The 71,733-nt window shown below is 42.9% G+C and overlaps 2 protein-coding genes across 4 annotated transcripts; both read right to left on the reverse strand.

Annotated features, from left to right (window-relative positions):
* Nucleotides 1–3,693: 3,693 nt before the first annotated feature.
* ASRGL1 (asparaginase and isoaspartyl peptidase 1) lies at nt 3,694–25,913 on the reverse strand. 3 transcript variants are annotated; one of them, XM_025446434.3, is made up of 7 exons: nt 25,754–25,913; nt 24,379–24,626; nt 15,937–16,079; nt 15,168–15,325; nt 6,299–6,417; nt 5,440–5,550; nt 3,694–4,997 (listed from the first exon to the last, which is right to left on the reverse strand). In XM_025446434.3, the coding sequence occupies exons 2-7, from the start codon at nt 24,602–24,604 to the stop codon at nt 4,792–4,794; spliced, it is 963 nt and encodes a 320-aa protein (XP_025302219.3). In that variant the 5' UTR covers nt 24,605–24,626; nt 25,754–25,913; the 3' UTR covers nt 3,694–4,791. The 3 variants fall into 3 exon arrangements, with proteins under 3 accessions (XP_025302219.3, XP_025302217.3, XP_025302218.3); XM_025446432.3 differs by lacking the exon at nt 25,754–25,913 and adding an exon at nt 25,364–25,593; XM_025446433.3 differs by lacking the exon at nt 25,754–25,913 and adding an exon at nt 25,351–25,587.
* Nucleotides 25,914–47,997: 22,084 nt separating this feature from the next.
* LOC112659262 (secretoglobin family 1D member 2-like) lies at nt 47,998–51,273 on the reverse strand. Its single transcript, XM_035701773.2, has 3 exons — nt 51,114–51,273; nt 49,257–49,447; nt 47,998–48,123 (listed from the first exon to the last, which is right to left on the reverse strand). Exons 1-3 carry the CDS (start codon nt 51,166–51,168, stop codon nt 48,097–48,099), a joined length of 273 nt encoding a protein of 90 aa, XP_035557666.1. The 5' UTR covers nt 51,169–51,273; the 3' UTR covers nt 47,998–48,096.
* Nucleotides 51,274–71,733: the final 20,460 nt, after the last annotated feature.

A 71,733-nucleotide genomic window follows, 5' to 3' on the forward strand; every position in this document is an offset into this window, starting at 1 on the left:
TTGAGTTTACCTTTGTGTATGGTGTAAGAGAATGGTCTAGTTTCATTCTTCTGCACGTGGCTGTCCAATTTTCCCAAAACTAATAGTATGAGATTTCAAAGCACTTTCAGCAAATGACAGATCTAAGCAGAACATCACCAATGAAACAAGGGCCTTAAATGATACACTAGACCAAACAGATTTCACAGATATATACAGAACTTTCCATCCTAATACAACTGAATACACATTCTTTTCATGTGCACATGGAACTTTCTCCAGAACAGACTACACACTGGGTCACAAATTAGGTCTCAACCAATACCAAAAGATTGGGATCGTCCCCTGCATATTTTCAGGCCACAATGCTTTGAAACTAGAACTCAATCATAAGGAGAAATTTGTAACACATGGAAGTTAAAGAGCATCCTACTAAAAGATGAATGGGTCAACCAGAAAATTAGAGAAGAATTAAAAAGATCATGGAAACTAATGAAAATGAAGATACAACCATTCAAAATCTTTGGGATACAGCAAAAGCAGTCCTAAGAGGGAAATACATTGCAATACAAGCATCCCTCAAAATATTGGAAAAAACTCAAATATACAAGCTAACCTCACACCTAAAGGAATTGGAGAAAGAACAGCAAGTAAAACCTACACCAAGATGAAGAAGAGAGGAAATAAAGATTCTACCAAAACTCAACGAAATAGAGACCAGAAGAACTGTAGAACAGATTAACAAAACCGGAGCTGGTTCTTTGGAAGAATTAATAAGATCGAGAAACCCCTAGCCAGCCTTATTAAAAAGAGAAGACTCAAATGAATAAAACCACGAATGAAAAAGGAGAGATCACAACCAATACCAAGGAAATACAAATGATTTTTTTTTTTTTACAAATGATTTTAAAAACATATTATGAGCAACTATATGCCAACAAATTAAGCAATCTAGAAGAAATGGATGCAGTTCTGGAAAACCACAAATCATCAAAACTGCAACAGGAAGAAATAGAAAACTTGAACAGGCCAATAACCAGCAAGGAAATTGAAGCAGTCATCAAAAACCTCCCAAGACACAAGAGTCCAGGGCCAGATGGCTTCCCTGGGCAATTCTATCAACGTTTAAAGAAGAAATAATACCTACTGTACTAAAGTTGTTTCGAGGGATAGAAAGGGAGGGAATACTTCCAAACTCGTTTTATGAGGCCAGCATTACCTTGATTCCAAAACCAAAGACCCCACCAAAAAAGGAGAATTATAGACCAATATCCCTTATGAACATGGATGCAAAAATTCTCACCAAGATACTAGCCAATAAGATCTAACAGTACATTAAGAGGATTATTTACCATCACCAAGTGGGATTTATCCCCAGGATGCAAGGGTGGGTCAACACTTGTAAAACAATCAACAGGATAGATCACATCAACAGGAGAAAAAACAAGAACCATATGATCCTCTGAATAGATGCAGAGAAAGCATTTGACAAAATACAGCATCCATTCCTGATCAAAACTCTTCAGAGTGTAGGGATAGAGGGAACATTCCTCAGCATCTTAAAAGCCATCTATGAAAAGCCCACAGCAAATATCATTCTCAATGGGGAAGCACTGGGAGCCTCTCCCCTAAGATCAGGAACAAGACAGGGATGCCCACTCTCACCACTGCTGTTCAACATAGTACTGCAAGTCCTAGCCTCAGCAATCAGACAACAAAAAGACATAAAAGGCATTCAAATTGGCAAAGAAGAAGTCAAACTCTCCCTCTTCGCCGATGACATGATACTCTACATAGAAAACCCAAAAGCCTCCACCCCAAGATTGCTAGAACTCATACAGCAATTCGGTAGCGTGGCAGGATACAAAATCAATCCCAGAAGTCAGTGGCATTTCTATACACTAACAAGGAGACTGAACAAAGAGAAATTAAGGAGTCGATCCCATTTACAATTCACCCAAAAGCATAAGATTCCTAGGAATAAACCTAACCAAAGAGGTAAAGGATCTATAACCCTGCAAACTACTGAGCAGATTATTCCGACGCAGTCAAGAGGTTAGTCTCCCTGGCAGGTCCCAGGCAATGCTGGTTGTTGTATAGTTTGCTGCCCTCTTGTGGTAGGGAAGTAGTAGAAAGATTATTCTCTCTTGTTCTATCTTGCTGGTTGGAGAACATGTGGGATGAAACAGGTGTGGGTCTCCGCTTATGGAATTCCCAGGCTTGTGGAGGCGACTTGTTGTTGAACTGGAGTCCAAGGGCAACAATGGACACTTTGGGTTATATGAGGGAGGTGATGCTCTTACCCTTACGTAACTGGGCTGCCCCTCAAAGAGATCAGGTGGCCCCCAAGCCGAACCTCCAGAGCCTCCAGCAGTCCTCGGTGACTAGAGTTGCTTTCCTTCTGAATGGTGGAACTGATAAGCACAAAATGAGATGTTTTGGCTGGCCTTCCTCCTCTCCTCCTCCTGCCCCCTCTTATCCTCTCAGTGATGGCTATCTTCTTCAGTCTCTCCTTTTCCAACCTCTCATGTAATTCTGCTTTGCCTTCTTTTTGAGCTGACTTGTGTCCCCTCAGAATTCACATTCGGAAGCCTCAACCCCCAGTACTTCAGCACACAACTGTATTTGGAGACAGGGCCTTTGCAGAGGTAGTCAAGTGAAAATGAGCCCTCACCCAATCTGACTGGTTACCCCATCAGAAGAGGAAAGTTGGCTACAGATGTGTATAGAGAAAAGACCACATGAGGACACAGCTAGAAGGCGGCCATCTGCAAGCTGACAAGGAGCCTCAGGAGACACTCAGCCTGCTGATACTGTGGTCCTGAGCTTCCAGCGTCGAGTTGTGAGAACACAACTTTCTGTTCTTGTAGCCCTGTCTGTGGCATTTTGTTGTTGGCAGCCCTAAAAAATGAATACAACCCTAACAAAATACTTATTTCTGCAGGGCAGTGGTTGCATTTTGAGCTTTTCTGTCCCCCCCCCCTTTTTTTTTAATTTAGAGAGAGGGAGGGGCACAAGGACAGGGGCAGGAGAAGGCCAGAGAATCTCAAGCAGACTCCTCACTGAGCACAGGGCCCAACTCAGGGCTTGATCTCACAACCCTGAGATTGTGACCAGAGTGGAAATTAAGTCTAAGGCCTAACGGACTGAGCCATCCAGGTGCCCCGGCATTCTGAGATTTTAAAGGACATAAACACACCCACTCCCTCCATGGCCCCACCAGCTTCCAGAGGATTCCTTCAGAGGATCCTTAAGATAAACACAGAGCAGTTTTCCTTTGATCTCATTTAATCTTCGTGGTAATCCATTTTACACGTGAAAACATTCCTAGAAGTTAACTTGCTCAGAGTCACCCAGGTAGTGGGGACAGTCAGAATTCAGACTTAGCTCTGCTTCCTCCTCCTCCGTAGCTCAGAGCAGCTGGCTGCAGGGGAAGGTTGTGGGCCAGGGTCTGGCAAACCTCAAAACACTGATCATTAGCCCTGCTGATCCTTGCAAACGGTGGTTCTACTTTCTCCCTTAACCTGTTCGGAAGAAGCTCCATGCTTCTGAAAATCTCTCTGAAATACTCCAGGAGGCAGGACGTGCAAACACAGTCCCGCACCACCCTCCTCTCAGGAATCTTCTTTCATTAGTACACTTGTCTGAACTGGCAGAAACAACGGAGCTTGTGGACTTTCTGGTCTTTGTCAACAGTGACTCCTAACCACACTGTTATTCTTTCAAAATATGTTTTATTAGTGGCACATGGAATTTAACCTTAAGCAATTCCTTTCTAGAGAGAAGGTAAGACCTGACAGACTAAAAAATTGTCACAGCAGAAACAGCATTTCCAGTGTAAAGAGAGGTTATTAGGAAGTCTCCAGGAAATGACTTTTTTTCGCCATGCAGACCACGTTGTACACATGCCCCGGGTAGTCAGCCGTGGGGGCCCAGGGCTCTGGACAGCGGGAGGATGGACCAGATCCCTACGCATGCACACGAGCCCTGCTACTCGCCGTGAGAACCAGGAGGGCCTGCAGCCGGCAGAGGCCAGTAGGAAGATGCCAGGCCAGCAGGCTCACATGGCAGCCCAAGAGAACCCCCAGACCTGTAGGAAGGCTGCAGAGCCTCCATTAGACCCTTCACCCTCAGACTGGGGGCTCTGGTTACCAGAAGCTACTTTTAAAGTATCTGGAAACAAGTCTACAACACTGAGTCTGAGACCTCAACTTTCTTAGAAAAATCAGTTTCTCTCTCATGGGATCTTTTCCCAGACATTCTTCTGAATTAATACGACCTCTGCAACATTCTGCAGGTCACCTACACTTGTCCCATTAGCTCTGAGGCTTCTGTGCTTTTAGATATGCCACTGGATCCTTTCCTTCCCACCTCACCCTTGGCTGGGTCCCATGAAGAGTCTGCAACCAAGAGAGCCCCTGGAGGTGGTGGTGTGGGTCCCCCTACCTTTTGAAACTGCCACTCTGTTCCCGCTGTGGGTCTCCTGATCCCAGATGGCACTCCTTGCACTGAAGTGGCTGCTGTCGTGTTCAGATCATGTAGTTTCTTCTTTCTAATCTAGGACGCCGGGGATGATTCATAAGAAACACTCAGGACTTGATTATCTGCACTGGTCTTATTTTGACCTTACTAGGGGCATTTCTCTTGACACTTCCAGATCCGCCCCTCAACATACTCATTGATTAAGGCGACAAAACGAGTGACAGACTACAGAATTTTCCACTTCTAGATCTAATTGATTAAGCCAAGTCTCCATACCAGGAAACTGGACTTTCCTTCCAAGCTAGCATCTAGGATACAATTTTCAGGGCCCTAGGGCAGGTCAGTGACACTGGTCTCCTCAAGATCGATTCCGGAGTGCAGCTTGCCATCCTTGGCGGCCGCCCAGGGCATGGAGGCGGAGGTCCACCTCACCGCCCAGTCTCCTGCTTTGCTGACCAAGATGACACCACCTAAACCCTTCAGCTTTGACTTCATATAACCCAATGACATGTCGGCTGCCTCTTCCAGGGTCTTTCCTGAAAACGAGGAAAAGTTGAGAAACAACACACATTATAATGAAAGGAATCTGATGTGAAAATCAGTTGCAGTATGAAAAATCAAAGTGAGTTAACAAAGATTTCAGGCAAATTATTTCTATTTCAATGCTTCAAAGAGGGGTCTCTTTCAAAAGCCCTCTTTGCACTGAGGTGGAGCCTAGCATCAGCCTAAGCTGAGCTGCCTTTCCTCCCACACCCAGGCTCAAAGTCCCTCTACTACCCCGGAGATGCTCAACACAAGCAGTATTCTAAGTGCACTTCTTTCCAGATCCTAACAGAAGGTGGGAAGAAGTCAAAGCAGCGTTAACGACTTGAAAGGAACATCTAAAGCAGATGAGAAAGGGTTTCATATATTTTACCACCTATTTATAATGAGCTTCCATTCACTTGTCTTCAGACAGTATGAACTTGTTCTATGTACCTTGTTCTACCTGGAAGAGAGTGAGTCTGGCCAGATTCACCTTCAGGATGCTCTCCCCGTGCCCCGTTGTTGAAATGGCGCCAATGTCATTGTCAGCATAACCGCCAGATCCTGCTCAAAAAAGGTGACTGGTTCTAACTGAGCAGTAACAGTGAAGAAATTCAAACACGTACCAAGCCTGTTACATAAATGTGCCAAAGTGTGAACAAAGGCCAGTAGCTGTGACCTTGAGATGCAAAGGTGGACTAGAAAGGCCAGGTGATAACCTGAAATCGGGGAGGGCAGACAGGCCTGAGTTCTCACGGAGGAGCAGCTCCTTCACTGCCCCTGCCCCCTCTCCCCCCAGCCCATACAGCCACTCCCAGCCCCACCACTGACCCACGCCAGGGAACTAGTGGACATATTTCAACGTCAACACAAACTTTTCCCTCTGTAGCAGCACTGCAGCAGCACTGTGTCGCTTTTATGCCACTCAAATGTGTAGCTCCCAACCTAAATTCTCAGCTTTTCCTCAGTTTGTTAATTTGAGCCCATTACTGGGAAGAGGCTTTGTGTACGTAACCCTTTGGGACTAAGTCTGCAGATCTTGAAGCTAGAGAGAAGAAAGAGGCCCTCGGGGGTTTGCTGGGAGCCACCTGAGCATCCCCAAATGATCCCCAGAGCCACCAGCCTCGAAAAAGCATTGTGCCTACTATATATAAACAGGTGCACCCTCCCCAAGCCCTTCAGCGGGCTTGCTCTCGGAAGTGCTGGAGCGGCTGGAAGAGGCAGGGAGTGAAGAGAAGGTGATATAGGAGGATGACAGCGGAAGGGGCGGGGCAGCAGCCCCACCTACAATGGAGCCTACCACGGAGCCTACCTATGCATGGGGTGTCCCCAACACGGCCAACCATCTTATTAACGATGCCACCCGTCGAGGTTGCATAGGCCACGTTTCCTTTGCAGTCCAAGGCAACGGCACCCACAGTTCCCAGGTTTCTGCCAAGAATAAAAAGAAAAGTGACAGACTGCGACGAGAGACAGTCACAAGTAACATTGAGCTGAACAGCAGTTAAATTCCCACTTTAGGCTAATGGCAAATGGGACACACTTTAATTCCAATATTCACGCCTCATGTTCACTTTTTAGTCTGCAGGTTAGACAGATTGCTAGACATTCCTTTAGACCTCAGCTTTAAGAGCACATACCACCCCAGCACCATCGTCCTCTAGCCATGTGACTTTACTAAATTTTCTTCTGTGTCTCATTTCCCCTACCTGTAAAATGGGGATAATTGCATGCATCTCAAACACTGTGTGCATAAACATCCCTTGGATCCCTGGGCCCACCCCAGAGGTCCTAAGTTGGTAGGTACAGAGTGGGATCCAGGACACTGCACTTATCACAACCTCCCAGGTGACATGGATGCTGCCTGTCAAACCCCACTTTGCCTATTTCACGGGGCTTGCTGTAAAGATGAAATAAGTTGTTGTTTCCTCTATTATTTTCAAGTAAAAAAAAACTGGAAGAAATTGTACAGTAACAGCTCCCAGAAACTATGTTTGAGGCACATAGTAAGTTCTGTGCACAGCAGTGAAATGAACAAAGTCCCTCCTTATCTTGTGCAGCATGCATGTGGGGGCAGAGGGCAACAGAGTGATAATTTGTTTTATGGAATGATAGTAAAAACTATGACGACTCCAGTAGCATGGAGAAGGCCTTTATGTAGGGCCTCTCTGAAGGATAGGAGGGCAACCCACACTGACTGCTGGGGAGAATGCTCTGAAGCTGGAACATGGTTGCGAAGCTCAAGGAATTTGGAGGTCACTGTGGTTGGAGAGAATAAAGCAAGGGAAAGAGGGTAGGGGGGGTCAGGGGATGGCCAGCAGCCAGACCAAGAAAGTTCTGATGGGTGAGGTGACTATACACCCCGGTTACCGAGGACAGTCCAGATTAATCCTCATGTAATAGTTCCCCCTTTCAGTCTCAAAATCAAGTTCTGATTTGGAGGCTAAATCCTATGGTCCTCCTACATACAGGCCATTGTCAGGGCTTTTATTCTGAATGAGATGGGAAGACACTGGAGAACTTGAGCCAAGATGTGTCACACTATGAGTTAATTTTTAAAAATATCATTCTTACGATGCCCATCCACCAGAATGGCTAAAATGAAGGCAACTCGAATATGGGCCAGCATATGCAGGACTGGAATGCTGAGTTACTACTCTGGAAACGTAAACTGGGGCAACCCCTTTGGAAAACCATCTGGCAAAATCTACCAAAGATGACTTGGCAATCACACTCCTACATCCTTCCAACAGAAATGTGGAGCTGTGCTCACCAAAAATGTATACCAAAACCTTCACAGCAGGACTGTTTGTAGTAACAGAAAACTGAAAATGACATTAATGTCCACCAAATGCAGAGTAAATGGACTGATATAGTCACAGAACAGAATACTAAACTGCCTTGAGAATGAACTACTGTGATACATGAATGAATCTCAGAAATACAATGATGAAAGAAGGCATCAAATAAAGCATACTATATGGTTCCACTTAAATGAAGTTCGAAAACTGGCAGTAGGGATGCCTGGGTGGCTCAGTGGTTGAGCGTCTGCCTGTGGGTCAGGTCATAATCCCAGAGTTCTGGGATCAAGTCCCACATCAGGCTCCCTGCGAGGAGCCTGCTTCTCTGCCTCTGTGTCTCTCATGAATAAAATCTTAAAAAAAAAAAAATAAAGAAAAATGGCAGTAGTAGTCTACAATGTTAGATGTCAGGTGAGTGGTTGCCTTTGGGAGTGAGGAATGGAAGGGAGCATGATGGAGAACATGGAGTGATGTTCTCTTTCCCAACCTGGGGGCTGATTATATGGGTCCATTCTGAAAACTCATCATGGGGTATGTAAGGCTTAGGCACTTCCGTATATGTATGCCACACGTGTACAAAAAGTTTCTCTTAAAATAATTATTCTGGTAAATGTGTGTTGACAAGAGTGGAACTAGAGACTGGTCAAGCAGCTCAAAGACTCGCTGGCTTCTGTGAGAGTGCTCCTGTGACGTGAGGAAGTGGGCTAGGCTCAGGATATTCTGAGGGCAGAGTGGACAGACTTTGTGGGGGAACTGGGTGAGAGAGAGATCACAGGCAGCTCTAAGGCTCTGGCTTTAAGAACTGAATGGGTACAAGAACCATTCACTGAAATGCAGACTATTAGGAATGGTTTTTTTTTTTTTTTTTTTGGTGTTTTTTGGTTTTGTTGGTATGTGTGGAGTGAGGTTAGACGGGGAAATCTGGGGTTCAGTTTTGGACACAAGCTTGAGGTACGTGTTGGGCAATCACATGGAGAGAGCCACTTGCAGCTACAGACTGGCATACAAGTGGCTAGAAAGAGAAATTTGGCATTCTGTTTGGAAGAAAACAGGAACCCCATCTTCCAGCATTCACAAGAATCAACTCCAGAGAGCAAAAGACCTGAATATCAACATAAAACAAAATTCTTCAGGAAAATCTACGTGACTATAGATGTCTCAGGATTGGGAGTACCTTCTACATTTCTGGTCTTATGAACTATACAAGACAGGTGGACTGCATATTTGATTATAAGAAAGTAAAAACTTGTGTTTGGAAAAGATACCATAAGCAATGTAAAAGCAACATTAAAAACAACAGATTTGGAGGTTGTTGTTTTTTTTTTTTCCCAAAAGAGAAGACAGCCTTAAGACTGGGAAGAAGGGATATGACAATGAAAGAGAAAAAATGATCACGGTACCAAAACAGGCACATTCACAGAAACATGGCCCACCAACAAATGGCAAATGCTCAAACTTGCTGATAGGGAACACAACTTAAAGGGAGTGTTACCCTCATGTCAGATGAGGGGAGGCACTCCCAGACTCCGGAGGCAGGCCCACCCCTAACATTTGTAAGGTGTGGAGGCAAGGCTACAAATACAAATATGGCCTATCTACCATCTGTTTACTTTTTAGAAGCTGTAGATACACTCTTTTCTCTTAGAGTGATGAATATATCTTTAAAAATATTGTAAAGCCATGGTTTTTACATGACTTAACTACCAATAATGACTAAACTACCGAAGTACAATAATGACTTATTATAATTACCATTGTGCTCATCTGGGTCCTTTGTGGATCAGCTATTGATGGTGGGATGAGTGGGAAACACACATACATAAACACACACACACACACACACACACGTTATTAAGCGTTTACTCTACAAGATTGATTTTCCTGCTTTCATTTTAGGACGCAGTATGCTCTTACAATCGTATATCCATACAACATGTGTTCTATTGACAAACTGCCACATAAGACAGATCTTTTTGAGTCCATGTAATTCTTAGCAGGTTTTTAATTAATTTTAATTTGTAGAAGCTTCCCTCTACTAAGACAGTTAGTAACTGGAATGTTCAACAAAAATCTTAGGGCAATCCTTAGATTTGGAAAGGAACTCCTGACTTGAACATGACCACACTCAAACGCTACTGGGCATTGCTTGATAAATTTTTGTAACAGAAGACACTATTACATACTTTAATTTGATCATACATGTCATGATCACTCCCTGTAGTCATTTATATCATCTCTTCAGCAGCATCTAGGATCCACACAGAGTATCTTCAGCTCTTTATGTTGCACTGCCGTGTATTATGAAGAAAACTGAAAGTAGCAGTTGTGTTGATTTTGTACAAGTTTCTCTTCAAATGGTGCTGTGCTCTGATATAGAATAGAAAAACAGCTTCTATGGGAGCTGATTTAGGGATTATTTGTACACGAATCTTCTCCTTCAAGTTAGGTAAGAATATTTGTTGCCTTCTTTCAGTTTCCTTTTATTTTACTGGAATTCTTTTTTTTTTTTTTTTTTTTTTTAAGAGAGTGAGTTAGCAAGAGAGCACAAGTGGTGGGGGGAGTGACAGAGGGAGAGAGAATCCCAAGCAGGCTTCATGTCCAGTGCAGAATCCCACATGGGGCTCAATGCTATGGCCCTGAATTATGACCTGAGCCGAAATCAGGAGTCCAACACTTAACAGACTGAGCCACCCAGGTGCCACTGGAATGTTATTCTTGCATATTTCACATGCAGTATGATTTTGTTTCTCTAAACTTAATATATTTGATTTTTTAAAGCTTTTATTAAGCTTATTAATAGAAATTAACAGTTCATACTAAGTGATGGTAGGTAGCATTAATTCAAAATTAATGACTTAAAAAAAATAAAAAAAAAAAACAAAATTAATGATTTACTCTTCAAGGATCTTCTGTGGTTTCACGGAATTCATGTAAATTCAATGTAATTACCCTGACAGCACTGAGTTGGGCATACCCATTATCTGCCTGAGATTTGGTCTAAGACCAGATAGGAGTTGGAGCACGCTGTTCCACTTTGGGCCTATGTAGAGAATCTCGCATCAGACCCTCTACTGTCCCACAATGGTGGTGCTGCGCAACAGTGGGGGCACACCTCCTAGAAATAGATTTAAACTGTAACCCTATACGTCACATGGAATACTTCCAGGCATTTGGCTAAACTTCATGTTTATATATTTTTTATTTACCAACCATGTTAGGTCCATTATCACAGGCTTGCCTTGGACAGTGTTTTATTTATTTTTCAAGTTTTATTCATTTTAGAGAAAGAGCATGAGTGCAAGTAGGGGAGGGGGAAAGCCAGGAGAGGGAGAGAGAATCTCAAGCAGACTCTGCACTGAGCATGGAGCCTGACGTGGTGCTCGATCTCATAGCCCTGAGATCATAACCTGAGCTGAGATTAAGAGTTGGTCACTCAACCGAGCCACCAAGGTGTCCTACTGCCTTTGACTAGTTTTTAAATTGATGCCTAAGATGAAAAGCTTTCCCCACATCTTCTCTAAATCCAAAAAGCAGGTGTAAACATTCACTGAGTTACACTTGTTTTTCTTCTTGGGGTAGTACAGTGATACATACAATAAACGTTAGTTGCTCGACATGTCTTATGATCATGGTACAATCTAGTAGAACAAATATTTTGTTAAAAACATTTTATATATTTGATTTCATCTCCCCCTTATTACTCACTAAATTAATCTTCCTGAATTCTCTATCCTAGATAGTGATCATTAGTTTCATTATTTTTGTCATTACATATTTTATCGAATTTTGAAATAATTTTTATTAAGCCTAGAAATGTCCCACTGTGTTTTATGAACACAGTGCTGATGATAGGAGTGCCATGAAAAGCATTAGGCTAAACACCAGACGTACTGCATTGTTCTTTCAAGAACATTACATCCCTGTTTCCTGTTGTCTTTTTCTTTTTCCGCTGTTATCAACTGCCTGTTCCCCCAATCCTACTGACTGAATGTGTCCTTTTGGTGTGTGATTCTTCTTGATGAATACTTCGATCTTCCCTTGGTAAAGGATGGAAAATTGCTGGGATTTCACTGGAATAGTTCAAACTGAGGATGTGGCAAAAATGGAATTCTTACTAATTTTCACTTTTCTGACAGGTAAATAAATCTTCACTGGACCAAGAATTTGGAATGTTCCACTTGTGAACTTTAGGTGGATCATCCTGCAAAGAAGACTCCTTACTTTACTGTTGTTTTTTAAAATGCACGTGAACTGCGTCCTGGAAGATTATTTTCCTTCTTTTTTCCTCTCAGCTTTTTATTTCCTTTTGTGAGCTTCACTTTTATATTCTTTTTCTATCAAAATCTTGATTTAACATGAATTTTCAATAATCTAGGGATTAAAAAGTAAGATGTAATTGTCTTGAAAGTGTACAAAATTAGGATATATTTTCACCAAAAATGAAGACCAATTATAACTGAATAAATATAAATGAACTACAGATATAACTTCAAAAAGTTAAGTTTTAACTAAACTTATAAATATACTTATAAATATATTAAAATATACCAAATTATCTATTAATATTAAAGTCAAACATGAATTACAATTAGTGAATATAACATTTTAAAATAAAATTACTTAAAAGTTAAAAATTTTAACATATTTTAACAAATAAAACCATTCATAATTCTAACATTCAGTGTCTATTTAGTTGCCAAATAAAGAGCTGGTTCTTCATGCAGGTTCTGCCTAGACCAACACTGTACAATATGGCAAATAACCTGCACCATTGTCCCCTGGAAGTGTGGGCAGCCTCCAGGAGGTGTGCTGCAAGGGTAGCATATGGGTCAGATGTTGAAGATTTAGTGTGATAGAATGGAAAATATGTCAAGTAATTTCTTTTTTTTTTTTTTAAAGATTTTATTTATTTATTCATGAGAATACACAGAGAGAAAGAGAGGTAGAGACACAGGCAGAGGGAGAAGCAGACTCCACGCAGGAAGCCTGATGTGGGACTCGATCCCAGGACTCCAGGATCATGCCCTGGGCTGAAGTCAGGCGTTAAACCACTGAGAGCCACCCAGGAATCCCTCAAATAATTTCTTATATTGATTACATGTTGAAATGATAATATTTTGGACATACTGGGTAAGATATATTAATTTCACTTGTGTGTGTGTGTGTGTGTGTGTGTGTATTCAAACATATTTTAATTTCTTTAATTTTTAATGTTTAAAAAGATTATTTAAAAAAAAAAAGATTATTTCAGAGAGAGAGAGTACAAGTGGTGGTGGTGGGGACAGGAAGAGGGACAGGGAGGCCAATGCCAGACTCAATCCCAGGACCCTGATATTATGACCTAAGCCAATATCGAGAGTCAGGTGATTAACCCACTGAGCCACTCAGGAGCCGCTTACCTATTTCTCTTTAATTTTTTAACGTTGCTACTAGAAAATTTTAAATTACATATGCAGCTCTTGTCTTTCTATTGGGCAGTGCTGGTCTAGACCTATGTATACAAACTTAAGGGTAATGGGCATCAGTCCTTATGTGCAAGTCTTGTAGATACTGTGCTTTCATCCATAGCATAGTACATGCAAGGAGGCAAGAAAATGGATACTTGGCACTACTGGGAAACAATTACTTTGTTACGTGAGAATTTATTTGACAAGTTATTAATTTGTCCTTTTCTCTTACCTAAGTCCTTCTGCTGTTCAATTCTTCCCCTCACTCTGAAGCAGCGTCCACTTCTGGTATCAGCAGTGGCAGAATCCACAAATCTTTAGATTTAGGTGCCTTTCACTTCCAAGACATAGAGCAAGAGATGCAGAGAAGCATTTCCCTGGGGGCTGAATGGTGTTAATCACAAGAGTGGATGATGAGGGTCACGGGTCATGCTATGCCACTGCTGAGTGACAGAGGTGCCCCAGGTGTCTGTAATAAGCCAACAGTTTTGTGTATTTGTGACCTGAGGGTCTTTTAAAGTATAGGACCCATCGCTTCTTGGCCTTTTGGCTAAGATCAAGTGTAAGTGTAAGGACCCAGAGAGGAGCCCCCTCTTACTTATATCTAAGGGCAATTCTGGCTGGTAGAGATATGTGCTGTTGCAGAATTTCTGGAAAGGGATGTGGCAACATCTATTAAAACACTCAAGAAGCATTGATAAAGCAGCCCCATTCCTGTGACTCTGGCCTACAGGTACAACAGCACACCTGGTAAGGTTATCTAAAGCTACCAATATGGGCAGCCCCGGTGGCTCAGCGGTTTAGCGCCGCCTACAGCCCAGGGCGTGATCCTGGAGACCCAGGATCGAGTCCCACATCAGGCTCCCCACATGGAGCCTGCTTCTCCCTCTGCCTATGTCTCTGCCTCTCTCTCTCTCTCCTCTCTATGTATTCTCATGAATAAATAAATAAAATCTTTAAAAAAAATAAAAATAAAAAATAAAGCTACCAATACATGGCCAATTTTGTAAAACAGATTTTTAAAAAAAATTTTTATTTATTTATGATAGTCACACAGAGAGAGAGAGAGAGGCAGAGACACAGGCAGAGGGAGAAGCAGGCTCCATGCACCGGGAGCCCGACGTGGGACTCGATCCCGGGTCTCCAGGATCACGCCCTGGGCCAAAAGCAGGAGCTAAACCGCTGCGCCACCCAGGGATCCCTGTAAAACAGATTCTTAAGCTGGGGATACATCAGAATTACCTGGGAAACTTTTTCCTAATACACCTGCCAGGACTCCTCACCTCAGATCTAGTAGATTCTTTACAGAAGGGACCAGATGTAGATTTTGAAAAAGCTCCCTAGGTGATATTCAAATATACCATTGGTTAAAAATTACAAATCTTAAAGAGTATGCAGAGTTAATAGATTATTTTCTATTATAAACTCCTAGACCATTCTGCAACTTTATTTTTCAAATTCTGCTTTGAATATGGGGCTTTTATTTGGGATTTTGAAATCTGTAACACAGAAAACTGTAATTCAGAATACAGGATTAATTCAAACTTATAAGAACTGTACTGATTTCTCTGCACTAGGACAGCATGTTCAAGTAACTTCAGAGCATACACTAGATCACAGACAACTTGTTTTATCTGCTTAAGAAAACAAACCGATCAAGAGGCATCTGGTATTTAATCCATTAACACAAGGCACTCGACTATTGGAGAAGGAATTCTTAGCTGAATTTGAGTTGTTAGTATAGGAGTAATAAATGAGGTTAAATGTAAGAAACAAAAAAGCAGTTTTCCCATGAGGTATTATGAATTATTTTGTACAAAAACTGAAACTACCAAGTGATTCTGGACTTTTTTGAGAAACGTAGATAATCAGATATTTGTCACACTTCCATGCCTAAATAAGTCCCCAAGCTGTAAGTCAAGATGATACTTACTTTTGACAGTCTGAGTTCGGAGCACCTTTCTCATGCTTCTCTTTTTCTAGGCGTTTTATGTTTCTCTCTGTCACCAGCTGCTCTTTAGGAATCGTGGGAACCCCCATGGCTGCTGCAAATTTTGCTGCGCCTTGGTCAGTCAGAAAGCAATGTGTTGTCTTGAGCCGGAAAGAAACAGAAACATGGTTAGTTTTTGGAAATAGTTAAAATCTTTTTAACTGCTCCAATTGTGAGGACATAATTACTTCTTTCTAGGTGCAAAGCCTCAAAAATGCAAATTCCACTAGCTTGCTTTTCTGAGTGTTGAATAGGGCTTGGCATCCTGAGATCTTGTATTTTCAAAAAACCCCAAGGTGATAGAATATTACTAGAAAGGTATTTACGTGTGATCTTAAGTTTAGAAACATAAATCATTTTTATTTTACACATGCTACTAAACACTTGGTCTGTTCAGTTTGTATGTGTTATGTCAGACATGTTGAGAGAAGACTGAAGAAAATACAGGAAGACAACATGAAAAAACAAAGTAGTCAATAGACCAGGCCTTACCAGTCAAATTCCACTGTTTACAGAATCAGTCTTGGCTTATCTGAGAATTTAAATAGCAGTGCTTCTGTTCTTTTATATGATTTTAGGAGAACAGCCCCCACAGTGTTTCCCTACAGTTAGACCGCTTTTAGTTGCTAAAGTGCAGTGGTTAAGTTAACAATTTCTTTTTTTTTTTTTTAAGTTAACAATTTCTTATGAAAAGGATGCTTTAGTCATATACCTTTTCCATAACAAGCCGTGCAAGTTTAATGGGATTTGCTATGCAACGGACTGCAGACACAGCTCCTGCAGACAAGTCTTTTCCATTCATGATACTAGCATCCATTTCAACATCACCATTTGCATTCAAGACAGATCCACAGCCTAAACCAAAGAGAAGTTGAAAAGCAAGAATTAAGAACTTAGAAATGGCTCCTAAATTTCCTCTAAGCTGCCAACTTTAATTCATCCTCTGTTCCATTGCCAGAGAAACATGTTTGGAAACACAAATCTGGCTTGGCACCCCGTGATCTACAAAAAAAAAAGTATGACACCTTTCCCAATCTGGCCTCCTGATCTCCCTTATGAGCTTTATCCCCATTCCGTGGCTCCACTATCCTGAAATACTAGGTTTCCATGCAAGTACCATGAATTCTCATTGCTCTGTGCCCTTGTGAATGTTGCTCTCTGTAAAGCACAGCATCCTTTCTCTAACTTCTTTTGTCTAGATGATGCCTGTAAGTCTAGCTATGCTCATCCTTTGTGCCTGTTCCCTCATCTGTAAAATGGGATAAGAACAAAGTTCAAGAATATTTAAAGGATTATAAAACTATCCTGTACCTATCAAGGTAAAATTCACAATGTTTGATATCAAATAAGAAATTTCCAGGCACACAAAGATACAAGAAAATATGACCCATAATAAGGAGGGGAAAAACTGTACTTAATAGTAACATATCACAAATGATATAAACGACAGAATTAGTAGACAAGAATGTTAATAAAACAGCTATTATAACTATATTCTACATGCACCAGAACATGGAGGAAAACATAAAAAGGACCCAAACAGAACTTTTAGAGATAAAGAAAAATGTCTGAAGTCGAAAATACACTGGATGGGATTAAAACAAGGTTAGACACTACAGCAGAAAGGATTAATCAACACGAAGATATAGCAATAGAAACTATCCAAAATGAAAAATAAAAAAAGATTAAAAAAACTCCAAATTGGGCACCTGGGTGGCTCAGTCAGTTGAGCATCTGCCTTTGGCTCAGGTCATGATCCCAGGATCCTGGGATTGAGTTCTACATTTGGCTCCCTGCTCAGTGGGGAGCTTCTCCCTCTACCCCTCTTCTCTGCTCATGCTCTCTCTTCCTCTCAAGTAAATAAATAAAATCTTAAAAAAAAAAAATTAACAGAGGATCATTGAGCTCAGGGACAATTTCAAGCAACCTAGTCTAGAATGCAATTGGAATCTCTAAAAGGAGATAGGAGACAGAGGGACAATCAAGGATAAAAGGATAAAAAGGATAGCTCAAGAAGAGTAAGACAGAATCATAAAAACACTCAATTATCCCAAAAGATGACAGAAAAAGAGGAAAAAAAGGAACAATGAATGGATTGGACAAATAGAAGACAAAAGGAAAGATGACAGATTTATACCCAACCATATTAGTAATCACATTAAATGTAAATGGTAAACACTCCAATAAAAAGCAGAGATGGTTAGATTGTATAAAAAGGAAGATATAACTACATGCTGCCTAAAAGAAATCCACTTTAAATAGAAAGATACAAATAGGTTAAAAGTAAAAGAATAGAAAAAGTTATAACATGCTGAAGTGAATTAAATGAAAGCTGGAGCAGCTATATTAGTATCAGGTAAAGTAGACTTCAGAACAAGGAACATTAAATAATAATGACATTACATAATGATAAAGGAGTTGGTTCACACAGAAGACAGCAATCTATGTACCCAACAACAATTTATAAATATACAAAGCAAAACTGATATAAGTCAAAGGAGAAATAGAGAAATCCACAGGTACAATTAAGACTTCAACACACTCAGGAATCAACAAATAGAAAATCAAGGTATAAAAGATTTGAACAATATTATCAACTAACTTGACCTTATTGAGATTTATAGAACTTTCCATACAACAATAGCAGAGTACATATTCTTTTTAAATGCAATGAGGATATTTACCTACAGAGACCATATTCTGGGCCAAAACCCAAACCTTACAAAGTTCAAAAGAATGTAAATCACAGAGTATGTCCTTTGATTATAACCGAATTAAAATAAAAATCAGAGATCTTTGGCAAATCCACAAATATTTGGAAATTACTGCACTTCTAAATAGCCCATGGTTCAATGAGGAAGTCACAAGTGAAATTATAACATGTTTTGAACAGAATGAAAACAAGAAGACAACATGTTAAAAACTTGTAGGATGCAATCAAAGCAGGGCTTAGAGGAAAATTTAAAGCATTACACGCTTGTATTAGAGAAGACTGGTCTCAAATTAATGATCTAAAAAGAAGGCAGCCCAGGTAGTTCAGTGGTTTAGCACCACCTTTAGCCCAGGGTGTGATCCTGGAGACCCGGGAGCGAGCCCCACATCGGGCTCCCTGCATGGAGCCTGCTTCTCCCTCTGCCTGTGTTTCTGCCTCTCTCTCTCTCTCTCTCTCTCTCTCTCTCTCTCTGTCTCCATGAATAAATAAATAAAATCTTAAAAAAAAAAATCTAAAAAGAATAGTAAGTTATTCTCAAAGTTAAAGAAAGGAAATAATAGAGATAAATCAATGAAATTTAAAAGAGAAAAACAGTAAAAGAAAAAACAATAAAAAAAATCCATAAAACCCTTCTAAAACCAAAAGCTACTATTCTTTGAAATAAAAAAATCAAACTTGATAAACTATAATTAGGACTGACCAAGAAAAAAAAGGCAGAAATTCAAACATCAATAATGAAAGACGGGACCTCTCTGCAGACTTTACAGACATTAAAAAATAATAAAGAATATATTTTGCAAATAACTTTTAAGCCAATAAATTCAAGATTTTTTTTTTAAGATTTATTTTAGGGGCACATGAGTGGCTCAGCTGGCTAAGTGGCTGTCTTTGGCTCAGGTCATGATCTCAGGGTCCTAAGATTGAGCCCCATGTCAGGCTCCCTGCTCAGTGGGGAGTCTGCTTCTTCCTCTCCCTCTGCTGTTCCCCCTGCTTGTGTCCTCTCACTTGTGCTCTCTCTCAAATAAATAAATAAATAAAATCTTAAAAAAGTACATTTATTTTAGAGAGAGAGAGTACAGGGGGGAGGAGAGAGGGAGAGAGAAACACAAACAGGCTCTATGCTGAGCACAGAGCCCAAATCGGGGCTTGATCTCATGACCCTGAGATCAGACCTGAGCTAAAAACTCAGGTCTAACTCTAAAAGTTAGAATTGAACATTCAACTATACCACTCAGGTGCCCTTATAAATTCAGCATCTGGGATGGCTGGGTGGCTCAGCCATTAAGTGTCTGCCTTTGGCTCAGGGTGTGATCCTGGAGTCCCCAGATCGAGTCCCACATCGGGCTCGCTGCATGGAGCCTGCTTCTCCTCCCTCTGCCCATGTCTCTGCCTCTATTTCTGTGTCTCTAGTGAATAAATAAATAAATCTTTTTTTAAGAAAAATAAAGTTCCTTGCAAAAAAATAAATTCAGCATCTTTTCTTAAAAAGATTATTTGTTTGTTTGTTTATTTATTTATTTATTTATTTATTTACAGTCAGTAGGTCAGAAGCACAGGTAACAACCTGAATTTATAGTTGGCATCTGAAGTGGAGGGTAGTCTTGCGGAACTGAGCCCTTCACCTGTGGAATCTGATGCTACCTCCAGGTAAATGGTATCAGAAGTGAGCTAAATTGTAGGACATCCAGTTGGTGTAGGAGAAGTGCTTGGTGTGCAAAAACCTACATATGCACTGGAATTGGGTTCAGAATCTTCAAAGAAAAACAACCCAGTGGAGCAAAGTTAAGTCTTTGCAACAAACAGTGCTGAAACAACCGGATCTCCATATGCAGAAAAAAATGAAACTAGACACAGACCATATACCCTTCACAAAAATTAACTCAAAATGGATCACAGACCTAAATGTAAAATGCAAAACTACAAAACTCCTAGAAGATAACATAGGAGAAAATCCAGATGACCTTGGGTTTGGGTTTATAGATATCACAGCAAAAGCATGATCCATGAAAGAAAAAGTTGTTAAGCTGGATATCTTTAAAATAATAAATTTCTGTCAATGAAAGACACTGTCAAGAGAATGAGAAAACAAGCCACAGACTGGAAAAAATGTATTCATAAAAGACACATCTGACAGAGGACTGTTACCTAGAACATACAAAGAACTCAAAAATAAGAAAACAATTTGATTAAAAATTGAGACAAAGAAAGAAAACAACAACAACAACAACAAAAAAAAAAAAAAAAAAAAAAAAAAAGAGAGAGAAAAAGACCTGAACAGACATCTCACCAAAGACCTACAGAGGGCAAGTATGAAAGAATATCAATTGTATTTTTATATTAGCAACAATTGTTGGTAATAGTAATCATAAAAAGAAGCATTTACAGTGGCACCAAAACATGAAATAACTAAGTATAAATCTAACAAAATATTTATAAGATATGCATGCTAAAAACTATAAAATACTGGTGGAAAAAAAATCAAAGATTTAAACAAATGGAAGTATATACTGTGCCTTGAAAGTAATGGATCGAAAGGCTCAGTATTGTTAAGATTTCAATTCACCCAGAGTGATCTATAGAGTTAATACAGTCCTTTTTTTTTCTTAATAAAGATTTTATTAATTTATTCATGAGAGACACACACAGAGAGAAGCAGGCTTCATGCAGGGAGCCCGACGTGGGACTCAATCCTGGGTTTCCAGGATCACAACCCTGGGCTGAAGGCAGAGCTAAACCGCTGAGCCACCCGGGCTGCCCAAGTTATTAATACAGTCCTAATTGAAATCCTAGCAGGATTTTTTTGATAGAAATTGACAAGGTATAAATAAATAAAATCTTAAAAAAAGGGGGGGGGCAGCCTGGGTGGCTCAGCGGTTTAGCTCTGCCTTCAGTCCAGGCAGGGCCTGATCCTGGAGACCTGGGATCGAGTCCCACATCAAGCTCCCTGCATGGAGTCTGCTTCTCCTTCTGCCTGTGTCTCTGCCTCTCTCTCTCTGTCTCTCATGAATAAATTAATAAAATCTTAAAAAAAAAAAAAAAAAAGAAATTGACAAGGTGATTCCCAAATTGGTGGTTAAGACAAAGGGGGCCAGAATAGCGAAACAATTACATACATTGTACACAAAGAGTTGCAAAACTCTATGTGATTTTAAGACTTAACACTACAGTAGCCAAGACAGTGTGGTATTGGTGAAATACACATATAGACCAATGGAAGAGTCCAGAAATACATACAAAGTCAACTGATTTTTGACAAAGGTGGGAGGGCGATTCCATGGAGAAAGAATTGCTTTTTCAACAACTGGTGCCAGAACAATTATGCAAAAACCTTGATATATACCTCACACCATATACAAAAGATTATTAAAAGTGGATCAGAGACCGAAATACAAAACCTGAAACTATAACATTTCTAGAAAACACACAAGAGAAAATGTTTGTGACCCTGGATTAGACAGATATTTCTTTTTTTTTTAAAGGAATTTATTTATTTATTTATTTATTTGAGACAGAGCATGAGCAGAGGGAAAAGAAGACTCCCTGCTGAGCAGAGAGCCCGCTGTGGGGCTCAATCCCAGGACTCTGGGATCATGACCTAAGCTAAAGGTAGCTAAAGGTAGACACTTAACTGACTGAGCCACCCAGGCGCCCCTAGGCAGATATTTAAGGCATGATACAAAAAGTTCAGTCCATTAAAAAATTAGATTCCTACAAAATTAAGAACTTCAGTTGTTTGAAACACACTGTGAAGAGAAAGACAAGCCACAGACGTAAAGAAAATATTTGCAAATCACATATCTGATAAAAGACCAGTATCTAAAATATGCAAAGAGGGATCCCTGGGTGGCGCAGCGGTTTAGCACCTGCCTTTGGCCCAGGGCGCGATCCTGGAGACCCTGGATCGAATCCCACATCAGGCTCCCGGTGCATGGAGCCTGCTTCTCCCTCTGCCTATGTCTCTGCCTCTCTCTCTCTCTCTCTCTGTGACTATCATAAATAAATAAAAAAAATAAAAAAAATATGCAAAGAGTTAACACTCGGTAATAATAATAAAAAATGCAATAAAGAAATTGACAAAATATTTGAAAAGATGTTAAAATAAACATCATCTGCCTTAGGGAAATGCAAATTAACACTACAATCAGATCCTACCACACACCTGTTAAAATGGCAAAAATGCAAAATACTGCCAACACCAAGTGCTGGTGAAGATGTGGAGTACCTAGAACCTTCATATACTACTGGTGGGAATGGAAAGTGGGAGTCACTATGAAAAACAGTTTGGCAGTTTCACATAAAGTTAAATATACACTTGCCCTATGACCAGCAATCCCACACCTTGGTATTCACCCAAGAGAGAGAAAAACTTATGTTCACATAAAAACATGCATGCAATTGTTTTTATAGTGATTTGTAATGGCCCCAAATTGGCCATGTTGTTTGGTTGGTAAATGACCAAGACAGTACAGTCATACAACGGAAAGCTACTTAACAGCAAAAATGGAGAGACTACTAATACTTGTGTCAACATGGATGGCCCTCCAACACATTACGCTAAATGAAGAATCCAGACTCAAAAAGCTATAGATTATACGATTTTACTCTTTCCTCCCTTCAATGTGCTGCATAGCAGACACCTGGGGACAGTAGAAGCAAGTCACTTAGAAGGTGCGGGCTCTGGTAGAGAGCAAAGATGGGAACTAGCCACTCCAGTTCTGAGTCCATACTCCCTGGTTGGTGCAGATGACTGATCTCAGTAGTTCAGAGAGGGTGGGAGACCAGAAGGTCTGTTTCAAATCAAAGTCCTTGTGAAGGGATCCCTGGGTGGCGCAGCGGTTTGGCGCCTGCCTTTGGCCCAGGGTGCGATCCTGGAGATCCAGGATCAAATCCCACGTCAGGCTCCCGGTGCATGGAGCCTGCTTCTCCCTCTGCCTGTGTCTCTGCCTCTTTCTCTCTCTCTCTGTGACTATCATAAATTAAAAAAAAAAAAGTCCTTGTGAAAAAGTGGGTGTTTGTCAGCCAGAGGGTCCCAACTGCTATCAGCAGGTAACTGAGCAAGTCTCCCACTGAAACAGCAGGCCACCCTCCCTGCTGGCAAGGGGGATCATCTAGTAAATTCTGGCTCAAACAACATAGTACCATAACGATGCACTTCTGGCTTCATTCTATGGTCAGCTGACTTTTAAAATTTTGCAGAAGAAAGAGGGCGAAACAAATCCTAAGTATTTCATGACTAATTGGTTCAGATTTCCTGATACTCTTTTCCCTGACAGATGTTGGATGGGTGGTATCATCCCAAGAAGTATTTTAATCCCTAGATTTTAGGTTCTCTCTTTTAAAATAAACGAACACAAGAACTACCTAACTCATAATGCAGATTAAATGAGTCAATCATGCAAATTTCTCAGACCACTGCTTGATACATAGTAGATACTCATAGTAGTTATGATTACTCTAAAAAGGATCAATTGAGAGGAAGAAGATAAACACAAAAAAAACTCGACATGATTCCATTTATATGGAATTCTAGAGAATGCAAATTATAGTGACAGAAGAAGAGCAGTGGATACCTGGTACTGGAGATGAGGGTGCATTAAATGCAAAGAGGCATGAAGGAACTTCTGGGAATGACGGAAATGTTTTAAATACTGTAGTGTGGTTACACAGGTGTATACACTTTTCAAAACTTAAAATGGGTGCACTTTATAGTATATAGTCTGCCCCCACACCTCCGCAAAAAGATGTAATAAGAAATCCTCTTGGTATGTGAATTCTAGGAAGCAAGTTAAAAAAGGTGAACCAATGGATTTAAAAATTCTTTTTTTTTTTTTAAGATTTTATTTATTTATTCACGAGAGACACAGAGAGAGAGGCAGAGACACAGGCAGAGGGAGAAGCAGGCTCCATGCAGGGAGCCTGAGGTGGGACTCAATCCCAGGTCTCCAGGATCAGGCCCTGGGCCGAAGGTCGCTCTAAACCGCTGAGTCACCCGGGCTGCCCGGATTTAAAAAATCTTTTCTCTTTTTTTCTTTTTTTTTTTAAGATTTATTTATTTATTTACTCATGATAGACACACACAGAGAGAGAGGCAGAGACACAGAAGGAGGGAAAAGCAGGCTCCATGCAGGGAGCCTGAGGTGGGACTCAATCCTGGGACTCCAGGATCTTGCCCTGGGCCAAAGGCAGGCGCCAAACCGCTGAGCCACCCAGGGATTCCCCCCGGATTTAAAAATTCTTAAAGCCACCTGGTCAACAGGTAAAAATTCTTAAAGCCACCTGGTCAACAGGTAAAAAGAAAAATTAAATCTTTTTAGGATATTAAATTTTACAAAAAAAAAAGCTTACTAGATTCATGGATATTCATTCATCCATTCTATTTGTTTCAATTTCGGTAAGTTTAACCTGATTTGGCATCAGATATTAATTGCACTGCAAACATACCTGCGTTGAACTCAGGATGATCTTCCAGGATGGTCACAGCTCCTTCCACAGCGTCAACTGCGCTCCCTCCCTCTGTTAGGATTTTGTAACCTGCTTGGGCGGCTTTCATGATGCCCTGGCGCACGCGCTCTTTCCGGTCTTTAGAGATCTTGCTGGCTCCGCCACCGTGGACCACGATGACCGGATTCACGTCGGGATTCACGTCGGGATTCACGTCGGGATTCATGTCACAGTTCAAGGCGACGGATCTTAGGGATCAGGAAGATGAAAGTGTCACTTCCAACAGGCCCAAGAACACTACCCTGGGCACAATCGCCTGGGGGAGATTTCACCGTTGGGAGACTAGGTCCCCGGGAGGGAGGCAAAGGTTACAGCCTCAAGAAATGTCCTGACACGGAGGAGAGTGGAAGGCAGACACAGATCCGTCTGAACTTTGCACGGATGCCCAGAGTGTCCCCTGGCCTTCCGCATTCCCCGTTTCCCGCCCACCCTCACCTCCCCGCACTTTTGGGCCTTGGGGCGAGGCTTCGCGTGACCCAGAGCCCGCGCCGCCTCCCCACTGGGCAGGGGTGGGAACTGTCTCCAGGGCCAGAGATGGGGCCCTCCGCCTTGGCTCTCTCTGGCCTTGGGTTTCCCCTGCGATGGTCCCTTTTCCAAGCCTGTAGGTCCTGGATCTCTGAAGGCAGGCACCACACTGACTAGGCATCCAGGATCCCTGGTATTGAATGCTCCGGGGTCTGGCCCAGGCAGGGAGAGCACACTCTGCTTGGTAAACAGATAGTCCCGGACACAGGTGGGGCCTCTGGGAAGGACACCAGGCTCCTGGGGTCCATTCAGCTTCAAAGCAGTTACTCTCTGAAGCCAGATGTTGCAGGGTCTCAGATGCCTTTCTGGGGCTATCAGAGTTTAGGAATGGGGATCATGAACGCCGGACAAGCCCCAAGGGAAAAGGGTATGGGGGACTGCGCGTACCCACGATTCCAACCTCATTATTATCGCAGTGGGAGTTAACGCTGGCCTCAGGACTATTCCCGGTTGAGGTCAGACAGGCCCCATCCATCCAGAGGCCTGCAGAGCTGCGGTCCGAGGGCAGGGCGCGGTGTCAACTGCGCAGGCGCTTGCTAGCACACCGAGCATCCAGGCTCCCTGGGATCCTTCAGTCCAGGCCGTTAGGGACTGGGGGACGCCCCGCGCTGCTGAGGCCCACGTGCCCCTTCCAGCGCCCCCCAGAAGAGATGCGCCGCATCACCGGAGTCCCTTGGCCTCGCGGTCCCCAGCAGCGCGGTTCGTCGGGGAGCCACTCCCCCTCCTCCACCTCGTCCCGGGCTCCCAACACCGGTCTCCGGCGGCTGCTCCGGCAGGGCCGTCTACTCACCGAGGACGCCGCAGGAGGCGGACGCCGGGGCTTCAGGCTGGGCCGAGTCGCCCGGCCGCGGCCTCCGAACCTGCGCGGCTCAGCGCGGGGACCGGCGGGTCCTGCAACCCCGCGGGCTCACAACCGCCCGGCGGGCAACGGCTCTGCGCTTGCGCAGGGGGGCGGGGCCAGCGCGCCTCTCAGTTACCGTAAAGCCCCGACTTCGGGCCGCCGCGCAGCTCCTCCTCCTCCGGGGCCGGCGCCACCCCAGCGGGCGGGCTCCGGGCCCCGGGACGCGGCTGGCCCTCCGCGCACCCGAGCGCACCCGAGCGCACCCGAGCGCACCCGAGCGCACCCGAGCTTCCCTTCTCGGGGGGCTGGGGGCGGGGTGTCGGCGGCGAAACGCGTCAAGTGCTGTGCCGAGGTTTTGTCATTGAAAATTAAAAAGCAACGCTGCGCGCACGAATTGCTCGGCTCGAGATGTTTCTCAGTCTTGTTCATTATCCGTTTTATTTTATTTATTTATTTATTTATTTTTTAACATGAGCAATCCACATTTTAATGATTTTTTTTCTTTCTTTTTATGATAGTCATCAGAGAGAGAGAGAGAGGCAGAGACACAGGCAGAGGGAGAAGCAGGCTCCATGCACCGGAGCCCGACGTGAGATTCGATCCCGGGTCTCCAGGATCGTGCCCTGGGCCAAAGGCAGGCGCCAAACCGCTGCGCTACCCAGGGATCCCCTCATTATCCGTTTTAATCCACGTTTCTCTCCCTTAAGGTCTCTCTCCTTAACCTTTTGTAAAGAACAGAAAGATAAAAACTCTAATTGGCCTAGTTCTGTGCCGGGGGTGCACCGGAGAGTCCTGAGATCTCCAGCGTACTCCCTCCGAGCTTGCCAGGAGCCCAGCTCTAAATTCTTTAAACCACACGTGCCCTTAGTTTTTTGTGGTTGTTGACACATTTTCTCCAGCCTGCCCTTAAGGCTCCGACTCCATTCGCGTTGCCATAGCGCCCCTTCAGTAGTAGGAATTTGCATTTCTATCCAGTAAGGCAACTGGACCGATACTAGATTAGTGGCATGAACCAAAGGATACATTATTCCAATATGCAAAGTAGCCTTTTGAATTATAATTTTATTTTCATTAGTAATTTGCTTTGAACTTTTTATTGGTTGGATAAGCCAATGTCAAAGATACATTTTGGGGGCACACGGGTGGCTCAGTGGTTGAGCATCTGCCTTTGGCTCAGGTCATCATCCTGGGGTCCTAGGATTGAGTCCTGCAAGGTGCTCCCTGCAAGGAGCCTGATTCTTCCTCTATCTATGTCTCTGCTTCTCTGTGCGTATCTCTCGTGAATAAATACAATCTTAAAAAAAGAAAAACAAATTTTCACTGTCCGGTAATAGCATCACACACCTCCCCAATTTAGATACTGACAATGTAGTTGCTGATTCTGATAGAATACCCAGTTAGTTAGACAGGAGCTGGAGACAAATGCAGTGATAAATAGATAACACATGAGAAGCTTGACTGTGGCTTACAACACTCTCCTCTTCAACCTCTGCCTCAGGGTAACCTATAGCTTCATTGTAATATATTTACATTGTGATTTCACCCCTCCCACTCTTCATCCCACCCTCCTGGGGAGTCGATGGCCTTGACAATTCTGGCAAGAACCTTGTAAAGCCAAAAACTCCCCCTCCCAAACAGTAGGAGTCCCTTAGATAATTGGAAACCTCAGTGGGAGATCTCCCTAGCTAAGAGCCAGGACCTCTGCAAACATTAAAAGGAAAAAAAAAAAAAAGACAACCCTGGTGCAATTGCCAACTCTGGGCCTACCTATTCTCCCTTCTAGAGTGCTTACATGTATAGTGTGCTTAGTAAACTGTTGTGTGCTTGCTATTTTCCTTCTGCTTGTCTTTATTCCAGTGCCAATCCTCAAATAAATCTTTCCTAAGGAATCTAAGCATGGAGACCTCCAAGCACACAACACAGACTCTTTCACTGGTAGCAGTTCCTTCCTGAGAGACTGATTTTAAAGGGCAATGGCCAGCCCTTATAGAAAAATTGAACCCTGAACCACAACTTCTCTAGCAACTGTTGTGCCCAAGATTACGTATCCGAGAAACCACCGAGGAGCCGACACCGATGCAAACGCACGAGGGCTTACTTACAAGCTCGAGCTTGGGTTCAAGTATAGTCCACACAGCAGAGCAGGGGCTTGGAGGCATTCTGAGCTCTGTTGTCTTTCTGATATGGGATTCCCTGCCGAGGACATTGAGGACATTCTGCAGTTTTTCCTGTAAAGTTCAGCTCTTATTCCCAGGGGCCTAAGATGGCTGTACTTGTGCTAATGCTAAACTTGAGGTGGAATGGCCTTAATTTTCTTGGCCTCCACAGCAACCAGTCCAGGAAACTAAGTTTGTTGCACAGATTAAATGAGAAAATGTATGCAAAGCCCTTAGCATTAGCTTGGTGCATAGTAAATGCGTAATACAGGGTTGCTGTTGTTATGCTATTATTATTATTAATATATTTATTATTCCCTCATCTCCACTTCCCCAGGGAAGAGCTCTCTCTCTTTCATCATTAGGAATTTTTTTTTTTTAAGATTTTGTTTATTTATTCAAGAGAGACACAGAAAGAGAGGCTGAGACATAGGCAGAGGGAGGAGAAGCAGGCTCCATGCAAGGAGCCTGATGTGGGACTCGATGGCCAAGAAAATGGCCGAGAAAAATCAAGGCCATTCCACCTCAAGTTTAGCATTAGCACAAGTACAGCCATCTTAGGTCCCTGTGAATAAGAGCTAACTTTACAGGAGAAACAGCAGAATGTCCTTGGCAGGGAATCCCATATCAGAAAGACAACAGAGCCCACGACCCTGATAGAAAGTCCCATATTAGAATGAGAACAGAACTTGAGAAATTCCTCCACCCCTTCTGAAAATCCCCTAGACCAGCCCATAAAAAAACCCAGCTGTAACCCACTTCGGGGTCCAAGTGCCCCGCTCCGCTGTGTTGCTGTGTCGGGTATACTTGGATCCAAGCTCCAGTTTACAAATAAACCCTCGTGCGCTTGCATCCGTGCCGGCTCCTTGGTGGTTTCTCGGATTCGCAATCTTGGGCACAACAGATCCTGGGAATCCGGGATCATGCCCTGAGCCAAAGACAGACGCTCAACTGCTGAGCCACCCAGGGACCCCCCATTAGGAATTTCTTAGTGAAAAAGTTTGAAAACCACTGTAGATGAAATGCATGCACAAGGCAGAGCAGCTTCTTTCAGAGCTGTGTCAAAAGGAAGTTGCTACTCTTGAAGATTAAGAATACAAGCTTTTCTTCTGGCACCTGGCTAGCTCAGTTGGTGGAGCATGCAGCTCTTAATCTCAGGGTTGAGTTCAAGGCCCATGTTGGGCATGGAGCCCATTGTAAAAAAAATAAATAAATAAAAGCTTTTCTTAAAATCTACAGTAGATTCAATCATCCCATAATGAAGTTACTCCCAAACACTCATATTCTGACTTTATGTTCCTCAGAAGAAGAGAGAGAAGTGAGATGGTCACTAGCCTAAAGGAACCGCACACCCCTGGGGATAGGTGGATGGGCAGTCAACAGAAGCAAAAGCCTGAGGTTAAGGTTTGGCCTGATGCTCTGATTTCCAGAGCTGAAGAAGGCCAGCATCTGCTGTAGGGTCCCTTTTAATTCAGAGCATGCTGTAGCTAAGAAATGAGCTACCATCACTTATATTTGGAAGAGACTCAATGACAGAAAGGGAGAAAACTTCAGGTGTGCTCTGACTGGAAGTTATTGGTGTAAAGCTGAAGGCAGGCTGACGGGAAGTGGTTGTTCTATGTGATTGCTTAGGGGACATATTTGGCCTTCTCTGGTTGGTCTTAAGTTGGAAGTGATGACAAAAATTGAGGAAACTGGCATTTATAGACCAAGTGCTGACCATTTCCATCCCCTTTTTTTCTGGTTATAGACCTTCAATCCATAGCCATAGACATGGACACAAAAACCCAACCTGGCCAATCATGGTATTCCATTTGTTTGGCAATCATAATTGGCTCAAAAAGTGACTGTGTGATCCAAGCAGGGTCAACTATATAACTTCTCTGGAATTGATGTTGACATTAAAAGAAAGAAGTTTTGCCTATTGTAGTTGCTAATTAGAGAGACTGTCGATTTGGGGCTGTCGGTGGTCATCTTTTCCAGTATGTGGAGAGTCTGTTTACAGAATGAAGCTGTGTAGTAAAGGATTAACCTTAGCCAAAGAAAGATCTGGACATTGTCGTTTGCTCCTGGAGGGTGATCTGTTTAAAAAAAAAAAGATTTTTAAAAAGAATTTATTTTAAAAAGAGTTTATTCATGAGGGACACAGAGAGATGCAGAGACATAGGCAGGGAGAGGCAGGCTCCCTGCAGGACTTGATGCAGGGATTCTGGGATCATGAACTGAGCCAAAGGCAGATGCTCAACCACTGAGCCACCAAGATGCCCCTGGAAGATGATCTTTAAACCACTGGCATATCCTATCTGATAAGAGGGCCTTTGTTTATCTGCGGGACTTGGGCCACAACAGGTGGTCTAACAATGTGATTATAAGAAGGAAATTTGGGAAAAAAAAGAAGGAAATTTGGATATAGAGAGGGAGAAAACCATGTGAAGGTGGAGGCAGAGATCAGAGTGAGGCATCTACAAGCCAAGAAACTCAAGGATTGTCAGCAATTATCCAGAAGCTAGGAAGAGGCAAGGAAGGATCCTCCCTTAGAGTCTTCAGAGAGAACCTGGCCCTACCAACACCTTGATTTTGGACTTCTAGCCTCAAGAACTGTGAAGGAATACATTTCTTTTGATTTAAGCTGGGAAGTTGGTGGCTCTTTGCTTCAGCAGCCATAGTAATTAGTTGTAACTAATACAACTACCTAGCTCTCATCTGATTCTGCACTCTTGGGAAGCAGGTGGGCTCCTTGTCACCACAGACCTGGAAGATGTTACAGAAGCTTCTCATGATGCCTTTCCATGAGTCAGCCACATTGCAATGCTTTATTTCAGTCAGAAGCTCATCTCACCCAGCCTGAAGCTTTGAATCAGGAGACAATAAGCACCAGGCATTGTAGAGAGTACCACATTCTTTCCTCAGTGCTGCCTTTTCTTAGAGATTAGACCACGGAAATAGGGCCCAGAAGATATCAGCAACCAAATTATCTTATTTACTTTCTGACCACTCTGGCTGACATAGGCCCACATCTGGCAATCATTATTGATGAATTTTCCCTTAGATAACTATGAAGGTTTTTTTCCACTGGACTCTTGTATTTAAAAGGCACTCTAGAAACATTTTCTTACCTCTTCTCCACGTAGTTGAATCTGTATGTCTGTCACGTGTTGTGGCTTATCTGCAAACAATTGAAGTTGACATTAAAAGATAAGAAGTTGTCTGTGAATCCTAGCCAACATTCCCCTGTTGCTGGCAAACCTCTTGCGGACCCAGCTAGATAGTGCAAGCCAGGGCACATAGATAAATTCAGCACCCACGCCCAAGGCAAAGGCCACAGAAAGAAAGATGACTGCTGGAGGGACCCTACTTTTCCCTCCTGGTGTCTAACTGCCACTCTTATGTGTTAAATTCACCATTAAAGGGATGCCTGGGTGGCTCAGAGGTTGAGCATCTGCTTCAAGGGGTGATCCCGGGGTGCTCGGATAGAGTCCTGTATTGGGGTCCCCACAGGGAGCCTGCTTCTCCCTCTATCTGTCTCTGCCTCTTTCTGTGTCTCTCATGAATAAATAAATAAAATCTTAAAAAAAGAACACTCCTAAAGAGTGAACCCTAGACACCCTACCCTCAACTCCAATAAAGGCAGAACCTCAGGTCAGAACTCACTCTCTCTTGCTGGTTACCTCCAAGTGTGGTCCTCTAGCATGCAGTATACCCTCCAGGACTCCAGGTGAGTAATGAACCTTGCTTTTTAAAATTCTGATGATTATTGTCAGGTGTTCCTTGCAATCCTAACAAGAACCACAGGCCTAGTCTAGCCACAAAATAAGCTCCAGTTGGAATGTGTCTATGGGGGATCAATACAAGTGGTGCACGCCCGGGTGAGTGCCTCCAGACATTGCTAGCTGATACCATCACTACTAATAGGCTCAGACCAACACAAAGCAGGTAGACCGGAAAGGACTCACTGAGGACATAATGTTTCAGCCCAGATCTGAAGGAGATGAGGGAGAGAGTGTGAAGTGTCCAGGAGATGAGCATTCCTGGCCGAAGGACTCTCTAGAGTCTGGTCAGACAGTTCTCTTAGTTTTTGTATAAACGTGAATTGTCCTCAATTATTCTAGAGACACATTCCAGAAAATAACATATTTAGGTTCTGTTGACCAGTCTTTGAAACAATCATCACCCTGGAGACCCTGGAGAGTGACTGTTTACTTTTTTACTTTCTATTAATTCCTCACCCCTACGTAATCTGGCTGCCAGACATGTGATGTTGCAACATTTAAGACTGAAGCAAAACGTAAAACCAGCTATCTTCTATTGAGACTTGTAAAAAATCTAAAAATGCTATTCTTCTCACTGAGAAAGTGACATTTGAGTAAAGATCAAAGAGGTGACAGAAACCGAAGAGAGGGGAAAAAGGATTTAAGAATTGCTACACTCAAGGATGCCTGCCTGGCTCATTTGTTTAACTGATGAACTCTTGGTTTCAGCTCAAGTCAATATCTCAGGGTCGTGAGATGGAGCCCCGAGTCAGGCTCCACGGTGGGCATGGAGCATCCTTAGGATTCTCTCTCCCTCTCCCTCTGCCCCTGCTGTACCACCCCCTTAAAAAGAATCACTACATACTACATATTCTTCTGTGTTAAAAATGCAATTAAAAGTAATTCTTTAAAAACCATTTTTCAGATATTGGACCGTGTATTTCTGGATAATAAACTGCTCAAAGATAGGGCCAAGTGGCAATCTATTCCATTTGGTTGCAGAAGTCATTTCTGAGTCCAAAATACATATATCTCTCAATTTTTCAACTTATTTTTTATTCTAAGTGGTTTAAAAGATAATGGCTTATTACTAGCAAATCTCAGTGCAACACACTTGGCCAGGACTGGGGAGATGCTCCTTGAGGAGCTGGAGGTTGAGGGTGGTGCCAGGGGACCTGGAGTGTTCCCACAGGGTATGGAGAATGAATGGGTGTTTGTTTATGGAGGATTTAAAAATGACAATGAAATGGAATAAAAGTCAACTGCTTTTAATGATCACCATGAGCTTGTTTTCCTAGACAATATCATGGATAACATGCCCCTCCTTGCTAGATGTCCTAAAAAAATTTTTTTGGAGGGGGAGAGGGAGCAGGGGAGAAGGGACAGAGAGATTTTTTTTTTTTTTAAGATTTTATTTATTTATTTGAGAGAGAAAGCAAGAGAGAGCAAGAGAGAGCATGAGCATTTGCACATATTGGAGTCAGGATGGGGAAGAAGAGGAGGGAAACGGACAAGCAGACTCCAAGCTGAACAAGGAGCCAGCTACGGAGCTCAATCTCATCAGCTTGAGATCATGATCGGAGCTGAAACCAAGAGTCAGATATTTAGCCAACTGAGACATCCAGGGGCCTGATTGCTGGACATCCTAAATAATTGTGACACAGACCTGGAGCAGGGTGCTCCCAGTGCCCTGCCCATGACACATCCTGACCACATCCAGTCGTTTAGGAACCCAGGCTGTTCCCACTGAATGGCTCCGGTGTCTCAAGGATGTTGTGCCCAAGATTAGTATCCGAGAAACCACCAAGGAGCTGACACCGATGCAAGTACACAAGGGTTTATTAACAAGCTCAAGCTTGGATCCAAGTGCACCCCACACAGTGGAGCTGGGACTTGGACCCCGAGGCTAAGAGGCCTAGCAGTTTTACAGGGGCCAGTGGCCAATGAGATTGTAACACACCTAGAAAGTTGCACAGTCATGTGGGTCCGCACGCAGGTGGCCAATTGAATTACAATTTACCCTATAGTGACCATTTGAACTAGCCTATCACTCTGGTTAGAATTGGCGCGCAAGTTTGGCGGGCAAAAGCCGGGTTTACATTCTTAGGAGCCGGTTTCCGGTAAGGGTGTGCCCAGGGGCTTGACTAGGGTGGGGGAGCGCCCTAAGCAAAAAGCAGGTCATGTGGGGGTCATACAGGAGATGGTGGGTGTAGCACAAAATGGAATCAGTCCTGCTCTGCTTGTCCAGGGGTAGGGGATTTTTGTTAAATTCCTTGGGTCTCACAAAAGGTACTTAGGGCTCTACTGGATCTCTGCATTCAGTGGTAGACGTTCTGGAAAAGTAAAAACAAGGGGGACAAAAAGAGCATTGGGTTATCAGCAGTTGGGAATAGGAAGGAACAATAGACAGAGCTCGGATGATTTTCAGTACAACAAAACTGGGACTCCTGGGTGGTTCAGTGGTTGAATGTCTGCTTTCGGCTTCGGGTGTGATCCTGGGGTCCTGGGATCGAGAACTGAGTATGGTCCATGCATTCTTCTTCTTCTTCTTTTTTTTTTCACCTTTGAATTGTATCTTTTATTATTTTTTATGATCATAAAACTAATACAAGATTACTGTAGATATTGTGGAAAATACAGAAAAATATAAAGATGAAAATAGAATCAGCACCACCCAACAATAACTACCAATATAATTTACTATCTTTCAGTATTTACCTTATGTCTTAACATTATATTAGCAGGATCATAATCAAGAAAGCATGAAAGCTTAATTTTTTTACTCATGACCGCTTCTCATTTTGGGTATACTAATATATTTTTCTGATATGCTTTTTAATTGCTGCATAACATTCTTCCATACAAAGATCATACTTTATTCTTATTGTGGGACACTTAGAGTTTTTCCACCAAATTTTCTCTATTTTTTCCTTTTTTAAAAAAATTAAATTCAATTAATTAACATAGAGTGTATTATTAGGTTCAGAGGTAGAGTTCAGTGATTCATCAGTTTTTTCTTTTTTAAAGATTCTATTTATTTACTTGACACAGAGAGAGAGAGCATAAGCAGGGGGAGTGGCAAAGGGAGAGGGAGAAGCAGGCTCCCTCACTGAGCAGGGAGATCGACTTGGGGCTCGATTCCAGAACCCTGGGATCTTGGGGCTCAATCCCGGGACCCTGGGATTGTGACCTGAGCCGAAGGCAGACACTTAACTGACTGAGCCACCCGGGCACCCCCAGTGATTCATCAGTTGTAAATAACACCCAGTGCTCATTACATCTTGTGTGCCCTCCTTAATGCCTATCACCCTGTTGCCTCATCCCCCCCAATCCCCCCCCTCCTCCAGCAACCTTCAGTTCATTTCCTATGATTAATGATCTCTTCTGGTTTGTCTCCCTCTCTGATTATGTCTTGTTTTATTTTCCTCCCTTCCTTTGTGCTCCTCTGTTTTGTTTCCTAAATTCCACATATGAGTGAAACAACCCAGCGATTGCACTCTTAGGTATATACTCCAAAGATGTAGTGATCTGAAGATATTATGCAAAGTGAAATGGCCTATGAATTCTTAATAAATAATTGTGTGAAAGCCTGGTCACAAATGTTTATAGCAGTTTTATACAAATTCGCCAAACACTGGAAACAACCCAGGTGTCCTTCAAGGGGTAAAAAGTTAAACAAATTGCAGTACATTCAGGACTACTACTCAGTAACAAAAAGGAGCTATTGATACACAAAGGTGAAAAATTCTACCTGAGTGAAAAGAGCCAGCTTCAAAAGATTACACAGTGTAAAATAGTGACATAACATTCTAGAGTATTCTTAAAATCACAAAATTATAATGCTTGCCAAGGATTAGGAAGAGGGGGTGACAGAAAAAGTGTGACGACAAAAGAAGTGGCACAAGGAAGACTTTCAGTGAGGAAATAATTCTGTATCTTTTTTTTTTAAGATTTATTTATTTATTTATTCATGATAGAGAGAGAGAGAGATTGAGAAAGAGAGAGAGAGAGAGAGGGAGAGAGAGAAGCAGGCTCCATGCCGGGAGCCCAATGTGGGACTTGATCCCGGGACTCCAGGATCGCGCCCTGGGCCAAAGGCAAGCGCTAAACCGCTGAGCCACCCAGGGATCCCCCAATAATTCTGTATCTTGATTACGGTGGTGATTCCATGAAGCTACACGTGTAATAAAGTTGCATGAAACTATACATACATGCAAATGAACAGATGTGAAACTGCAGAAATCTGAGTAAGTGCTTTGCATCAATGACGATTTCTGGGCTTTGATATTGTACTATAGGTATTTAACATGTTACCGTTGAGAGACCATGGCTGAAGGGTGCACAGAACATCCCTGTACAGGTTTGTTGCAACTTCTTTGAATCCATAGTTATTTTAAAATAAGAGGATTAAGGAGATTAAAGTTAATTAATTAATTAATTAATTAATCAATCAACTGTGGTGTGTATGTGTGTGTGTGTGTGTGTGTGTGTGATAGTGGAGAACTTTTAAGATGTGGGTCCTGGGCAAGGGTCCTTTTGCCTGGGCCTAAATGGTGTCACAGATCCTGAGGTATTTGGGCGAAGGAGGAGGGGAAGGACTCATCACTTTTGTGTCTTAGGTTCTTTGGGCCATTTTCTTAAAAAAGCCTATTAAGTATGTATCTTACAACTGCCATCAGTAAAATATCAAATCCCACATATGTCCTCTGGAGGGCAGTCTTCCCTCATCCATAGATATTTTAATAAGGTGCTTGACTTTTGGGAAGTACAATGTCTAATTTTCACTGAAGGCAGTTTTTACAAAGAATATCTCATTTAGGGGCACCTGGGTGGTTGAGTCGGTTAAATGTCTGTCTTTGGTTCAGGTCGTGATCCCAGGATCCTGAGATTGAATCCTGAGTTGGGATGCATGCTCAGGAGCCTGTTTCTCCCTCTGCCTCTGTAGCTTTTCCTGTTTGTGCTCTCTCTCTCTGTCAAATAAATAAATAAAATCTTAAAAAGAGAATATCTCATTTAATTAACTCAATTTCATAAGTTCAGGCTATTATCTATAAAATCTATGAATTCTTTTAGCTGCTTGAGATTTCCCCCCCATGGATTCAAAGGATGATGTGAAGCAGTAGAGCAAGAAGTCGTAGGCAGAGCAGTACTGAATGGTGGGTCCGTGTAGAGGTCTGATCTCAAGCAGATGTGGATTTAAATCTTGGATGCAACAAATAATCACGAAGTGTCCTTGGGCAAGTGAAACTGCTGGTCATTTCATTTCAAGCTTCCCTTTCTTCATTTCTAAAATAAGCAGAAATAATCCAATGCCTGGTTTTGCAAGGATGACAGACATTATGTAAAGAGCTTATCTAGGGCTTCAAAAAGGTAATCATAAATAAATGGGAGGTTTCATCCATCCATCCATCCATCCATCCATCCATCCATCCATCGACTATTCAACAGTAACCACCGGCTTCCCCCAGCACTGGGCTTGTGCTCTGTACTCCAGATTCAGTGGTTCACCAGGATTTCTACCCTGTGGACTTACATCTCATAAGGAAGGCAAAAAACAAGCCCATAACTGAATGATTGACACAAAAAGTGATTGCTGTACAGAAAAACAAAACAACCTCGAGGGGCAGTGTCCCAAACAGAGGTCCAGGAAGGCTACAGGAGGGGGAACTGTAAAGCCTGGGTGAGGGGCACCTGGGTGGCTCAGTGATTGAGCGTCTGCCTTTGGCTCAGGTCATGATCCCGGACTCCTGGGATCAAGTCCTGCATTGGGCTCCCACAGAGAGCCTGCTTCTCCCTCTGCCTATGTCTCCGCCTCTCTCTGTGTGTCTCTCATAAATAAATAAATAAGATCTTTAAAATATACATATATATATATATAAAACCTTGGATGAGTGGACAACGATATCAAGAGGAAGATTTGGGAAAGAGTATTCTAGGAAGAGGGAAGAGCACATACAGAGGCTCTGGAGCACTTCGAATTTGGCAAGATAAGGAAGCAAACAGTGTGCCTCTTGGTGTCAAGAGAGACACAGGATGGCCTCATACTGTAGAAAGAGAAAAACTGCATCAGTTGAAGCAGGGACAACCTGAGGGCAATAGGAACACGAGAAACAAAGTAGGCTCAAGGTAACAAAAAGAAAAAGAAATTGATTAGAGAGCCAGAGAAATGAGTAGATTAATCGTGAATGCAGTATTTGTGTTTGGATTATTTGGAACTTATTTCTCTCCATCCTTCTGCTAGATCATGAGTTTCCAGGAACAACATTAGTTTAGGGAGAGGCTAGAAATAGAGAAGAAGGTGATGTTCTTATGTGTACATTTTCCCCCAGTTGATCATTGCTGCCAATCTCCATTCCAAAGGCAAACAAAAGACTTTAGTGATGAGAATAGACTTTTTGGCTAAATCTTAATGGGGAGTCACCCAGGTGCCCCAGATATTATGGACTTGCTCTGTTACCTGCTGTGACACAAGTCTCTGCAGAGGTTTCTTACTCAGCAAAAAATCAAATCGAATCAAATCAAATCAAATCAAATCAAATCCCACATCATGTACATGGTGCCCATAACGAAGAGGTCTATTTTTTTATTCTTCATGTTTTTTCTGTTGCAAATGATGATCATTCTCAGGTGAATGAACACTTAATTCAGCACATAAAGGACTCATTGGCAAGCCAGTGTTGATCAGGAGAAATGAAAGAAACTGAAAACTCAGAAAGTATGTGTAGCTAGCTTGATGTTTTCTCTTTCCAAAAGGAGCTTTAGGTCAGGTCCCCAAATGATGCTCAGAAACTAGAAGAATGAAGGAACCTTTATTTTTAATGTTTACGTGACCCTTATTTATCCTCTAATATGACAAACCATGATGTACAGGTGAATTTGTACAGGTACAGATTTTACCCTGAATACCTTGTGTCATGGGAGAGAGAGAGAAAGTATTTGGCAAGAGGGAGTTATATTTGGCCTGTCCTCAGGCTCATGCAGGACCTGAGATCTACTGACACCAATATTTTGGTCTTTTGAGGCCTTCCCATACTTCACACATTGATACAAAGCCTATGAAAGAGTTAGTTTGAAATTTAGATGATCTTTAAGTGTTTTTAAATTGTAAGTACTAGGGCAGCCTGGGTGGCTCAGCGGTTTAGCACCTGCTTTCAGCCCAGGGCATGATCCTGGAGACCTGGGATCGGGTCCCACGGGTCCCATGTTGGGCTCCCTGCATGGAACCTGCTTCTCCCTCTGCCTGTGTCTCTGCCTCTCTCTCTGTGTCTCTCATGAATAAACAAATAAAATCTTAAAAAAAATAGTAAGTACTAATATGGATCAACTTTACAGTGTTTGGGGAGAAGATGTCCCACTTTTTTTTCACTCATTCTATGAAATCAGTTCTTCCCCTCCCCCTCAGGGCTGTTGGGACCATGATCTCAGGCATGTTCTTTGGAAGTAAACCTCTTCCTCATTCAGATCATGCCAAAGTCTAGAACTTGGGGAGGAAGGGACTTACCTAGGCCAGAAACATTAGGAGAGACTCTGGCTTTGGATACATCTTGAAGGCAGTGAGATGTTGGTTGTTCCCAGTCTCTAGACCATTCCTAGACCAGGCTCACTACTTGCCATGGACCAAGACTGCAGTGGAAATTTCACGGCTGCATGTCTTTGTACACGGGGAATAGTCCTGGGTTATTATAAGTCCTGTGGTTAGGGTGGGTAAAACGCAGGTGTGCTGTACATTGTAGCTGGAAGTGATTCATTTAATAAAATTTAGAAAGATCTTATGATAAATTCTGAAGGACTTCTAAGACCATCAGAGACCACTGGAAACTTGATTCAACATCACATTCTCTGAAAGATCTAGAGAATGTCATGCACATCTGAAGTAAAAGTCCTGTGTTTGAATATAAAGCCCTGAATTTTTTTTTTAATTTAAAAAAAAATTTTTTTTTAAATTTTATTTATTTATTTATTTATGATAGGCACACAGTGAGAGAGAGAGAGAGAGAGGCAGAGACACAGGCAGAGGGAGAAGCAGGGTCCATGCACCGGGAGCCCGACGTGGGATTCAATCCCAGGTCTCCAGGATCGTGCCCTGGGCCAAAGGCAGGCGCTAAACCGCTGCACCACCCAGGGATCCCTAAAGCCCTGAATTTTGATCTATGCTTACTTCATACAGTTCTGACTTCTTTTTGGAAGAGATTTATTGAGATATAATTTACATAGAAATTCTCTGTCAAAAATATTCCACATACTGTTGGTTTGCTAATCTTTTCAAAGCCCTGGAGCAATGGGTGTTTACCTGTTTTCGAAATTCAATAAAACATGAATGGCAAACAGTAAGAGAGCACTCTCAATGTACCTAAGGCACTGGAGTAAACCTCCTTTAATGTTGACAACAACAATCCAACCACAGGATGATGATGACATTTATTCGCCCAAAGTAGGTACTTACAGTGTGAAAGAGGTCACAAAATGGATGGCAGGCCAGGAGAGCAGCAGAAAGCAGGATTCTCCTGACAAAACTGAGATGTGTGGTCCCACTCCCTTGGTTCGGAACCTCTTCTGCAGTTTCCCAGGTGTAATCTGAACGCAGCCTCTGTCCATAGAGGGTAGGGAGAGACTGAAGAAAAGGCAGGTCACTCTGGGTTGGTATGTAGCAGGTTGAATGAGCAAGTAAAGTTACATTAGAGTGCTGTCCTGGGTAGCCACAAGATGGAGATTTCTACACTTACCAGCCAGAATCAGGATCATTACAGAGAGGCCTTAGGTGTGATCAGTCACCTAGGTTCAACCTAAGTTCAGGTGGTCTCATGACCATATCACTATCTCAAGGCATTGTGCTTGGGCAGCTTCTGGGAGTGCAGCAAGCAAATGGAACCTACATTCCAAGAACAGGGAGGGGGATGAGGAGCCTCCCATTGCCTGGGTCCAGCTCATGGTTCAGCTGGAGGTTGCATCCTCTTCCCCAAGGTGCCCGTGAGGTGAGCACATCATTTCTCTCCAGATGCACACAATGGCATAAGAGAGGTCAAGTAGGTTGACCAACAACCCATGCTTGTGGGTGGCAGCCAGGTAAGGAGACTGGTGTTCTGGCTGAGAGACAGCTGTCGATACTACTGACCTTAGTGTAATCCTTATGGACTTTCCTGTTAAGGCTCAAGTGGATTTTTGTGACCCGGACTCTTACCACTGCTCTATGTGAATGCCAGGGTGATTTCTATGGAAGCCCCTGAGTTTTCTGCCAAGGCCTTTGCTCTCTGTGGAATCCCCTACCATGGTCCTTCCCTCCGTCCCACTGGGATTTAACTCCTCATTCCTTCCCAATGGTACATCAAAGACAGCCCTCATCCTGTGCCCTTTCCAGACCCCAAATCTCTAGGGATCTCCCTTGCCAAAACTCCTTGGCTCTCTGTGTGCAGCTCTCTCTTGACATCCCAGGATCCTTATCTCATGGTCCTTCCTTCCTGTTATGCTCCCACAAGGTTGTGCCTGTGTACCTCTGGTCTTTGAGTGATGGCTGTGAAACAGTAGGAGCTTAGTTAATTGTTGTGTAACTGTTTTTTGGGGACAGATTTTGTATTTATCCAAAGGTTTCATGATTATATTACATGTTTTATTATTAGGTCTATTAGTAAGAGATCACATTCAAGTTTGAATTTTGTTTTTATAAATTTATTTTTTTATTGGTGTTCAATTTGCCAACATATAGCATAACACCCAGTGCTCATCCCATCAAGTGCCCCCCTCAGTGCCCATCACCCAGTCACCCCCACCCCCTGCCCACCTCCCTTTCTACCACCCCTTGTTTGTTTCCCAGAGTTAGGAGTCTCTCATGTTCTGTTTCCCTTTCTGATATTTCCCACTCATTTTTTCTCCTTTCCCCTTTATTCTTTTTCACTATTATTTATATTCCCCAAATGAATGAGACCATATAATATTTGTCCTCCTCCGATTGACTTATTTCACTCAGCATAATATCCTCCAGTTCCATCCACATCGAAGCAAATGGTGGGTATTTGTCGTTTCTAATGGCTGAGGAATATTCCATTGTATACATAGACCACAGCTTCTTTATCCATCATCTTTCGATGGACACCGAGGCTCCTTCCACAGTTTGGCTATTGTGGACATTGCTGCTAGAAACATGGGGGTGCAGGTGTCCCGGCGTTTCACTGCATCTGTATCTTTGGGGTAAATCCCCAGCAGTGCAATTGCTGGGTCATAGGGCAGGTCTATTTTTAACTCTTTGAGGATCCTCCACACAGTTTTCCAGAGTGGCTGCACCAGTTCACATTCCCACCAACAGTGCAAGAGGGTTCCCCTTTCTCCGCATCCTCTCCAACATTTGTGGTTTCCTGCCTTGTTAATTTTCCCCATTCTCACTGGTGTGAGGTGGTATCTCAAAAATTTTCATTTTAAAATAGTGATATGGAAACACTGTTGAAAAAAGAAACGATTGAAAAACAGTTTCTAATGATAAGCACTGGAGTGGTCTCTATTCTTATCCACACCATGTAGTCTCATACTCGTCTATGATTTCTTCCACTGTGTCTCCTGGTTTTGTCATGTTCTCAATACTTTTTTTTTTAACTTTTTTTATTTTTAAAAGATTTTATTTATTTATTCATGAGACACACACAGAGAGAGAGAGAGAGAGAGAGGCAGAGACACAGGCAGAGGGAGAAGCAGGCTCCATGCAGGGAGCCCAATGTGGGACTTGATCCTGGGTCTCCAGGATCACACCCTGGGCCTAAGGGAGGCGCTCAACTGCTGAGCCACTCAGAGACCCCTGTTCTCAATACTCTTTAAATCGGTTCTTGGGACATCTGGGTGTCTCAGGGCTTGAGTGTCTGCCTTCGGCTTATGTCGTGATCCTGGGGTCCTGGGGTCGAGTGCTGTATCAGGCTCCCCTTAGGGAGCCTCCTTCTCCCTCTGCCTATGTCTCTTCTTCTCTCTGTGTCTCAAATGAATAAGTAACAAAATCTTTTTTAAAAAATAAAACCGTTCTCTATTGATTCATCCATAAGAACCTATGTTATATCCTGCATTGACTAAGTTCCGTGTCTTATCTTCCTCATCTATTCCTTCTCTTTGGTAAAGCATAACCTCCCATAGTTTCTGAGGAAAAGCTCGCTGGAGAGAAAACTTTTAAGGACTTGTATTTTGCAAATCTCCATTTATCTTCTTGCTTAAGTGATACTTGATTTCATATAGAATTCCATTCATATACAATTATAGATTGTAACCTCTGAATTTTTAATCTAACTCTCGTGTCTTCCCCTCTAGTGTTGGATCCATTTTCCCTCCTCCTTTATATGTCCCAGTGTTTTCTCCTGAAAGAAATACCTTTCTTCTGAGGATGTTCAAAAGGATCACAGAAATGTGTTTTTATGTGAAGAGTGAGTGGGAGATGCAATTTTGTATTCTTCATTGCTAGGAAATGTTCTTGAGATTTTTCTTTGATAATTTTCTTTCCATCATGGTCTGTCTCATTCTAGAATCTTTTTAGTTGGGTGTTATGGATTGATGCTTTAAGATGCTTTTGCTTTCTCTCATATTTATGTTCTTTATCCTTTCCACTTCATATACATTACTTTTGTTCCACAGTTTGCTTTGTCTTCCAACTTATTATTCTTTTTCAGTGGTCAGATTTTTAATTTTTTCCAGAGCTTTCTTTTACTCTGAATGTTTTTAAGTCTTGAGGAATTGAAGAGATCCTGGTAATCTGGGCTTTCTGAAGACCCATGAAAAGATTCTCAGGAGAAAGAGCTGCCTGTCTCACAGTATCTGGACTAATTGCAAAAGAGTATGAATCAATTAAGAAGTTTCTTGTCCTTTTGTCTCTCCTCATTTTAGGCCCCAACTCTGTCAGAAATTATGGTTAGTAGTGGGGAGAGAAAAAAAATAGTAGCAAAGGAGAGAAAGAAAGGAGAAGTCTTAAGTGTGAAATGGTGTGAGATTTTGATTACTTTACAGGCCTGAATATGCTAATTTCAGAAAGGAGACATTAGACTTCATATCCTAGGACATGGAGAACCTTTGAAAGTTTGCTGGAAATAAGCCATGGCAAAAGTAGAGCTTCGTGTTTAGAGTCTTGACCTTGTCCTAGGGAGTAAGATGTATGTAGGGAGAAGCCATTGGAGGAGGAGTCCCCGGGCAGAGAGTATTAATCTGGGAACAGTTAGAGGCCTGAGTCAAAATCGAGAAACTCCGAATACATCCATCCTTCATACTTGGTTATTCACTGTTGTGCCTTAGATCCAGAGTTTCTAGAAAAATAGGTTTATGTCAACATAGAAAAATCCAGGAAGCAAATCAAACAGTGAGTTGACACCAGACGTAATTTAGGTTGAGGTGTTAGCAACAGTGGAGGATTATGTCCAATGGAGATTGAACTACAGGTCCTCCTCCATATAGTTCTCTTTCTGCTGCCTCAGAGAGCTATAGCCTATGGAGTATGTGTGTTTTGCGTGCACACCAGTGTGTATGTGTTGGTGTTTGGTAATATATACAGAAGATAACATTTACCACTTAAACCATATTTAAATGTACAGTTCTACTGCATTAAGTACATTCCCAGTGTTGTCACGGCTACCCATTTGCAGAGGTGAACTCAGTCAGAAACTGCACATAGTAAACAATCACTCTGTGAACATTTCTCCTCTCAGCCCCAGCCTTTGCAGTCCTGCTTTATCTTACCTCACATTCTCTAGGAGCAGCTCATGAAGGAAAATGTCCTTCATGAATCCCTAAGTTTGTTACTTTTATAACAGTGAAACTAATGAATACCCTGAAATTATTGGGCTTGAAGGTTTACAGAAATAGCTAAGGAAAAGTCTTAGGCCCTGGGTGGCTAGCTGCTCAATGGGAAGAGCATGGGACTCTTCATCTCCTGATCTAGAGTCTGAGCCCCATGTTGGGTGCAGAGACTACTTAAATAAAAATAGTAAGGTCAAGGTGATCACCATGGTGATGCTGGGGGTTCTCTGAATCTTATGGAGAATCTTGTCCTCCTCCACTTGTCAACAGGTGGCACATGTTCCCCAGTCACTGGGCTGCTGGCACCTAAAGGGGTTGGAGATGAAGAAATGAGGACTTAATGGGTTCTACCTGCAGAGATATCTGTATGTTTGTCCTGGCAGAAGTGGGACCAGTCTAAGCATCAGCTGCTTTTGAAATCTTCACAGTTGGTTCCAACACAGAGGCAGCGTAGAGGAACATGAGGAAGACATTTTTCATCTCCACATTCAATGGTAGTAATAATCTTTTACCTTCCTGGCTACCAGTCGGGATAAGTGAGAGAACATGTGAACTTTTCGGGTAATGACCAGCCCATAAGACTGCTCAATGAATATAAATGCTAGTATTTTAGAGACAACAATAGTGATAGAAATTTGTTGTTTTATATTATTAAATTACTGCAAACAACTCTGACATAGGAATATTCTATCACAGAAAGGCAAAATGATAATGAAAGAATGGGCGTGTATGTATGTGTGTGTTTGTCAGTGTATGAGTGTCTCTGGGTTTGTCTGTGTGTGATTGTAAAACTGTGTATCTGTGTGCATGTTCCTGAGGGTGAAATATGTGTCTGTGTATAAAGATTTGTTTTAGGGTGTGTGACTCAGAGAAAGCTTCCCAGAGGAGGAGACATGAAATAGACTTTACAGGTGAGATGGTAGGCTGTCCTATTCAGGGAAGATATTAGAGGCAAAGAGAACCCCACCTGTCCTGGTACTGAGGTAGTGTGACTGAGTAGGATACATGAGGGAATGGTATGTAGATGACTGTGGCTGAGTATAGAGTCCCTGTGATCAGGGAGAGAGGCTGAGGGGCTGCCCAGGGGTGGAGCCATGGATGTCCTTGTGTATAGTGTAAATGATGGGCCTTGCTCCTCCCAGCAGTTATCTGCAGTCTGAGTATCTCAGGGTTTGCAAGAGATCCATAATCCTTGTGCCCGCTGCACATAGTGTGTAGGCTGAATACGGGATGTATTTCATAAAAGGGGGCCAGTTTGAGTGTACATATTCCCTGATATGTTAAATACATATTTATTATTAAGGCATTGCTAATAATTGATAATGGTAGATAGCTGTCACCTTCTGTTTCTCTGTCAAGAGGTAGTATCAATTGCTGACTATAATTTTATTTTATTTTATTTTATTTTATTTATTTATTTAAAAGATTTTATTTATTTATTCATGATAGATATAGAGAGAGAGAGGCAGAGACACAGGCAGAGGGAGAAGCAGGCTCCATGCCAGGAGCCCGACGCGGGACTCGATCCCAGGACTCGCGCTCTGGGCCGAAGGCAGGCGCCAAACCACTGAGCCACCCAGGGATCCCAATTTTAGAGTTGGGTTTAAGATTGAAAGTGTCCTCTTACTGAAAAGGTTTGGAAACACATAACTTTTTGTAATTCATGGTTCTAGGAGTGAGGTCAGATTCATAGTTAGGTGAGAAGGTCACTTTAGCATTGATGAGGAGGAGGTATTGCAGGAAAGGTACCAGAGAGTTCAGGGAACCTTGTAGGTGACTTTGACCCAAGCTGGGCAGGATAGGACTGGACTGTGATAACAGCTGTGGGGAAGGTTGGGAGGGGAAGCTCAGAGTGAGACTGTGGGATTGGAGGGGGCAGAACTCAGTGAAATTTTAGAGGTCAGTGGGGAAGGTGATTGTGTTAAACTTATCAAGTTTCTCCAAAAGACACCCACATCTTAATGTCTGCAACTTGCAATGTTACCCTTCATGGTAGAAAAAGATTTTGTCCATGTGATAAAACTAGATTCTGACATGGACAGGTTATCCTGAATTTTGGGGATTATCCTCTAAATGCAATCGAATCTATTTTAAAGAATTTATGGGATCCCTGGGTGGCTCAGCGGTTTCGTGCCTGCCTTTGGCCCAGGGCGCAATCCTGGAGTCCTGGGATTGAGTCCCACATCGGGCTCCCAGCGTGGAGCCTGCTTCTCCCTCTGCCTGTGTCTCTGCCTCTCTCTCTCTCTCTCTCTCTCCATGTCTATCATAAATAAATAAAAATAAATCTTTAAAAAAAAGAATTTATTTATGAGAGAGAGAGAATGACTGAGAGCATGAGTAGGAGGATGGGTGAAGGAGAGGGAGAAGCAGAACCCCTGCTGTGCAGGGAGCCTGAAACTGGGCTTGATTCCAGGACTCCAAGACCACTACCTGAGCTGAAGGCAGATACTTAACTATCTGAGCCACCCAGGTGCCATGAAAACCCATATATTTTATATAAGGGAGACAGAGGAAGATTGACAGGCATGGAAAAGAGAAGGCAGTGTGACCTCATAGAGCAGAGATCAGAGTGAGGGGACACAAGACAAGGAATGATGATTTCCAGCCATTAAAACTGTAAGTAGCCATAAATAGATTTTCACCTCAACCTTCCAGGAGTGTGGCCCTTCCGACACAATGATTTCTGCAAAGTGTTACAGATTTTGGGCCGCTGTCATCCCAACTTGAGAAAATAATTGGTGTAAACCACCAAGTGTGTGGTAGTGTTTTGCAGCAGTCACTGGAAATTAATCCAGATTTTCCGCATCAGGTGCCTCATGTCTTGGGGCCTTAAGTAGAACGCGGGGCTTGTGGAAGGAAGAGCAGGTAGCAAGGCAGTAGTATACAACTTCATACATTTATCCTGAAGAAACTGTGGAGTCTTGAATGAAGTTGTCCAGATGGCAGCTGGATGCTGTTTCTGGAGCTCTCAGGAAAATATGAGGGAAAAAGCATTAGCCTGAGGTGTTGATGAGTGGTCTAGAGGTCACAGAGCAATGTGCATGTGCAGAGTCAAAAAGAGTTAACTAAAGGGTGAACCCTGGAGATGCACTAAAAACTGAGAAGGAGACGGAAAACAAATTGTACCAGAGAATCATAGGATTGAAATCAGAGTGAAGTTGTGAGGACCAAGCAGGTTGGTTGTGGTTGTGATAAGGACACAATAGTAGAGATGCTCCTGGTTGAGAACCGTGTGACTGACCAGACAAGCTGTGGGTATCCCTCATACAAAACTACAGCAGTAACATTTTAATTGTGCATCATTCTGAAACCTCATTTACGATCATGGCCATGTGAGTGGGAAATCTATAAAGTGGTGCAGGATTATTCCTGAGCAAATATTCCCTCTTGTGGTCCTGCTCTTCAGGCTGCCATGAGTAACTGGACATTAGGTCTCTGAAATTTACTGTTGACAGCACCCAATGGGCACTTCATGACAAAGACCACCCCAACTCAAGGCTGGAGACTGTGGAGTAATAAGAAGACAAATAGAGTAGTGCAGGGAGAGTGATTTATTGAAGCAAGATGTTGAAACCTTTACATTTTCTACAAGATCAGGTGACCATTGGGAGACAGGGATACTAGTACGTAAGATTCGTTATATACAGGACTCCATGATTCTCACCTGAAATAGATAAAGAAAGAGAGATCAGTCATGCTGCTCCTGGGGAGGACATCTTAACACAGACTGTCACTCACAAAAACTTGTCAGTGAAGTTTTGACCAACAAAAGGCAAGTAGAATGGGCACAAGACAGGAAACCAGAGAGGATGGTAAGCTAAATACATCTGACACAATTACAACAAGCCATGCAGTTCAGGAACAATCTATTTCCATAGTCTGGCAAATAAATCCTGAGATGAACCAAGAGTAAGACCCAGGTTTCTAATGCAAGGAGGAGCAGCCTGGGAGTTTTTTCTCTACTATCTCAAGGCAGAGGACTCTAAATTTTCATTGCAGTGGGGATATGAGAGTGAGAGACTAGAAAAAAGATGGGAGGGGATTTGGGGAATATGGCTTTCAGGAGAGTCCCAGGGTCATGGTGTGGAAATTCAACTCAGCCCCTGTGACATTTGTGACTGAATCTCATGACCCAAAGCCAGCACCTGATGGGCTGAGAGGCACTGTTAAATATCTGATTTCTCGACAAAGATGTAATTGAAGTGTTTTTCACCCTCACAGGTGGCTATAGGAGACAGAGGAAGGAGGGTCTCTGGACATGGGCATAATAAGGGAGAGAATAGTAGGCAGGGAGTGGTGAAGTGGGCTGAGGTATGGAGGGTAGGCCTTGGCTCTGCAGCAGCTGACAGAATGCCCAGCCGGCTGCTCTTCATGCTGACAGAGGGCTGGGTTTCCTCTCTTCCAGCTGTCTCTCTGTTCAACCCCAAGACCTCCATGGGATTCCCCTGTGACTGTGTCCAATCTGAAGGGGGAGCTCGCCCACAGTAGAGCTCCCTGATAAGAAGGCCGCCAGGCTTTGGCCCTTCGACATCACTGCTTGTCCTCCTCAGGACACTTTGGGGAACCTAGAGCCCAGGGAAGTGGCCTAAGAAGGAGGAATGTGCCCAGAGCTCCTTGCAGCCTCAGTGTAGCTCCCCAGGTATAACGTCATCTGCCCTGTGGCCATCTTTAAGCCTATCACAGCGAAGGGAGACAGGTACCTCCACCACCTGTGTCCCCAGTGGAGCAGCACCCTGACTGCCTTCCTGGCTGCTCAGCTGAGCAGAAGTCTCTATGCACAAAGAAGAAAGGAATTACCATTGTCCTTGCAATTAGCATTCTGTTCTCAAGGGATATATCATCTGTGCAGTTCTTCACTTTCAACTTGGCCTGAATGACTTCTTGAGGTGGGTCACATAGTATCCGAAGTATAGTCTTGTAGCTAGCTGTGTCTAGAACGAGGAAGCTCTTCAATTCAAGTGCAAAGCCTGGACAGGTGAATGCATTGCCTGGGGAAGAAAAAGATATACAACCTATGTAAGGAAAATCACATTTTCCCGTGGCTCCCTGAAGTCAGAACTAGACAGGAACCCAAGAGGTTTTAGGATCTCATGGCATAATAGTGCCAATGATGATGCCTGACCCTGGAAGCTGTGACTTCCTCACATCAGGCAGGGAGCAAACAGCAGAGCCAGGACTAGACTATAGACTTAGTGATCCCTAGTTCAGTTTTTGTCCTTTTTAAGGCACATTCCCTCCTTTACAAGATTTCCTGGTGCAGAAGTTTACTTTCTTTTTATTTCAAACAATTAAGTCTGCCTGAACAGAGTGATGCCTTATTTTTGTCTTGGATATCAGAGAAGAGGAGATTTTGGTAATCATTTTTTTAAGTGAATGGTAGAACCAGATCTTTCCAGAGAGCAGAGAAGGGGAGAGTAATCTGGAGAAGAGCAGGTCACATTATTTATGCCACTTTCAGACTAAAGAATAATATTATGTCATTGGACACCGACAGGTCAAAAAGCTAACCACATGCATACAAACACAACCTCCTAGGTAATCAGTTTGAACACATTTGAAGCTTATCTACAAAACTATGATAGGCTCTCTTATTTGTTCAGTGATGTGCAGAATATCTTAGAGAGGGTGAGAGGCAGGGAATGGGGCTTTTTCCTGATCCCATGAAACTGTGTGGAGGCCTGAAGTGACCACTTTTCCTAGTGTGGATTCTCTATCTCCCCAAGTTTTTGTAACCGCACTGTAGTTAGGTTCTGACCTGACCCCTGATTGGATGTGAAACTATGCAAGGAATTTGAGAGGTTCATACCACAGTCAGCAGAGGGAAAGACCAGGACATTTAATCAGATGAAATAGAAAGACTGAAGAAGACTTGGGTCAATATCAAGGGTAAGAAGACAGGCCAAAATATTGTGAATGGATGGCCACAGTTCATCTAGATAAACAGAAATCCTACCCCTCCAAGTGTACTTGGTGTATTACAAAATACTGGTAGCACTCTTAGAAAACCAGGAGGACTGGTAGATACAGTGAGGTCTACTCATTAGTAGATGTAGTGATTGCTGCTTGTTATCAGAGCCTCCTTGAAGATTTATGATCAGAGACTAAGAGAACACAGGCTCTTCTGGAAGTGAGAACTCTCCCAAACCCTTCCAGCTGTAACATTTTATGAGTCTGAATCCGTGAGTTAAAAAGCTGTGGACTACACTGGCACCTGAAAAACTCTGGGAAGGGGAATGTCTGGGAACTAGTAGACAAAAGTTAGACCCTTAACAGACTTAATCTCATCCATTGCTGTAGCTACTCTTGTGGTATCTGCCAAATCCAAGGATGAGAAGATATTAAGCATCTTGCTCAAGCTCAAAACACTGGTAAGTGGCAGAGCCATGTATCAAACCTAAATCTTTCTCCTCTTGCTTCTGAAACACAGATCACAAATGAGGAGGCTCCCATGGAAAACTCTTAAAATTTGCCTGCAACAATTTCTTGTAAAACTCTAGAGTGTTGGGAACTGATAAAACAAGCCCTGAGGTTGGGAGAAGGGGTTGGGGACTAGTTCACAAGTAGAAGAAAAAGAGAAAAGCCACTTAGGTTCACCTAGCTCAGAGAAGGGTACTCACCAGGGCTGGTGCCTGTCTGATGAGTAATGATACTCACCCTCATAGCAGCAAAGAGCCAGAGTGACCAGCAGGACACTCAGGGACAGCCTCATGGTTTATTTTGCTTTGAGTTTTCAGCTTAGTGAATGGTGAGCAATTTAGGAGCTGAACTCAGGAGCCCAGGGAGCCCAGGGCTACTTATAGCTAGAGAGCCTCTCTGGTGCTGCCCAAATAAATATGTGGTCAGGTTAAGGGGTTGGCTTCCAGCCCTCTGTTCCTCTCTCATGTCATCAATTGATGTCACAGACCCCAATGGCAGGGTCAGAGTTCCTGTTCATGGTCGTTGCTGGCACCATGCACCTCTCCTTTGTAGCAAACACTGAGGATGTGATTTCACAAATGTGTAGTCAATTAATTGATGCAGGCCCCCCCTGGATGTTAGCTCCTGAAGTGCAGGGGCAACCTCTGGTTTTGCTCATGTTTATTTAGCATAGTGTCTGGCACACAGGAGAGGAATAGCAAATATTCTTAGAATAAATGAGTGACTATGAGTCAACAAACCCCTAAACTTAGGGTGTATCTTCAGTATGAAATGATGCCTGCTATGCCAAGTTTCCCTTTGGGCAGGTGAGGGAGAAAGGTTAGTAGCCTGGTGACCCCAGTGAGAGGAATGAGTGGTTTACGGTATCCCAAAAGAAGACAATGTCAAGAGGAAGGCTATATCCCCAATAATAACTTACTAATTTAAGCTAATGTTTAATATATAATAGTACATAGTGGCAGAGGGAAAGTTGTGTGACTGGAGATACTGGACTGGCCAAATCAAGGAGAGTTTCCACTGTACTCCGTGGGATGTGGGGGCAGAATGGTGGGTGGGATGAGACACATGTAGGTTTATTTGCACTAGTGCTTTCCTGCTGGGATCTAGTCAAAATCACATGGGCTTTTCACACCCATTATGATAACTATTGTAAAAAAAAATAACAGGAGAGAACAAGTGTAGGCAGGGATTTGGAGTAATAGGAATTCTTGTGCTTTTTTTGGTGGGAGTGTAAAATGGTGCAGCCTGTGAGGAAAAGAGCCTGGATATCCCTCCAAAAATTAAAAGGAAAGTTAATATGATCAATTGAGTCACCTCTGAGTACCTGTGCTAAAGAATTGAAGCAGGGTGTGAAACACATATTTGCATACTGATGTTCATAGCATCATTATCCACAATAACCAAGAGGTGGAAAGAACACAGTGTTCATGGGCAGATGGATAGATAAAGAAAATGTGGTACATATATATAACGTAGTACTATTCACATTCAGCCTTATAAATCAAGGAAAACCTGTCACATGCTACAACATGGGGGAACCTTGAGGATAGTACACTAAAGGAAATAAGCCAGTAAAAAGAAAAAAACACGACATGATTCCACCAATATAAGGTTCCTAGAGTAGTCAGTTTCATAGACATAGAGAGCAAATGCTGGTTGCCAGAGGCTGGGGCAGGTGAAATATCATGTTCAATAAAAATCATGTAATCACAGGAACAGTGGGCTGATTATATCCGGCAACATACCGTTATAATCCTCTGTACAGTTCCTTTGGGTTTCAAAACCTCCCGTAGCCAATAATAATTGTGCAATAAAAAGAGTAGCACTAATTTTTGCTTGCTAGCTATGGCCAGACAATGTGCAAACATAATTTATCATCTTCAATCATTGCTACAAATCTACGAACAATTCTATTTCCTATTTTAAAAGTTGAGTCAGCTAACTTGCAGAAAGTAAGAAACTTGCTCAAACTTGTTCGGGTTGGAAGCCAGTAGGTCTAGCTCAGGCATGATAGTGTATGAATTGTACAGTAACAAAGTGGTACTTTCAGTCAAGATGGCTAGAGGTGGTGCCAAGTCAGGTGGAAGAGGGCTGATGACAATGAAGTTCTCTGCTTGCATCTCAGTTTCTGACTCAATTGAATTCTTCTGGATGATGATCCTCAAACTAGTTTCTTCATCTCTCTCTCTCCCATTCTCTTCTTCTTTTCTTGCTTTTGAAAAAATATAATTTATTGACAACACCAAATGCAGGTGATGTGGAGCAGTGGGAGCACTCATTCATTGCTGGTGGGAATGCACAATGGTACAGCCATTGTGGAAATTCTCATAAAAGTAAACAAAGTCTTACCATATTATCCAGCAATTGTGTCCTTGGTATTTATGCAAAGGAGCTATATCCATGTCTATATGAAACCTGCACATGATGTTTATGGCATTCTTAATCATAATTTCCAAATTGTGTAAGCAATTAAGATGTCCTTCAATAGGTCGATGGATGGAGAAACTGTGGTACCTTCAGACAGTGAAATACAGTTGTAAAATTCTATGGAATTGAGCTCTTATAGATGAGCTGTAGGGCATGAGAAAGCACGAAAGAACCTTACACACATATTACCAAATAAGAGTCGCCAATCTGAAGAGCTGCATAGTGTATGGTTACAACTCTATGACATCCTGGAAAGGCAAAATTACGGCGACTGTAAAAGATCCATGGTTTCTGTAAGTTGGGGAGGAAAGAAGGATGAATATGCAGAGTGCAGAGGATTTGCAGGCTGGGACACTACTCTGTATGAGATGATGACGCCAGATACCTGTCACCATGTATCTGTCAAAACCCATCAAATGTAGAAACCTGAGTGAAATGTGATTTAAATTACTGACTGAGTGATAAGGATGTGGCAGTATAAGTTCACCAATTGTGACAAATGTACCATCAGGTGTGGCGTGAGGAAGATTGTGCACGTGTGGAGGTGAGGGGCACATTGGGACTCTGTGTGCTCTGCTTAATTTTTCTGTGAACCTAACACTTCTGTATCCCAATAAAAGCTATTAGGAAAGAAGGAAACTTCCTGTTAAAAAAACATTCTCTTTTGGGTGCTTGGGGATCAGTTAGTTAGCTGAGTCTCTGCCTTCGGCTTGGGTCATGATCCAAGGGTCCCAGGATGGAGCCCCATGTCTGGCTCCCTGCTCACTGGGGAGCCTGCTTCTCTCTCTCCCTCTGCCTGCTGTTCCCCCTGCTTGTTCTCTGTCTCCCCCACTCTCTCTCTTGTCAAATAAGTAAATAAAATAGTTAAACAAACAAACAAAACACATATTCTCTATCAGCAAGAAAACAATAAAAAAAACCCTGAATCAATGGAATTATCACTACGTATAGATAGTTGATCAACTGTCAGGAAAACTTAAAATAATCTACTAAAAAAAAGTATTACAGGTGATAAAAGTTTCCTGTGTAGCTGAAAACATGTAAACATCAATCACTTTCCTATCAACCTGCTATTACCTGCTACAACACGGAAGGAAAGATGCCATTGGCCACTGAACAATAGCAGCAACAAAATTATGTTGGGATATATATAAATGGAAATACATAAAACTTTAAGGATAAAATCATGAAGTTTTACTTACTGATAAAAGTAAGTAAGTAAAAGTAAGTAAAAAGTACTTTTACTTACTTTACTTACTGATGAAGGAATCTGAAAAAATAGAGGGACACATTTTGCTCCTGATGGAAATAGAAGAACATTCAGGACATCCACTCTTCTCAAATTATTTTGCAAATCCAACCCAGCTCACATCAGAATCTTTACTGAACAGTTTTACACTTTGTTTTGAATTCTGAAGTGCTGGATCTTTCAAAGTAGAATATATTCATTCCTTGAGTAGTGAGACCAGTGTATAAGGGTCCAACTGTAGGGCCAGACTCTGGGTTGCTCAAGCTCAGCTCTCACACTTTCTACTTGTGGGCACAGCAGCAAGATGTTGACCTTCTTAGCCTGGTGCCTCATCTGTAAAAGAAGGTGATAACAATGTTTACCTCATACAATCTATGTGAGCATAAATGAATTAATACAGGAAACACGCTCAGCAGAGTTTCTGGTAGTAATGTCAGCTATCACCCAGGTAACAAAAAGGAAATTATACCAGTAAAATGTCACACAAAATAAATTTGCTCACTCTCAAATCAAATCTCAAACTGAATCTGACTCCACCAACAAGGAATGTTTATGTGAATAACATATGCTTCAGAATTTGTCTTTGATTCCTTTGAGATTTCTCTCAAGTTAAAATGGAATTTTCCTCAGTTAAAATTTCTCCCACATTACATTTCAGTCATTTAATTTTTTTTATTTTGCTGATCACATTGAAATGACTGTTGTGATTTTAAATTCCTAATCACTGAGTACTGGAATTAGAGTTATAGGAGATTGGTGGGTGGCTATAGATATTAGTTATCCCCAAGGCACAAAGAGTCTCTGGGCTCCTGTTCACATCAGGAGGCACTGGGAACACGTGTCTGTTTGGTTGTGGTTGAAACCCCAGGGATTCTCTAGGGCTTAAGTCTTTAAGTGCTTAACATAGACATGGGGCATGCAAAGATTTAAGATTTTACTTCTGGATCATAAGGTCCACAAATGGTGTTACAACAGATATATCCTGTGGTGACACTGGTTGTCATGTCACATTTTCCCTGCAACAAATATTCTTGCTCCAGTTTTTAAAGACAGAAGCATGCATGTCACCCATCAGATCTTACACAGCATTGACTCTGTGTGTACAAATCTCTAAACTAAAAAAAAATAACTAAAAGTAATACTTTGTATTACATAATTTTTTTCTATAGGAAGTGGTTTTTGACTCCTTGCTTAGATCACATCAAAGGACCTGATTTAGCTGGGGATGATAAATCATTAAAAGTAATTCAGAATGACAGATCACAATGTCATTTTTAGCTGGTATCTAGGGGAAGTCAAAGGATGGAGTGACATCACTGCCATAGATTCACTCTTTTCCCATCTTCACATTCATGTGAGGAGTCTTTTCAGGATTTACATCTCTAAAGATGAAAAACATGAATAAACCATGACACACTTTTAGCAATACATGATATTTATGGACACACAAAACTAAAAAGCGTCTCATTCAGCTCTTTATGAAATGTATCAATAATATTTTGCATCACGCATTTAAGAAGTATCAAAAGTTGAAACATACATATGTCCTTAGCCAAAGCTACAAGCATCTTTTTTTTTAATTTTTTTTCAATTTTTATTTATTTATGATAGTCACACAGAGAGAGAGAGAGAGAGAGAGAGAGAGAGGCAGAGACATAGGCAGAGGGAGAAGCAGGCTCCATGCACCGGGAGCCCGACGTGGGATTCAATCCCAGGTCTCCAGGATCGCGCCCTGGACCAAAGGCAGGCGCCAAACCGCTGCGCCACCCAGCATCTTTGATGACATCCAAATCACCAGTGTGTCTCATCGTACTCACTCCATATGTAGCCATTTTATTGTTTCTTCCCTTGTCATTCTGTACTACTGAGCCTCTACCCTGAGATTTTTGCCATGAGGTTCCTTAGGGAAATGTGTGAGCCGACCGAGCCATCTACTACTCCCACACATCATCTGCAGCGAACCTCACACCCTATGCGTGCTCAAACTTCTTGCTACAAGCTGTGAGCTGCAGAAAGAAGCCCATGATGTGGAAATTGTCCTTGGGCATCAGAGATTGTTTCTGACACGTGTTTGCCAACTGTTGTCATAAAACAATGATCCTAAGGTGTCTAAATCTTTTTTTCTGGGTCATACATAGGGAAAAGAATGAAGAAAAAAGTCAGAAATGCTTGGTTGCTTCAGAATTTTTCATAACAGGTTCTCATTGTGTGCCTTGTCCCATTCTTGCATTTAATAATGCTGGGAATGCAGTCCAGGTGCCTTTTCAGACACAACCTGGAGTTTGAGGATTTTTCATCCAACTGCACGTTGACTTAATGCACCATCACCCATCACTGGGATCCTCCTGTGGCCCGACTGTATCAGGTACTCTCCTCGGATGGTCTGACCCTTCCTTCTCGGGAAGACAGAAGTTTGTTCATCTCATTTTCCTGGAGCAATACAATTGTTAACTTTGTATTTGAAAATAGCTAGAGGGGCACCTGGGTGGCTCAGTGGTTGAGCATTGATCTACCTTTGGCTCAGGTCGTGACCCCAGGGTCCCTGGAATTGAGTCCCTGCATCAGGCTCCCTGTAGGGAGCCAGCTTCTCTCTCTGCCTATGTCTCTGCCTCTCTTCCTTTTCTCTCATGAATTAATACATAAAATCATTTTAAAAAATTTTTTTTTAGAGAAAAGAACTAGAGGCTTTTGGGAATTATGCAATGTTATGTACCCTAGAAGAACATTGTTTGCATTTACCCAGATCCACCTATTATTGACGAGTTACTCCATTTGCTTCATGTAGACTCTTTGTGGGAATTCTGCTCAAAAATAGAAAGAGTCTCAAGTTTTGAAACAAAGTTTCCCACACATCCCAATGTTTTAAACATCAAATTACAACCACATATGATACCCCAACACCAGAATCCCAGATCTCTAGAAAGGTCATATCTAAGTTAGTGACAAATTGTGGACTAAATAAATCACAAATAACAAGCCTACAGTGAACTAAAGTCCTCTCAATAATACAATAAATATACAGGTTGCATTAAAATGGGCTGCAATCAACTGCGCATATGAAATTATCATGGCCCCAGAGATTTCCAGGTGGAACTCCTAGCAATTTTGTTCTGCCATGAGAAGACACTTGAAGGTCAAGGACTCTCTTCTCATCCCAAGCTCCTTTTAAGGTGGAATCAGGGCTGCCAGACCAAGGTGAGACTCTGTAACAATATATGAGCTCTGTCTGAGGAATAGATGTTACAGAGAGCAATTCCAGAGAGGCTGCCTTGTGGTGCTCAAGGCCAGGTGCTAACAACTCTTGTTGACCATCCCCACAGTAGGCAGATGTGCTGGTTCATCCTGAGGTCCATGCTGCTTATTGTAAGTCGGCCCCACGTGGGAAGAACCTTGAGGACAGCAAGTCACAGCCTCATCAAAGAAAGGTACCTTCCAAACAGGGGGAGTTGGAGTCCTGTACAATCACTTAAGTAAATCTCACTCAGATGCCACTTAGATTTTCAACATTGTTAGCCTGGGCAGGAAAGCAGTGACCCTGTGGCATCAACAATAGGTTAGGCAAAATTGTTTCTAAATTTTGGAAGAACTGCATAAAGAAGAGGCCAAATAACCTCAGGAGTTGTGAGGTTGCCAAGGAACCGATGAATTTACTGTAGGATTACAAGACTGTTTACTTGCTGACCTTTCTACTTTGCTTACCAGAAAACCTTTCTCCTTGAAAAGTCCTTTGAGGTGAAGTGGACAATAAAACTCATTTGTGCCTTGAGGGTACTGATCCTCTTTAATCTCCACTGTACTCTAATATCTATGTACATGTAGCTTTAGCATCTTCCCCAAATCTCAGATTGTAGCTCTGCCATTCTGGGTTTGAGACATAAGACATAAGACCTCAAGGACTTTTCTTATCCCAGTATTACCTAGTACAACAGGTATTGACCCATAAAATATGGTTGTGTCAGTTGATATATTTATTATGCCAGTAAGTCATGTTTATTATGTTGTAGGCAACGAACACACCAGCTATTAACATTTCTATAGGTCACACAAGAGATCTCCATCACGTTGGAAAATAATACCCAGGCTCTGTAGATTAAATCTCTGTGTACCAGATAGGCTCTGTGTCTTCTCAGTTCTAGAGTTACTTATCTTACTCACATCTCTATCACTAGAACTGAAGGCCTGTGAGTTACATATCCCAGACTCTCTTGCCAGTGCTGCCTTGTGTGGTTTTCCAGTAGAAGGCACCTGATGGGAGTTTAAAGGTGGGAAGAAGACAGAAGTCATGTTTTCTCAGTTTTTGACATCATCTCTTATAGGGGATTGTAGAAATAGTGTCTCCAGGATCCACAGAAGCCCTTTTGGGGCTGTCCTTTTGGACAGTACTTTATGAATTATGGGAGCATGGAAAATGACCACCGAAACAGGGGACATTGAGGGAGGCTTCATCATATGTGGAATTTAAGAAACAAAACAGATGAACATAGAGGAAGAGAAGGAAAAATAAAATAAGATAAAAACAGAAAGGGCAGGCAAGCCATAAGAGACTCTTAATTAACTACAGGATAACAAAGTGAGGGCTGCTGGAGGGGAGGTGGGTAGAAATGGGCATTAAGGAGGGCATTTGTGATGAGCACAGGGTATTATATGAAGGGATGAATCCCTAAATTCTTTTTTTTGTATATATTTTTTTATTGGAGTTTGATTTGCCAACATATAACATAACATATAGCATAACACCTGGTGCTCATCCGGTCAAGTGCCCCCCTCAGCGCCCATCATCCAGTCATCCCAATCCCTGCCCACCTCCCTTTGCACCACCCCTTGAACGTTTCCCAGAGTTAGGTGTGTCTCATGTTCTGTCACCCTCACTGATATTTTCACTCATTTTCTCTCCTTTTCCCTTTATTGCCTTTCACTATTTTTTATATTCCCCAAATGAATGAGACCATATAATGTTTGTTCTTCTCTGATTGACTTACTTCACTCACCATACTACCCTCCAAATCCACCCATGTTGAAGCAAATGGTGGGTATTTGTCGTTTCTTTTTTTTTTTTTAATTTTTTATTGGTGTTCAATTTACTAACATACAGAATAACCCCCAGTGCCCGTCACCCATTCACTCCCACCCCCCGCCCTCCTCCCCTTCTACCACCCCTAGTTCGTTTCCCAGAGTTAGCAGTCTTTACGTTCTGTCTCCCTTTCTGATATTTCCCACACATTTCTTCTCCCTTCCCTTATATTCCCTTTCACTATTATTTATATTCCCCAAATGAATGAGAACATATAATGTTTGTCCTTCTCCGACTGACTTACTTCACTCAGCATAATACCCTCCAGTTCCATCCACGTTGAAGCAAATGGTGGGTATTTGTCATTTCTAATGGCTGAGTAATATTCCATTGTATACATAGACCACATCTTCTTGATCCATTCATCTTTCGATGGACACCGAGGCTCCTTCCACAGTCTGGCTATTGTGGACATTGCTGCCAGAAACATCGGGGTGCAGGTGTCCAGCCATTTCACTGCATCTGTATCTTTGGGGTAAATCCCCAGCAATGCAACTGCTGGTCGTAGGGCAGATCTATTTTTAACTCTTTGAGGAACCTCCACACAATTTTCCAGAGTGGCTGCACCAGTTCACATTCCCACCAACAGTGCAAGAGGGTTCCCCTTTCTCCACATCCTCTCCAACATCTGTTGTTTCCCGTCTTGTTAATTTTCCCCATTCTCACTGGGGTGAGTTGGTATCTCATTGTGGTTTTGATTTGTATTTCCCTGATGGCCAGTGATGTGGAGCATTTTCTCATATGCATGTGGCCATGTCTATGTCTTCCTCTGTGAGATTTCTGTTCATGTCTTTTGCCCATTTCATGATTGGATGGTTTGTTTCTTTGCAGTTGAGTTTAATAAGCTCTTTACAGATCTTGGATACTAGCCCTTTATCTGATACGTCATTTGCAAATATTCTTCTCCCATTCTGTAGGTTGTCTTTTAGTTTGGTTGACTGTTTCTTTTGCTGTGCAGAAGTTTTTTTTTTTTTATCTTGATGAAGTCCCAATAATTCATTTTGCTTTTGTCTCCCTTGCCTTCATAGATGTATCTTGCAAGAAGTTGCTGGGGCCAAGTTCAAAAGGATGTTGCAAAAAAAAAAAAACAAACAAAAAAAAACCAAACCAAAAAGAAAACAAAAGGATGTTGCCTGTGTTCTCTTCTAGGATTTTGGTGGAATCTTGTCTCACATTTAGATCTTTCATCCATTTTGAGTTTATCTTTGTGTATGGTGCATGAGATGGGTGGTCTAGTTTCATTCTTTTGCACGTGGCTGTCCCAATTTTCCCAGCACCATTTATTGAAGAGACTGTCCTTTTTCCAATGGATAGTCCTTTTCTGCTTTGTAGAATATTAGTTGACCATAGAGCTGAGGGCCCATTTCTGGGTTCTCTATTCTGTTCCATTGATCTATGTGTCTGTTTTTGTGCCAGTACCACACTGTCTTGATGACCACAGCTTTGTAGTACAACCTGAAATCTGGCATTGTGATGCCGCCAGCTATGGTTTTCTTTTTCAATATTTCCTTGGCTATTCAGGGTCCTTTCTAATTCGACAGAAATCTTTTTTTTTAAAGATTTTATTTATTTATCCACGAGAGACACACACAGAGAGAGGCAGAGACACAGGCAGAGGGAGAAGCAGGCTCCATGCAGGGAGCCTGATGCGGGACTCAATCCTGGGTCACCAGGATCACGCCCTGGGCCAAAGGCGGTGCTAAACCATGCTGAGCCACCCAGGCTGCCCTGATTCCACGCAAATCTTAAGATGATTTGTTCCAACTCTCTGAAGAAAGTCCATAGTATTTTGATAGGGATTGCATTGAATGTGTAGATTGCCCTGGGTAGCATTGACATTTTCACAATATTAATTCTTCCAATCCATGAGCATGGAATATATTTCCATCTCTTTGTGTCTTCCTCAATTTCTTTCAGAAGTGTTCTGTAGTTTTTAGGGTATAGATCCTTTACCTCTTTGATTAGGTTTATTCCGAGGTATCTTATGCTTTTGGGTGCAATTGTAAATGGGATTTGACTCCTTAATTTCTCTTTTTCAGTCTTATCGTTAGTGTATAGAAATGCCACTGATTTCTGGGCATTGATTTTGTATCCTGCCACACTGCCTAATTGCTGTATGAGTTCTTGCAATCTTGGGGGTGGAGTCTTTTGGGTTTTCTATGTACAGTATCATGTCATCTGCAAAGAGGGAGAGTTTGACTTCTTTGCCAGTTTGAATATTGGCTAGTATCTTGTTGAGAATTTTTGCATCCTGTGTTCATCAGGGATATTGGTTTATAATTCTCCTTTTTGGTGGGGTCTTTGTCTGGTTTTGGAATTAAGGTGATGGTGGCCTCATAAAATGAGTTTGGAAGTATTTCATTCCTTTCTACCTTTTTTTTTTTTAAGGATTCTTTTTTTCTAAGACTTTATTATTTATTTATAGAGACACAGAGAGAGAGAACGAGAGGCAGAGACACAGGCAGAGGGAGAAGCAGGCTCCATGCATGAAGCCTGACGTGGGACTCAATCCAGGGTCTCCAGGATCACGCCCTGGGCTGCAGGCAGTGCCAAACTGCTGCGCCACCAGGGCTGCCCCCCTTTCTATCTTTTGGAACAGCTTTAGTAGAATAGGTATTGTTTCTTCTTTAAATGTTTGATAGAATTCCCCGGGGAAGTCCATCTGGTCCTGGACTTTTGTGTCTTGAGAGGTTTTTGATGACTGCTTCAATTTCCTCCTTGGTTATTGGCCTGCTCAGGTTTTCTATTTCTTCCTGTTCCAGTTTTGGTAGTTTGTGGTATTCCAGAAATGCATCCATCTCTTCTAGATAGCCTAATTTATTGGTGTATAGCTGCTCATAATATGTTTTAAAAATCATTTCTATTTCCTTGGTATTGGTTGTGATCTCTCCTTTTTCATTTGTGATTTTATTAAATAGAGTCTTTTCTCTTTTGTTTTTTAATAAGGCTGGCTAATGGTTTCTCGATCTTATCAATTCTCTCAAAGAACCAACTTCTGGTTTTGTTAATCTGTTCCACAGTTCTTCTGGTCTCTATTTCATTGAGTTGTGTTCAAATCTTTATTAACTCTCTTCTTCTGATTGGTGTAGGTTGTATTTGCTGTTCTTTCTCCAGTTCCTTAAGTGCAAGGTTAGCTTTTGTATTTGAGTTTTCCAATTTTTTGAGAGATGCTTGTATTGCGATATATTTCCCCCTCAGGACTGCTTTTGCTGTATCCCACAGATTTTGAATGGTTGTATCTTCATTCTCATTAGTTTCCATGAATCTTTTTAATTCTTCTCTAATTTAATTCTTCTCTAATTTCCTTTCATCTTTTAGCAGGATGCTCTTTAACTCCATGTGTTTGAAATCCTTCCAAATTTCTTCTTGTGATTGAGTTCAAGTGTCAAAGCCTTATGGTCTGAAAATATGCAGGGGACGATCCCAGTCTTTTGGAATCAGTGAAAACCTGATTTGAGACCCAGTATGTGGTCTATTCTGGAGAAGGTCCATGTGCACTTGAGAAGAATGTGTATTCAGTTGCGTTTGGAAGTAAAGTTCTGTAAATATCTGTGAAATCCATCTGGTCCAGCGTATCATTTAAAGCTCTTCTCTCTTTGGAGATGTTGTGCTTAGAAGATCTGTCATTTGCAGAAAGCGACGTGTTGAAGTCTCCCAGTATTAGCGTATTATTATCTAAGTATGTCTTAACTTTGGTTATTAATTAATTGATATATTTGGCAGCTCCCACATTCGGGGCATAAATATTCATGATTGTTAGTCCTCTTGCTGGATGGATCCTTTAAGTATGATAAAATGTCCTTCTTCATCTCTTACTACAGTCTTTGGGATAAACTTTATCTGATATGAGGATGGCTACCCCTACTTTCTTCTGAGGACCATTTGAATGGTACATGGTTCTCCAACCTTTTATTTTCAGGCTGTAAGTGTCCTTATGTCTAAAATGAGACTCTTGTAGACAGCAAATAGCTGGGCCTTGCTTCTTTATCCAGTCTGAAACCCTGCGCCTTTTGATGGGGTCATTAAGCCCATTCACGTTCAGAGTTACTATCGAAAGATATGAATTTAGTGTCATCATGATACCTATTCAGTCCCTGCTTTTGTGGATTATTTCTTGGGCATCCTCATTCTTTTACAGAGTCCCCCTTAATATTTCTTGCAGAGCTGGTTTGGTGGTCACATATTCTTTCAGTGTCTGCCTATCTTGGAAGCTCTTTATCTCTCCTTCTATTCTGAATGAGAGCTTTGCTGGATCACGTATCCTTGGCTGCATGTTCTTCTCATTTAGGACCCTGAATATATCCTGCCAGCCGCTTCTGTCTTGCCAGGTCTCTGTGGAGAGGTCTGCTGTTAATCTAATATTTCTCCCCATATAAGTTAGGGATCTCTTGTCTCTTGCTGCTTTAAGGATTTTCTCTTTATCTTTGGGATTTACAAGTTTCACTATTAAATGTCAAGGTGTCAAACCGTTTTTATTGATTTTAGGGGGGACCTCTCTATCTCCTGGGCCTGTTTCCCTCTCCAAGTTAGGGAAGTTCTCAGCTGTGGTTTGTTCAAATATGTTTTCTTGTCCTCTGTCCCTGTCGGTGCCCTCTGGAACCCCAATTAAATGTAGATTTTTCCTTCTGAGGCTGTCATTTATTTCCCTTAACCTTTCCTCATGGTCTTTTAATTGTTTTTCTCTTTCTTCCTCAGTTTGTTTCCCTGCCATCAACGCGTCTTCTATGTCACTCACTCGTTCTTCTACTTCATTAACCCTCGTCGTTAGGACCTCCAGTTCGGATTGCATCCCATTTAATTGATTCTTAATTTTGGCCCGATTAGATCTAAATTCTGCAGTCATGAAGTCTCTTGAATCCTTTATGCTTTTTTCCAGAGCCACCAGCAGCTTTATAATTGTGCTTCTGAATTGGCTCTCTGACATCAAATTGTAATCCAAATTCTGTCACTCTGTGGGAGAGAGGACTGTTTCTGATTCTTTCTTTTGTGGTGAGTTCTTTCTAGTCATTTTGCTCAGTGCAGAGTGGCTGAAAACGAGTTGTACTGGAAAAAAGGAAGGCAGAAGAAAAGAGGGTTATCATCTGGTTCTATGTACTGTAAATCCCTCGACTTGCCCTGGAGTTGTCCAGCGCTGCTCAGTAAAGAACTTGCTCTTCCCCTGTCCTTCCAGCTGGCCTTCTGGGGGAGGGGCCTGCTGTGCTGATTCTCAGGTGTGTGCACCTGGGGGAGCTGCCCTGCGCCCCCTGCCCCCTGCCAGGTGCCGGGCTCAGTGGGAGCTGTTTACCCCGTGAGGCCCCTGTTCCCTGGCGGCCCCGCTCCATCCCAGGCACAGGGTGACACCAGGAGGAACAACCACACTGGCGGCAGCCGGCCTTCCAGCTCTGGAGTCAGCTCCCGCAGTCACTGCCGCCGCAGTCTCCCAGTCTGCACTGGCCTGGATGCTCCGGGGGCGGGGTGCTGATCTGCACGGCTCGGGGGCGCCCGGCGGCAGGAGGGTCCTCGCTGCCCTGTGTCCTCCCTCCTGTGCCTCCGCCTGCCCCGGGGGTGAGCATAGGATCCTGGGCTGTGTCTGCTCGAGCCCTGGGATCCGGGGCCTGCGCTGCTGGAATCGCGCTCCCGGGCGCAAGGCTCCCGAAGGCAGCAGGGCGCAGCCCCCTCCGCCCTGAGCCGCCGCCTGAGCTGCTCCCGGGGCCCCGCCGGGCGCGCGCTCCAGCCCTTTACCGCGCTCGGCCCGGTGTGTGGGGCGCTCCCCCCCCGGGGTGCACTTCTTCTGTTAGTGATCCCGGGAGACTGGAGGCTCCCCTGCCCCTCCTGCGGTTCTGCCCAGTTTCCCTGCTAAGCCCCCTTCCCTCCAGGAAGAATCTGGTATGGGGATCCCTGGGTGGGGCAGCAGTTTAGCGCCTGCCTTTGGCCCAGGGCGCGGTCCTGGAGACCCGGGATCGAATCCCACGTCGGACTCCCGGTGCATGGAGCCTGCTTCTCTCTCTGCCTCTGTCTGCCTCTCTCTCTCTCTCTCTCTCTCTCTCTCTCTCCCTCTGTGTGACTATCATAAATAAATAAAATTAAAAAAAAAAAAAAAGAATCCGGTCTGGATTTAGGTTCCTCTTCCTCCGGGTACTGCGCTTCCCTGTCCCCAGGGGCTTTCACCGCGGACCTTAGCTCGGCTCCTCGGGGGCCCTCCCCACTGGATTCTCTCCCTCCCCCCCCGCCCCCCCGCCTTCTACCTTGTTAGAAGCGCAGACTCCTCTCTGTAGCGTTCCAGCTGTTCTCTCTTTAAATCTCAGGGCGAATTTGTTGGTTTTTAAGGATGATTTGAAAGTTATCTAGGAAAGTTGGTGGGGACAGGTGACTTGGGGACCCTACTCCACCATCCTGCAATGCCCCAATCCCTAAGTTCTACCCTGACAGCAATACCACACTCTTAATTAACCATTTTGAATTCAGGTGAAATCTTGGTTGGAAACAAAAACCAAAAAGCACTCCTACAAGGGTACAGAATGACGCAGTCCTAGGTGCAGGAGAAGAACACCCCTATACCTTTATTCATAGGCACTTTTGCTGATGTGCCACTATATTTACTTTATTATACAATCTCCTTTTATTTCCAGTTCTAGAGACAGTAGTGTCCTTCCAAATGATCCGTCTTTGCACAGTCCTTCATCTTCCTGTTTTACTGCTCCCATCCTGCAATACCCTCTATTACCAATTCTTGCATGAAATTTGCTCTGTTTAACATGTAGACACCTTCATCAGATGGACCGGGCTCATCTCAACAGATATGAAGTTCTGCATGGCTCTGTGTCCTCTCCATTTCCTGCAGCTGAATCTCTTCCTGTTCCTCTCCTGTTATGGTCCAAGAGGGAGAGAGGGTGGATTGAGATCCCCGTATGTGAGAGGCAGATAGAGATGGTGCCCCCCACTCGCCAGTGAGGGTGCACCCAGAACACTCAGAACTGAGTATGGTCCATGCGTTCTTAATAAATAAATGGTTTGGTGTGTGTATGTGTGTGTGTGTATGTGTTGTGTGTAATAGCGGGGATCTTTTAAAATGTGGGTTCTGGGCAAGGGTCCTTTTGCCCAAGTCTAATAGCACTACAGGCCCTGAGGTGTTTGGGAGAAAAAAGAAAGGTGAGACTCATTATGACTTTTCTGAGTCTTATTTATTTTGGGCCAATTTCCATGAAAAGCACAATAAATATGATATCTTACAACTGCATTAGAATAAAGAAGAATATACCCCACACTGGTACGTTGGTATATACTCATTATTACTTCAGTCACTTTTGGTTAATATATTTAAAAAAATTTTTTTAATTTATTTATGATAGTCACACAGAGAGAGAGAGAGGCAGAGACATAGGCAGAAGGAGAAGCAGGCTCCATGCAGGCTCCATGCAGGCTCCATGCAGGCTCCATGCACCAGGAGCCCGACGTGGGACTCGATCCCGGGTCTCCAGGATCGCGCCCTGGGCCAAATGCAGGCGCTAAACCGCTGCGCCGCCCAGGGATCCCTAATATATTTTTAAAGGATTTTATTTATTTCTTCATGAGAGACACACACAGAGAGAGAGGGGGCAGAGACACAGGCAGAGGGAGAAGCAGACTCCTGGCAGGGAGCCTGATCCAGGACTCCATCCCCTGACCCTGGGATCGCGACCTGAGCCAAAGCAGACGCTCAGCCACTGAGCCACCCAGGTGTCCATTGGTTATGTTTTCAAGGAGAGTATAGCATTCATGTGGAATCCTGAGTATCATGTGTCTAATTCTCTAGATGGGTTATGCCTGGTGAAGGTCAGCCCTGGTGGAAACTGAGAAACAGTCTGAGGAAAAGTCAAGGGGCTTCTGGGGTGACAGGATAGCCTGTGAAGGAAGAGAGGTTCTGTGAGTTGTGAGCAGAGGGGTGGCATTAAACTATCCCTGGTGACCGGAATGAGGGGACAGGGAAAAGCAAGGGTAGCTATGGTTCAGTATAAAAACTGCTGGCTTTGCCTCATTCCTAAAGAACACACATATTTCCCTCAACCTACGTGCCTTTGTAGGGCATCATGGTGAAGAGACTGGGCCACATTGCCACTTGCGGGGACGGGAGTAGGGGCACTCACACTATTTCAAGGGGCCCTGCCCAACCTCAGGAATGAGGGCACATCAGATTTTAAAGAATATTCAAAAAGCAAAATGAATGCCACATTAATTAAAGTTTAACATCAAGACAGGAGTCACTACTGCTTTGTATGAGTCTCGTCTCTCCCTGGCTCTGGTCCTGGCCCCGCACTCTTGGGTCCGGGGCAGAGAGTGGAGAGGGACCGAGCCGCGGGAGCTTGGCTCGCAGCACAGGCAAGACTGCGGTGGCTCAGGAACTGCCAGCCTCACAAACACCAGAACCTAAGTCTTGAGGACTTCCCAGATAGTCCAAGGGAAATGGGGGTCAGGAGGGTGGAAGAGCACATTGACAGAGAGAGGACCATGTTGGGCTACACATGGGGCGGAACGAAGTGCTTTTCAGACTCCCCACTCCTTCACGCAGGTGTTCTTCAATGAGAAACTATGCGTGTGTGTGTGTGTGTGTGTGTGCGCGCGCGCGCGCGCACGGGCACATGCACCGGTGATAGAAGAGCCTCTCTAAAGCCTCCAGTTTGATCAGATAACATAAGAAAAAAGAACTTCTATTTGCAGATACTTTATTGAAATGAAAATGTACTCAAGGTTTCAACACTTATCTTGCAGTTGATAGATCAAAAGACAAAAAGGAGAAGAATGTTGTGGTTTGTATTAATCAGCAGTCGGCGTCCAACCATTCTCTGCAGTCCTCAGAGCCCCAGATCACGTGGAAGGTTAAAACAGAGCACACGAAAGACTATTAATAATTATGTCCTAGAAAATAAAAGCAGAGACATCGCTCAGATTTTCAGCTCTCTGTGACAAAGGAAAATCTTGAAAGACAAACATGTCTTCTCCTTGGCTTCCTGGGTTTGTCCACATACATCTGGTATCCATGAAAGTTGGTGTTTGATTTAAGGTCAGTATAATGTGGCATAATGAGTGACAAGCTTAGAGCCTGCTCGTCCCTGTCCACTGGTTTGAAAGCACATCAGGAGAAACCATAGTTACCATCATCAATGCAAAATTGCTCCGAGTTTCATCCGACTACTGGAGAAAACATTGCTTCAGCTCTGCTATGGCTTCGTTAGTTTCAAGACCATATGTGAAAGGTTGAAGGAAGTTTTGGTATTCATCTATGCTCACTTGAGAATCGATTGCTTTGTTAATCGCTTCTTCTAAGAGTAAGCATCCAGAACCTGAAAGAAAACATGCAAAAGTGGTCTCAGTTATGTAGGGATGAAGCCTTTTCGGGAGTCTCTAAGATGGTGGTCATCTGCTTACATTCCAGTGGACACATACATTCAGGAAGATTAGGGTGAATGGTCTTGAGTTCTCGATTCTAGCATAGAATTTCCTTTACCCGCGAACATGTGTGCCCCCTCCTCCCCGATCCCTCTCACATTCCCTCATAGTCCAGAGAAGCTAGACACTAGTAACCATGAAGTAGGAAGACACCAGAGAAATGAGATCTCTACACTGGAGTTTGGGGAACAGAAGATCTTCCAGAAAGCACTGACAGATCTTCAGGCCAAAGCCTGTCCTCCCCACCCAGAACTCACCTGCAAGGCAGTAAAGAGGGAGGGCAACCAGCACGAGGACTCTCAGCAGCTTCATGGTTGAAGTCAGCTCTTGCTGGCTCGTCTGACAGGGACGAAGGAACTCACGTTGGATGGGAGGACCTAGGAGTCCTCCCTTTATTCTCCTGGTCACCAGCTTAATCCCTCCCATAAATGAGGGAATGAGTCACACTATGAACCTGGCTTCAGACCAGGAAATGGCAGCAAGAATCATCTGCAACCCAGCTAGTCTGCTCTGTGTTTGTAGAAACCAAGGAGACAGAGCTTGGAACTCCATAATGATACCTGGCTTTAGATGAAATTAATGCAGACGTGCTTGCTACCTAGTCATATTACAGCCAACCGAGCCTGTGTTGTCACCCAGTTGTTTTATTATTAGTGTGGTTTTCATACCCTGCTCGTTCCCATCCTATATCTTTTTTTTAATAATAAATTTATTTTTTATTGGTGTTCAATTTGCCAACATACAGAATAACACCCAGTGCTCATCCTGTCAAGTGCCCCCCTCAATGCCCATCACCCATTCACCACCCCCCCCCCACCCTCCTCCCCTTCCACTACCCGTAGTTCATTTCCCAGAGTTAGGAGTCTTCATGTTCTGTCTCCCTTTCTGATATTTCTTTTTATTTTAATTTTTTTTCATTTATTGACGATAGTCACAGAGAGAGAGAGATAGAGGCAGAGACACAGGCAGAGGGAGAAGCAGGCCCATGCACCGGGAGCCTGACATGGGATTCGATCCCGGGTCTCCAGGATCGCGCCCTGGGCTAAAGGCAGGCGCTAAACCGCTGCGCCACCTAGGGATCCCCCTTTCTGATATTTCCCACCCATTTCTTCTCCCTTCCCTTCTATTCCCTTTCACTATTATTTATATTCCCCAAATGAATGAGACCATATAACGTTTGTCCTTCTCCAATTGACTTATTTCACTCAGCATAATACCCTCCAGTTCCATCCACGTTGAAGGAAATGGTGGGTATTTGTCATTTCTTTCTTTCTTTTTTTTTTGTATTTGTCATTTCTAATGGCTGAGTAATATGCCATTGTATACATAAACCACATCTCCATTATCCATTCATCTTTCGATGGACACCGAGGCTCCTTCCACAGTTTGGCTATTGTGGACATTGCTGTTATAAACATCGGGGTGCAAATAGAAAACCTGAGCAGGCCAATAACCAGGGAGGACATTGAAGCAGTCATCAAAAACCTCCCAAGACACAAAAGTCCAGGGCCAGATGGCTTCCCTGGGCAATTCTATCAAATGTTTAAAGAAGAAACCATACCTATTCTCCTAAAGCTGTTTGGAAAGATAGAAAGAGATGGAGTACTTCCAAATTTGTTCTAAGAGGCCAGCATCACCTTAATTCCAAAACCAGACAAAGACCCCACCAAAAAGGAGAATTATAGACCAATATCCCTGATGAACATGGATGCAAAAATTCTCAACAAGATACTAGCCAATAGGATACAACAGTACATTAAGAAAATTATTCACCATGACCAAGTAGGATTTATTCCTGGGACACAAGGCTGGTTCAACACTCGTAGAACAATCAATGTGATTCATCGTATCAGCAAGAGATAAACCAAGAACCATATGATCCTCTGAATAGATGCAGAGAAAGCATTTGACAAAATACAGCATCCATTCCTGATCAAAACTCTTCAGAGTGTAGGGATAGAGGAAACATACCTCAGCATCTTAAAAGCCATCTACGAAAAACCCACAGCAAATATCATTCTCAATGGGGAAGCACTGCGAGCCTTTCCCCTAAGATCAGGAACAAGACAGGGATGTCCACTCTCACCACTGCTATTCAACATAGTACTGCAAGTCCTAGCCTCAGCAATCAGACAACAAAAAGACATTAAAGGCATTCGAATTGGCAAAGAAGAAGTCAAACTCTCCCTCTTCGCCAATGACATGATACTGTACATAGAAAACCCAAAACACTCCACCCCAAGATTGCTAGAACTCATATAGCAATGGCAGCATGGCAGGATACAAAACCAATGCCCAGAAGTCAGTGGCATTTCTATACACTAACAAGGAGACTGAAGAAAGAGAAATTAAGGAGTCAATCCCATTTACAATTGCACCCAAAAGCAGAAGATACCTCGGAATAAACCTAACCAAAGAGGTAAAGGATCTATACCCTAAAAACTACAGAACACTTCTGAAAGAAATTGAGGAAGACACAAAGAGATGGAAAAATATTCCATGCTCATGGATTGGCAGAATTAATATTGTGAAAATGTCAATGTTACCCTCCTCCTTCTTCAAGGTCCATAAAGCTTCCCATCCCCTGTTTCTGCTCCTGCTGGCTTACCAACCTCTGGGCTCAATGCAATACCACAAACATCCTCTGGAGGTCAGACTTCCCTCCCCCTCAGTCACTTTAGTAAGGACTTGTCATTTGGGAACTACTA

This window comes from Canis lupus, chromosome 18 (assembly GCF_003254725.2).
Source record: "Canis lupus dingo isolate Sandy chromosome 18, ASM325472v2, whole genome shotgun sequence".
Taxonomy (NCBI): domain Eukaryota; kingdom Metazoa; phylum Chordata; class Mammalia; order Carnivora; family Canidae; genus Canis; species Canis lupus.

Excerpts from the sequence above, each read along its gene's own strand:
- ASRGL1 (XM_025446432.3), bottom strand. Across the intron at positions 5,551-6,298 it reads TGGGGACACCCCATGCATAG|GATCTGGCGGTTATGCTGAC; the intron begins GTAGGCTCCGTG and ends TTTTTTGAGCAG. Across the intron at positions 4,998-5,439 it reads TCTCTTCCAGGTAGAACAAG|GAAAGACCCTGGAAGAGGCA; the intron begins GTACATAGAACA and ends CCTCGTTTTCAG.
- LOC112659262 (XM_035701773.2), bottom strand. The coding sequence starts at position 51,168 with ATGAGGCTGTCCCTGAGTGTCCTGCTGGTCACTCTGGCTCTTTGCTGC. Across the intron at positions 49,448-51,113 it reads GGCTCTTTGCTGCTATGAGG|GCAATGCATTCACCTGTCCA; the intron begins GTGAGTATCATT and ends TTTCTTCCCCAG. Across the intron at positions 48,124-49,256 it reads TGCTAATTGCAAGGACAATG|GTGAGAATCATGGAGTCCTG; the intron begins GTAATTCCTTTC and ends TATCTATTTCAG.